Genomic DNA, 72089 nt, shown 5'->3' with positions numbered 1-72089 from the left:
ACCAGTTTTACACTCTGCAGAGGTTGCACATCTTTACCCACAGGTCGTGAGCTACGCTAGTTGTTCATCACACTTCCTTAGGTGAGATGACTAGCAAACTCACTACGAGGCCTTTACAAAGAATCTCGTTGGTAAGGAGTAAGCGCGAGGGTGGATCGGCGACTATGGAGTAGGTCTAGTGGGCGTCAAGACACGAAGCACAGACGAGGCCACTCAGCACGAGGGCCATAGAAGCTTACCGCCCCTGCCCCGCAGGTAAGTTACTCCAAACCAAAAACACCTAATTATTACGCCAAGACCGTCCCATTCCAGTCTTGTGGTAGCGCTGTTGTCCCAGGTTGTCGCTCTATGAACCGGTCCTTATGGAGAGTGGCCAACCAAGCACTAAGCACCATGCTGGCCCCCTAAACCAAGTTTCTAACAAAACATATTTTAACGAGACGTGAGCCACCTAAGCACGAAGCACAGAGGGCCACTCCCAGAATTAAGTTGCATAAACCATTAATCAAATTAATTAAAAAGGACCATTATGTGTTATAGCGCGGCACCTAGCACAACTAACCAAAATGCAACCCAAAGGATATATATATAAGATAATAAAGTGGCTAGGAAAATCCTTATAGGCATACATAATTAAAATGCAGTATGAAAATGTATTTAAAGTGATAGGTGTTGTTCATGTTATACTTGCCTTCCTTGTACTGCTCCTGCTGCTGCTCAAACTGGTCGGAAGACGGCTACTCCGGGTACTGGTACTAGGGCTCCTCAGATGGATGAGCGTCTACTCACGAACACATGGCCAAAACAAGGCACAACAATAAGCATACAAGCAAACACTAACAAAAGCTAAGAAATATACATCAATAGATAGAAACAGCACACTAAACTAGTCTAAAACTATTCTACGCATTACAACGATCCCGTGGACATAAAGAACGCCTAAAACGGAGCTAAAACGCAAAATTTAGGCCAAAAACAAGTTCCAGGGACCTATTTGTAAGAAAACTGGAGTTCCAGGGGGGTTTCTGGGCAAAACCGAGGACTAAAATGTAATTAAACTAAAACTCTGGGGTCTAACTCGCAAAAACATCAAGCCAGGACGGCGACTTCTATTTCTAGGAAGGTCAGGGGGGTCCTTGCAAAGTTTTGGGCCTAACAGTAATTTCTTTTGAACTACAAAGGAGTGCGGGTTGATATTAACAAAACCGGGGGTCTCTTTAGAAAAAGGGACAGGCCGAACCGGTATCCTTGGATCCAGGCCGTTGGATCTCGATCGGAGGGGTCAGGTTTGATGTGTTCTAGATCTAATCAGAGGCGTCGGGTTTAGATCGGGCGGTTCAGAAGGTTTGGGCGTGCGGGCGGCGATGCCGGCCACCAGAACAGGGCTCCCGCGGCGGCGCTTCACCGGAAGCTCGTCGGAGGAGGCGGCCTAGGCGCTACAGGGGGTATTTTGGCCTAGGGTTTTGTGCAAAAGGAGGAGCCCGACATGCGTAACCCACTGGGACACTCAAGGAGGTGGTACGGGGCTGGGAAAAAGGTGCTCGCCGTCAAGGGCAGGATTGGCGCGGCCGGAGTTCACCGGCGTGAGGGGTTCTGGCCGTTGTAGCGGTCTACAGGTTACTAGATCTAGCGCAGAAGAGAGGGGATGTCGGGGTGTGCTCACCAAGGCTCGAAAACAAGCAGTGCCGGCGTGCAGGGAAGCCGGCGTTGAAGAAGGGCGGCTGCGCACGGACGGAGCCGAGGAAGGGTTGCTGCGGTGTTCCTCCGGGCCTGCTGGTCCGTCGAGAAGATGCGGGGTCATGCTGCGAACGAGAACCGGGGGTCAGGGGTGCTCGGGGCTCGCCGGCGGCGTGCAATTATGGCGGCGGGTAGACTTACCCGCGGCGGTGTTTCGGGGGAAATCCCGGCGATGTTCGGACTGGGATCGAGGGAGGATGCCTCGGAGAACTTCCAGGCAGCGAGGCGGTGCTTCTGTGCATCTTGGCCGGGTTCCGGTGTGGCGGAGTGGCGTGGCTGCGGTGGCGCAGAGGACTCTGTGCGGCAACGGCGTGGCGGATAGAGGTGGCTGCGGCGCTAGGGTTTGGTGGCTACGGGACGAGAGGACGAGGGCACTGGGGTTCCGCGGGGGGCCAATTAAAGGCCGGGCGGGGATCTTGGGCAGGCGTGCCGTGGAGGACGCGGGCGAGATCTCCGGCGGGGAAGTCGGGTTCTGTTGGCGCGCTGGAGAAGGAAAGGGGGAGGAGGGCGATGACAGGTGGGTCCGCTCGGTCAATGGGGGCGCGGGCGACGCGCTCGCGATTGAGCGGGCTGAGATGTGGCGGAACCACCCAAAACTACTGGGCCCGGGTGCACTGATCTTTGTTGCTAAGCAACTCTGACCCAAATTGGCACTCACCGGTAGTTCCTCGAGTGAAGCCTCGATAAAAGCCACGCTCTTCCAGGATCAGCAGACAACACTCACATGAAGGTGAGCCCAGAGATTACAACACAGAACATTTCATACATCTCAGAGTGATTGAAGCGGAAAGTAAATTTATTACAAAACATGTTCAGAGTAGCGAAAGTACTACAGAGTTCCTTCTACTCAAATTATTCAAGTCTCATTGTTCAGCGGAAGCAGTAAAAGATAACTAGCGAAATAACGTGACGCATCGATAAAACCCGTACGAAAGCGTCACTCAGCGGGAGGGTGGTCAGCACCAGCTGAAGGGCCATCCCACTCAACAGACCAGCCCGGAGGCCAGGTACACGGCCAAGTAAGACTCGCGAACAGATCTTCAAAGTTAGTACCTGAAAAACAGTGCCACAAGCAAGGCTGAGTATACTAATACTCAGCAAGACTGACCCGTCACCGGATATAACATAGTCCGATAACTAGACATGCAAGGCTTTTTGGTTGGTGGGGTTTGTTTGCCAAAAATGCCACTAAATGTTGATCCTTATTTTTAGATTTTATTTAGCCATCTTCTAGTTAGATTAACCATTCTAAGTTTGCATCCAACTCTACACAAACATGGTAGAGCAATCATTTAATCAACCAGCAGTATTATCATCATCATGTTCCACTTGTTACTCTATGTGACCGAAATCATTAAGCAATCTCATGCCGTGAGAGGCGGACGATTCTGAATCGAATTTCAACCTGGCCAGGGGAACCTAGACCACACGTATGGGAACCAAGTCACCCACACAACATTTCCCCTTTCTTCCCAGTCCGTGGATCCGGGTCACCCTCCCCGACTACAGAGCCCGACGTCTCTGCACCCGTACGTCCGGACAAAAATAAAACCTACTTCTACCAAGAGGGTGAATGGTCGTTCCACTCGCCGGTCCAATCAGGTACTTCAGCTTACCGATTACCATATTTCTCGGCATGTGGCTAGTACTTTCAAACGCTTAATGAAATGAGCCACACACCGCGACCTTAGCCAATTTTTACTACACCAGCGGGGTATCACAACTACACAACCCCGCCCGTTGTCCTTATATTTCAGCAGGAATTAAAGTCAGTAAAATTCCTATTTGCTCGCGAGAGGCAGGAAACCTCTCGACTTTTACCGTACCTAGTTAGCGGGGCAACTAGTCGATAAAAAAAATCCGGGTATCAAACATAGGTACCTAGGGATCATGCACCTAAGGTTTTCGATCAACTCCTAGAAAACGTAAATGCACAATAAAATTATTACAACATATACAAAAATAGTAAGATGAATATAATGCGTAAAATAATGGGATTATGCACCGGGGCTTGCCTTCTTGGGCACTGTTCAAAGGTAGCCTTGGGCTCTTCCGAACATTGGTTCGGGTCTTGATTCAAGTCAGTATAATTAAGAGAGACACTCTCCGGAGTGGTAGTATTCGCGGGCACCAACTCGTAATCACCGTCGAGTAGATTTATCGTTTCTATATGCATGCAGAAATGATATTGTTACAACATGATATAAACATATTTTTTTCCTTCACTATAAAGTTGTAGTCCAGTTTAGCATGTGTTTGTTGTGGTGGTCTTAGTTAACTTTATTTTATGGGCAATCGTTTATAGAGTAGTTCTTAAATTCACTTTACTTCATAAAAGAGCTGTGTGGTTTGGTTTCATTTTTATCATTAAAACATAGCATGCTGTCACTATTTCATAATAATAAATCTACTCATGTGATAGTGATGAAAAAATAAAGTAATACACATCCCAAACTTTAACGTCTATGGTATAAAATTCAGCATCTATCCATAAAGCAATTATCCATAACAATCATGTAAGTAGATTACTCTAGTTGCTTCACCTTTTTGCACAGAAGGTTTGTCATGGTTTCTGGTGCTACAAATTTTGTGGGAGAATCTACCAAGAATCTACTCAGTACTGTAATTTTTCCAGATTTTATTCACTTATACAGCTGAGGTAATAAAAAGAACAAAAACAACAAGCCATTAACTAAGATTAATTCTCCAGAGAGTTGTGCTAGGGATATGATTCTCAAATTTTTACCAGAGTCTACTCATGAGCAAAACATACTCCAGAAAAATTATCAAGCTTTATAACCACCAGATAAATTAGTTATGCATTTAACTTAACATGATTTAGCATAAATTTCTCAAGGTGCATTTAACCATTACTGCATATGAAATTTTTATTACAGATATAACATACCCTAAACAAGATCATGTCCAAAAATCAAGATCGTTATGGTGTAGATTACTCAGAACAAAAATAGTAAATCTAGCCCCAAGATGCTAAGCATGATTATTCACCAAAGAAAAACTCAGTAACTACAACTCAAACTTTTTAGACAGGAACACAGAGCTAAAAAGAGAATTCAGAAATAAATATAGATTTTTCTGAGCATAAGAACTATATATGGAGAATTAAGTTGATTAAACAAGCATAAATCATGGTATATAGCAAATGAACTCTAATAAATCTGAAATTTTTATATTAACAATACTTCAGTTATACATGTATTCAGTAAAAATTCCAGAGCAAGTTCATGTGCATATTTTCCAGTATTAAATCGAGAAAGCTAGCAACAGATTAGAGAATCTTGATTGTTCCAATATGATAACTGTTTTGGTTGGGTGTCATATTTTTACTGTGATGCTAATAATCCATTATTGATAACATATCCAAAACTCAAGGTCATTTGCTGAGTAGAACTTTATGAACATGCATAAGGTGATTTTCTTATTCTTTTTCTTAGATTAAAATAAAAGCAAAATATGAACATGTGACTGTAACAAAAGTTGTAGTTCTTGTTCTAAGGATTCCAGAACATTTTAGTTTGCATTTTTATGATTTTTATACGATTTTCTAGGCATTTTTAAAGTTTGCTGTTTTGAGGTTCATGTACATTTTGCAGTTTGAGCTTTGAAAGTTTTGGTTCTTTTAACTTGGGGTCCCTGGCGGAAGTTAACAGAACAGGGGAGGTTTGGCGCGGCGTTTCCCGGCAAGGGCTCGCCGGCGGCGAGGGCCAGGTGGGGGGAGGAGTGAGAGGAGGTCGTGCTCTACCGATTTGAGGGTCTTGGTGGCGACGAGGATGACCGGAGGGGAGGGCTCCGCGGTGGGGGCGGCCGGCGGTGCATCTGCTCCGGCGCGGCAGCACTCCGGTGACACAGGGGCTAGGAGGCCGGGCTTGGGGGCTTCAGGAGGACATGGAGATGGTTGTGGAGTGGTTCATTTAGACCAATCGCAGGCGGAGGAGGCTGTCGACGATGAGCTCGAGCTCGCCGGAGTTACCGAACGGAGCGGCGGCGGTTTCTGCACGCGAGGAGGCCGGCCTAGGCTTTTATAGGCGTGAGGGGGGGGGGGGAGGACCAGCTGGCAAGCGAAGTGGTGGTGCTTGGGGGAGGTCGATTTGGCCACGGAGGGCGACGGAGGCAGGCGACGGCGAGCGGCGACGCCGTTTGGGCGGCGTGGCGCATGGCGGGCGTCGTGGCGGCCGTCCAAGTGACCATGGGAGCGTGGCAAGTGGAGGACGAGCCAGGGCGACGCGGTTCGGAGCCAAACCAGGGGCGCGCAGGCCCTTACGGCCGTTCCCGGGGCGGTTTGCCGTCGCCGGAGTACGGACGGCGTGAGAGGAGAGAGGTGTGCTGGCGGTGGCAGTTTCGTAAATAAATCGAAGTTCCAAAATCAGTTCTGTAATTTCCATTTTTCTCCCTAATCTTGGCCTCAAATGAAAAAGTGTTGAATACCAGTCTTGTTCAATTTTTCGAGATCTACAACTTTCGTGTTATGCACTTTTTCATTCGAGCAATGGTTTGAGAGTTATTTAATTATTTCAAAAACTGCCATCTAAAGTACTTATCATTTCATGTGAATTTTGGCACTTTTACTCCTAGGCTTCAACTAGGTTTTTGTTTAACATGACATGGTGAATATGTCTATTTATTTTCATATGCATGTTTGCATTGGTTTGAAAGTTATTTTTAACTTCCTTATTACTAGAAATTGAACTCTTGTTTATTTGATTTGTTTAAATCTTGACTTTACCAAAAAGTCTTTGTAAATTAAACTATGTGTCACAAGAATATGAGTGTGTCTTTTAACTACATTGTTATGACAAGTTTAGCTTGAAAGTTCAAGAATACTAAAGGAACAAGTTTATATCCACACATACTCATATACAAGGATGCATTATTGTTTTGTATAAAACTTTGTTATCATGAGCCAATGGAATGTTTAACCCTTTGGTTCGAATTTTTATTTTGTTTAAACTAGTAGCTCTTCATAAATCAAATAATGGTTCCATTGATCTTTGCATTTGAGGGCTTTCCAGTTTGGGTTTGATTTGCATAGCAAGTTTATAGCTCATTATGAAAAGTGTATTTTATTGCCTTATTTACCCCACATGTCAAGTCAAGTTTAAAAGGGTACCAATTATTGTTTTTCAAACACATTGCACTCAAACACATGCACACATACATTCACACACAAGTTTGCAAGAACTAGACATAGGGTTCTTATTTAAGTTTTCTTAGCTCATTTGTGTGTGAAGTTATGTTAATTGCCTGGCTTTGGTTAAACTGACACCAGAGGTGTCACAGCCTACCCCCCTTAAAAAGAATCTCGTCCCGAGATTCAGGTGAATAAGCTAAGTGTGGACAGTGTACGTGCCTTTGGTTGGTGAAACCAGAAGGTAGACATTATTACCGACTTCGAGTTGCAAAGATTTTCTTCTTTTTATCCAAATAACTCATTTGGCTAGAGTGGTCAGCTCGAAGATTTGCTTGTATTACCTTTGGTTGTTATTCTGCCTAATGATCAAGTCTGGTCCAAATATTTAGTGGTCTTCGGTTTGTGACAAACCCAGCGGAGTTTGACACCTTTGTCCAAACGAGGCTTTAAATAGTGCCATTTTCAAGCTTGCTTGATAGCTGGGTGAGAACTTTGCTAAAAACAGGCATTTGTGTTCATGGTTGTCATAATGAATGATGTAAGATCTTAACATGTCTTTTAAGATTCGGTCCACTTTTCAGTTTGGCCGTCGGTTCGAGGATGATAAGCTGAACTTAGGATCAGTTTGGTGACAGGAGAAGATTGCAAGGGATTTCCCAAAAAGCGTGCTAGGAGTTGAGCGTCACTATTGGAATTAATTCTATGTGGTGTGATATGCAGACCATAATGTAATCAAGATGAATACCGGCTCACTTCTTGGTAGTATGAATAGTGTGTAATTGAAGAAAAGGTGTTGGTTGTCGATAATGATCCAAATGGAATCAGGCCTTGGAGAGGTGCTTGGCAAACCAATCATGAAATCCATAATCGGCAAAAATTGGAGTGTAACGGGTATTTATAAGTGGTCTCGGTATAGCATTAGGAGATATACTAAGCGAGAAATTTTGCCTAGGATCTTGATAAATTTGGTTAATACCCAAGTGATTGAAAAGCTTTGGAAAGAGGTGACCTATCAAGAATTTGGTTTTTAAAGATCATGATTCATTTGATCCACTGTGGAGATTCGAACCATAAAATTGTACCCTTATCGAAATAAAACATTTAGGCTTCTCCATTTTTTTAGAAGAGCTCGTGCTTGACGATTTTCTCAGGACAGATTCTGGGTAGTTGATAGAATTTAGCATAACTGATGAATCCGAGGTCGAAAAATTCTCAAATTTTTACTGGGGGTGCCTAAGATAATTTTGATCATTCCCTCTAGTCAACTCCAACTCAGAAACAGAGCTTAAGATAGTCAAATCCTTAAGTGTTTGCAGGAAGGTTGACCCAGATTTCAGACTGAATAGAGGGATAGTATTTTGACTGTAAGTACCAAACCACTTGAAATAAAATTCTCAAAATTTTTCAGTAGCTTCTAGACTCAGTTAGCCACAACATTCATGTTGAACGCTTTCTCAGGAAAAGCTTTTATGTGGGTCGAAAAATTCATGTAGCCAGACTGCTACAAGTTGATAGGATCATAGGGGTTTACCAAAAGACTAAATTTTGAGGGTTACAGTTCTCCAAAAATTTTCAAAATTTTATAGCAGTAAGGAGATCTGTTTTACTACATTTTGTTCCACAGGCTTAACTTATTTTGAGGTAGTTGGCCAGGTCTAAGATTTGGGTTTTCCTTCTGTACCTGCTGGTCCGCTTACATCTGACAGCTTTCTAGTATGGAGATCTTATTCTTTGGTAGAAACAAACTTTTCTCAAGACATTCTTGCTCAAGATGATTTAATGGAGTTGGTACATGTTTTGAGAAAAATGCACACTAGTTCAATGTCATGATGTATGGTGGAGATGCCAATATGTCATGAGATTGATGGTACACATTGATAAGTTAGTTGCAGGTGTTTGGTTGTAATGAGGCAACACACCTAGGTAATATATGTGTGGGGAATGCACTGCACAGATAAAATGATCTATGCATTGATGACATGATGAACCTGGCATGATGCATTTGTCAGGATACTATTGAATGATGGGCGCTTTCCTGGTGTATAACTTCTGATGCACATGGTTTTCATGCATGATGGGGTATATCTATTTGGTAGAATGATAATGTATGTGGGCATGGGGTGCTCAGGTTGTAATGTAGGTTAGCTACTAGAAGGTCAGGCAAGTACTCTTAATTTTTGTTGAACCAAGATAGAACTCAAACAATTCAACACATTATTCAGGTTGCGAGGAAATAGATTGCCACAGAGTCGCTATCACAGACCAAGATACCAGCACGCACTTAGTAGCACAATCGTGTTGCGGTAGCACACACGAGGCCCTAGGTTCCGTCGCGGCACCTTAGGTTAGTGACGAACACCACGACAAGTTAAAAACATAGCAACCCAAATAATGCTCATGGCAAGAAAGGAAGATGAAGAGCCAGATAATATTCACAATTCCTTACTAGATGCATATGTGATTTAAATCGTGGGAATGTAATAACAATGCATCGGTAGTACTTTTGCTACAAGTTTTGCATGAATGTTGCAGTCATGATTATGCATGATATTCTAGCATTTTGGTGCACCTATTTTTAGTCTTCCAAAGACCCATTTGAGCAAGAAGAGAAATGAGAATTCCTTCAACTCGTCCAAGTAAATTCAGTCATCCCTTGTGTCATTATTCTTTTTGTTGAGCTATTGATAACCAGCATTCTGAGGTTGGAGAACATTGTGCTTCAACAATATGGAATGTTTAACACCAGCAATATGGTCCCTAACATTGGTATGATTCAAAGGATAGATGGGCAGATGAGTAGAACTCGAAAGGCATGGTTAACCGAACGTGCAGGAAGCTGCAGGTTACGAGAAAACTCATAACTCGCGTTCCGTTCATCAGAATGCCTTGAAATTTTGACAGGAGTTAGATAATTTCATATGCTACAGCTTTGGTAGTCAACATAGAGGCTAATTCTAAGAGTAAGATGGTCGAAAAATTCCATTACTACACCTCTGGTTTTCTGAACAGAGTCACTGTATTTAGGCCATAACTCCTACTATATACATCTAATGAAGTTGAAATTTTGTAGGTATGTAGCTTAAGATATTTGGAGAAACTTTGGTATTCAACCCCAAGGCTAAAACAATGGTTAAGATGGTTGAAATATTCAATCTTTGCTTCTCTATTCTGGCTGTTTTTCAGCAGGCCGGGCAATAGTGTTTCGCCTATAGCTCGGAGTATACTAGCTTCATGGATTTGAAAATTTGTGAGAACCTAGATCGTGAAATTTGTGACCACTTGGTTATTCAACTCACATCCAAGAAAAGTCATCTACATGGGTGAAAATTTCAGCAATATCCCGTAGGATATAATGAGAGTTCAATTGTACCGGAAGCAAGTTTAGTTTTTCATCACTCTAAATTGAGGGGTCAAAAAAAATTTGAAATTTTTCTAGGGCATTCCTAATATCATTGTGCACAATTATTTTTTTTTCTAGTCAAGGCTAGGTCTAGATCAACCCTATGATGGTCTTTTTCTTAAAAGTCTTCCTTACTGTATGTCCAGAAAATTCAGCGAACAGAGAGCTAGTGTTTTCTTAACCAAGGACAATATACTTGGTCAAAAATTCTCAAAATTTTACAGAAGATGCCCAAGGTAGTGAGGAACATTTCATCTAGTCATTGATAAGGCCAGTTCAGATCCTAACAATATGATATGCTCAAGGTTTTGAAGTGATGTCAAACCAGAAAACAGATTGTCCAGAGAGTGAGTAATTTGACCATATCTACCAAACCAGTTGGCAAAGATAAGTCAAAATTTTACAGTGAGTTCTCTATTAAGTTACCTACAACTCTTGTGTTTAACGATTTTTCAGATGAGCAACTTAAGATTGTCGAAAAATTCAGTTTAGACAGACTGTTCCAACTTGACAGATTTGCAGAAGGTTACTATAAATTCGAAAACACTAAGGTAGGAAGCTTCAAAAATTCTCAAATTTTTACATCAGATTTGAATTTTATGTAGCTATATTTCATCTTACAGACCAAACTTTATTTGAGGTCATCTTCATCATTTAAAGATTCAAGGAAACCAGAATTCCAGATTTCACAGATTACCTAGACGATCCTTAAGACCGGGTTTTAAACTTCTCGATTCTGATTTCTTTCAAAAGTTTCTTTGCTGATGATTTGAGGATGAATGCAGATCTTAACCGTCCGCACCAAAGAAAAGAATTGCCAAGTAACCTTGGACTTACGTGGTTAGTTTCGGTGGCATACATAATACGTCTCTCACTATGTAGCTACTCGATATAGCTAGATAGCCTAAAATTCGATTTCAGGTTAGCGTACCTGCAGAAAATTGATAATATATAAATTGAACCTTTCGTGCCAGCACTCACGAAAGCGTTCCCATACATTACCAATCACTATAGAACCGGCATCCATACAATTACCGCTGTATGGACAACGTTAAGCATACGTTATTGAAACAACGTATTGACTGAGTACCGTCTTCGACGGGGAATTGAATTCCAATTTCGAACCATTACTCCCCATATAATCAACCGAAGTTGGTATATGGGCAGCAGCTCAAGTAGGCCACTACTTGAGCTCCAGCGTTCGGCTCGCATCACCGACGGGAAGGTCAGACTCCCTCAGCTGACTGAGTAAGCATACCTCCGTGGCGACGATGTAGTTGCAGAATTTAAATTGCAGAATTTAAATACTGAAAGATAATGTGCTGGAAGTTAGCCATACAAAACAAGCCACCTGATTATACCCATAAGATTCCCTAGGGCTTTACGTCCTAGACTTGTCCATGGAGATCCTAAACTCTTTCAAAAACTTTAGTAGTTTTGAAGTCAAGTTTTAATTTGTTGTTTTGAAAACCGAAGCTGTCATCTCTGGTAGGCTGTCTGCGAGCTCTGATGCCAGCTGTGGCGGAACCACCCAAAACTACTGGGCCCGGGTGCACTGATCTTTGTTGCTAAGCAACTCTGACCCAAATTGGCACTCACCGGTAGTTCCTCGAGTGAAGCCTCGATAAAAGCCACGCTCTTCCAGGATCAGCAGACAACACTCACACGAAGGTGAGCCCAGAGATTACAACACAGAACATTTCATACATCTCAGAGTGATTGCAGCGGAAAGTAAATTTATTACAAAACATGTTCAGAGTAGCGAAAGTACTACAGAGTTCCTTCTACTCAAATTATTCAAGTCTCATTGTTCAGCGGAAGCAGTAAAAGATAACTAGCGAAATAACGTGACGCATCGATAAAGCCCGTACGAAAGCGTCACTCAGCGGGAGGGTGGTCAGCACCAGCTGAAGGGCCATCCCACTCAACAGACCAGCCCGGAGGCCAGGTGTGACACCTCTGGTGTCAGTTTAACCAAAGCCAGGCAATTAACTGAATTTCCCACACAAATGAGCTAAGAAAACTTAAATATGGATCCTATGGCTAGTTCTTGCAAACTTGTGTGTAAATGTATGTGTGCATGTGTTTGAGTGCAATGTGTTTGAAAAACAATAATTGGTACCCTTTTAAACTTGACTTGACATGTGTGGTAATAAGACAATAAAATAAACCTTTCATAATGAGCTATAAACTTTTATTGCAAATCAAATTCAAACTGGAAAATCATCACATGAAATGATTAATGGAACCATTCTTTGATTTGTGAAGAGCTACTAATTCAAACAAATTAAATCAACAAGAGTTCAATTTCTAGTAATAAGGAAGTTAAAAATAACTTTCAAACCAATGCACTTATGCATAGGAAAATGAATAGGCATATTCACCATGTCATGATAAACAAAAACCTAGTTGAAGCCTAGGAGTAAAAGTGCCAAAATTCACATGAAATGATAAGTACCTCATGGCAGTTTTTTGGAAATAATTAAATAACTCTCAAACCATTGCTCTAATGAAAAAGTGCATAACACGAAAGTTGTAGATCTCGAAAAACTGAGCAAAAGTGGTATTCAACACTTTTTCATTTGAGGCCAAGATGAGGGAGAAAAATGGAAATTACAGAACTGATTTTGGAACTTCGGATTATTTACGACACTGCCCCTGGCCGGTTCTTCAACCTCCGTCTCCCTGAACCTCGCCTACGACGGCGCCGTACGCCGGCGAAGCCACCTGGCCGCCCCACGCGTCGCGCCTCCGCCCAAAACCGCTCCCGCGCCCCTGGTTTGCGTGGCACCGCTCCCTGCTGGCGACCCCCGAGCTCGACACGCGCCTGCGCAAGCTCGTCACGGCAGGCCGCCGGTCACCTCTGGCCGCCCCTCCCCGGGCAGCTAGCCCCCAGTTCGCCCAGCCCGGACTCGCCCTCCCCCTCCCCCTGGGCCTATAAAAGGCAGAACTCGAGTTCCTTCCGCGCGCCCGAGCCCTGTCCGCCCAGTACAGCGCCTCCATGGCCGGCCTCCGCCGGAGCTCCGTGGACAACCCCATCCACCATCCCTCGGCTCCAATCGAGACCCAGAATGGATTCCTCTCAGCACGCTGATGCTCCCAAGCCTAAACGCCCCTTCCCTACCTCACCCGAGCTCGCCGGAGCCGAGCTTCCATGGCCGCCGCCCCTGTACATCGCCGGCGACCCACCTCCCGGCCGCCCCCGACCCATCCAAGACCACCATAAGGTGCGCCTCGGTCTCCTCTCTCTTTTCCCCCACAAACCCCTCGCCGCCGGCCAACCCATCGCCGGGAAACGCCGCGACCGTACCCTCCCCTGTTCTGTACTTCCGCCAGGGACTTCCCCTGAGAAGAAACAGAAACCCAGGGGCCTAAGTGAAAAACGTACATGAACACTAGAATCAAAAACAGCAAACTTCAAAAATGCCTAGAAAATCGTATAAAAATCAGAAAAATTCAAACTAAAATGTTTTGGAATCCTTAGAACAAGAACTACAACTTTTGTTACAGTCACATGTTCATATTTTGCTCACATTTTAATCTATGAAAAAGATTAAAGTAAATGGCACTTAAATGTTCTAGGAGTTTGGTTCAGCAACTATGCTTGATTTTTGGATATGTTGAACTTAGTACTGTTAGAAGAACCTGGTAAAAATATGGGCTCTTTTTGAAGTTGTTTGCTTGCTCAAACGATCAAGATTCCTAAATCTACTAGTATTGCTCATATATTAATTCTGGTAGAAATGTTAGTGATCTATGTATGAAACTTTTTCTGTGTATGAATGTTACTAAATCATTACTGTTGTGCAAGTTTGAGAAATTATTGAACTAATTAACTATATATTTGAGTTAATGCTTGATAAGTAGGCTTTATTTGTGGTATATAGTTCCTTTGCTTAGAAAAATCTAGGTTTATTTCTGAAACCTTGTGTTAGTCATATAAACATGCCTAAAAATTTTGAGCACCATTTACTGAATATTATTACAGTTATAATCCATGCTTGAGATATCATGTTTAGTTTTTCTATTTTTGTTCTAGAAGAAATCTGTCATTTTTGGCCTTCATATTTGGACATGTTACTAGATATAATGAGAACTAGCTATGGTAAAATTTTCATATGCAGTACTGGTTAAATTCACCTTGAGAAATTTATGCTAAATCATGTTAAGTTAAATGCATAACTAATTTATCTGGTGGTTATAAAGCTCGATAATTTTTATGGAGTATGTTTAGCTCATGAGTAGACTCTGGTAAAAATTTGAGAACCATATCCCTAGTATAACTCTCTGTAGAATTAATCTTAGTTAATGGTTTGCTAAATTTGTTCATTTTGTCACCTCTGTTGTATAAGTAAATAAAATCTGAAAAAAATTACAGTACTGAGTAGATGCTTTGTAGATTCTACCGTAAAATTTGTAGCACCATAACCCATGTAAAACTTTCTGTGCAAAAAGGTGAAGCCACTAGAGTAATCTACTTACATGCTTTGTTATGGATAATTGCTTTATGGTTAGATGCTGAATTTTATACCATAGATGTTAGAGTATCTGATGTGTGTTACTTTAGTTTTTCATCACTAGCTCATGAGTAAATTGGTTGCTATGAAATAGTGAAAGCATGCTATGTTTGAATGATAAAAATGAAAACCAAACAACACAGCTCTTTTATGAAGTAAAGTGAATTTAAGAACTACTCTATAAACGATTGCCCAGAAAATAAAGTTAACTAAGACCACCACAACAAACACGTGCTATATTTGACTACAACTTTATAGTGATGGAAAGAAATATGTTTATATCATGTTGTAACAATATCATTTCTGCATGCATATAGAAACGGTAAATCTACTCGACGGTGATTACGAGTTGGTGCCCACGAATACTACCACTCCGGAGAGTGTCTCTCTTATTTTACTGACTTGAATCAAGACCCGAACCAATGTTCGGAAGAGCCCAAGGCTACCTTTGAACAGTGCCCAAGAAGGCAAGCCCCGGTGCATAATCCCATTATTTTACGCATTATATTCATCTTACTATTTGTATATGTTGTAATAATTTTATTGCGCATTTACGTCTTCTAGGAGTTGATCGAAAACTTTAGATGCATGATTCCTAGGTACCTATGCTTGTTATCCGGATCTTTTTCTCGACTAGTTGCCCCGCTAACTAGGTACGGTAAAAGTCGAGAGGTTTCCTGCCTTTCGCGAGATTATAGGAGTTGACTGACTTTAATTCCTGCTGAAATATAAGGACAACGGGCGGGGTTGTGTAGTTGTGATACCCCGCTGGTGTAGTCAAAAATGGCTAAGGTCGCGGGGTGTGGCTCATTTCGTTAAGCGTTTGAAAGTACTAGCCACATGCCGAGAAATATGGTAATCGGTAAGCTGAAGTACCTGATTGGACCGGCGAGTGGAACGACCATTCACCCTCTTGGTAGAAGTAGGTTTTATTTTTGTCCGGACGTACGGGTGCAGAGACGTCGGGCTCTGTAGTCGGGGAGGGTGACCCGGATCCACGGACTGGAAAGAAAGGGGAAATGTTGTGTGGGTGACTTGGTTCCCATACGTGTGGTCTAGGTTCCCCTGGCCAGGTTGAAATTCGATTCGGAATCGTCCGCCTCTCACGGCATGAGACTGCTTAATGATTTCGGTCACACAGAGTAACAAGTGGAACATGATGATGATAATACTGTTGGTTGATTAAATGGTTGCTCTACCATGGTTGAGTAGAGTTAGATGCAAACTTAGAATAGTTAACCCAACTGGAAGATGGCTAAATAAAATCTGAAAATAAGGATCAATATTTAGCGGCATTTTGGCAAAACAAACCCCACCAACCAAAAAGCCTTGCATGTCTAGTTATCGGACTATGTTATATCCGGTGACGGGTCAGTCTTGCTGAGTATTAGTATACTCAGCCTTGCTTGTGGCACTGTTTTTCAGGTACTAACTTCGAGGATCTGTTTGCAAGTCTTACTTGGCCTTGTACTCTGCCTCCGGGTTGGTCTGTTGAGTGGGATGGTCCTTCAGCCGGTGCTGACCACCCTCCCGCTGAGTGACGCTTTCGTACGGGCTTTATCGACGCGTCACGTTATCTCGCTAGTTATCTTTTACTGCTTCCGCTGAACAATGAGACGTGAATAATTTTAGTAGATGGAACTCTGTAGTACTTTGCTACTCCGAACATGGTTTGTAATAAATTTTCCTTTCCGCTGCAATCACTCTGAGATGTATGAAATGTTCTGTGTTGTAATCTCTGGGCTCACCTTCGTGTGAGTGTTGTCTGCTGATCCTGGAATAGCGTGGCTTTTATCGAGGCTTCACTCGAGGAACTACCGGTGAGTGCCAATTTGGGTCAGAGTTGCTTAGCAACAAAGATCAGTGCACCCGGGCCCAGTAGTTTTGGGTGGTTCCGCCACAGCTGGCATCAGAGCTCGCAGACAGCCTACCAAAGATGGCAACCTTGGTTTCAAAAACAACAATTTAAAACTTGACTTCAAAACTACTAAAGTTTTTGAAAGAGTTTAGGATCTCCATGGACAAGTCTAGGACGTAAAGCCCTAGGGGATCTTATGGGTATAATCAGGTGGCTTATTTTGTATGGCTAACTTCCAGCACATTACTTTTCAGTATTTCAATTCCGCAATTTAAATTATGCAACTACATCGTCGCCGCGGAGGTATGCTTACTCAGTCAGCTGAGGGAGTCTGACCTTCCCGTCGGTGATGCGAGCCGAACGCTGGAGCTCAAGCAGTGGCCTACTTGAGCTGCTGCCCATATACCAACTTCAGTTGATTATATGGGGAGTAATGGTTCGAAAGTGGAATTCAATTCCCCGTCAAAGATGGTACACAGTCAATACGTTATTTCGATGACGTATGCTTAACGTTGTCCATACGGCGGTAATTGTATGGATGCCGGTTCTATAGTGATCGGTAATCTAACTCTACTCAACCATGGTAGAGCAACCATTTAATCAACCAACAGTATTATCATCATCATGTTCCACTTGTTACTCTATGTGACCGAAATCATTAAGCAATCTCATGCCGTGAGAGGCGGACGATTCTGAATCGAATTTCAACCTGGCCAGGGGAACCTAGACCACACGTATGGGAACCAAGTCACCCACACAACATTTCCCCTTTCTTTCCAGTCCGTGGATCCGGGTCACCCTCCCCGACTACAGAGCCCGACGTCTCTGCACCCGTACGTCCGGACAAAAATAAAACCTACTTCTACCAAGAGGGTGAATGGTCGTTCCACTCGCCGGTCCAATCAGGTACTTCAGCTTACCGATTACCATATTTCTCGGTATGTGGCTAGTACTTTCAAACGCTTAACGAAATGAGCCACACACCACGACCTTAGCCAATTTTTACTACACCAGCGGGGTATCACAACTACACAACCCCGCCCGTTGTCCTTATATTTCAGCAGGAATTAAAGTCAGTAAAATTCCTATTTGCTCGCGAGAGGCAGGAAACCTCTCGACTTTTACCATACCTAGTTAGCGGGGCAACTAGTCAATAAAAAAATCCGGGTATCAAACATAGGTACCTAGGGATCATGCACCTAAGGTTTTCGATCAACTCCTAGAAAACGTAAATGCACAATAAAATTATTACAACATATACAAAAATAGTAAGATGAATATAATGCGTAAAATAATGGGAATATGCACCGGGGCTTGCCTTCTTGGGCACTGTTCAAAGGTAGCCTTGGGCTCTTCCGAACATTGGTTCGGGTCTTGATTCAAGTCAGTATAATTAAGAGAGACACTCTCCGGAGTGGTAGTATTCGCGGGCACCAACTCGTAATCGTCGAGTAGATTTATCGTTTCTATATGCATGCAGAAATGATATTGTTACAACATGATATAAACATATTTCTTTCCTTCACTATAAAGTTGTAGTCCAGTTTAGCATGTGTTTGTTGTGGTGGTCTTAGTTAACTTTATTTTATGGGCAATCGTTTATAGAGTAGTTCTTAAATTCACTTTACTTCATAAAAGAGCTGTGTGGTTTGGTTTCATTTTTATCATTAAAACATAGCATGCTGTCACTATTTCATAACAATAAATCTACTCATGTGATAGTGATGAAAAAATAAAGTAATACACATCCCAAACTTTAACGTCTATGGTATAAAATTCAGCATCTATCCATAAAGCAATTATCCATAACAATCATGTAAGTAGATTACTCTAGTTGCTTCACCTTTTTGCACAGAAGGTTTGTCATAGTTTCTGGTGCTACAAATTTTGTGGGAGAATCTACCAAGAATCTACTCAGTACTGTAATTTTTCCAGATTTTATTCACTTATACAGCTGAGGTAATAAAAAGAACAAAAACAACAAGCCATTAACTAAGATTAATTCTCCAGAGAGTTGTGCTAGGGATATGATTCTCAAATTTTTACCAGAGTCTACTCATGAGCAAAACATACTCCAGAAAAATTATTGAGCTTTATAACCACCAGATAAATTAGTTATAAATTTAACTTAACATGATTTAGCATAAATTTCTCAAGGTGCATTTAACCATTACTGCATATGAAATTTTTATTACAGATATAACATACCCTAAACAAGATCATGTCCAAAAATCAAGATCAGTTATTGTGTAGATTACTCAGAACAAAAATAGTAAATCTAGCCCCAAGATGCTAAGCATGATTATTCACCAAAGAAAATCTCAGTAACTGCACCTCAAACTTTTTAGACAGGAACACAGAGCTAAAAAGAGAATTCAGAAATAAATATAGATTTTTCTGAGCATAAGAACTATATATGGAGAATTAAGTTGATTAAACAAGCATAAATCATGGTATATAGCAAATGAACTCTAATAAATCTGAAATTTTTAGAGTAACAATATTTCAGTTATACATGTATTCATTAAAAATTCCAGAGCAAGTTCATGTGCATATTTTCCAGTATTAAATCGAGAAAGCTAGCAACAGATTAGAGAATCTTGATTGTTCCAATATGATAACTATTTTGGTTGGGTGTCATATTTTTACTGTGATGTTAATAATCCATTATTGATAACATATCCAAAAATCAAGGTCATTTGCTAAGTAGAACTTTATGAACATGCATAAGGTGATTTTCTTATTCTTTTTCTTAGATTAAAACAAAAGCAAAATATGAACATGTGACTGTAATAAAAGTTGTATTTCTTGTTCTAAGGATTCCAGAACATTTTAGTTTGCATTTTTATGATTTTTATAAGATTTTCTAGGCATTTTTAAAGTTTGCTGTTTTGAGGTTCATGTACATTTTGCAGTTTGACCCCTGAAAGTTTTGGTTCTTTTAACTTGGGGTCCCTGGCGGAAGTTAACAGAACAGGGGAGGTTTGGCGCGGCGTTTCCCGGTGAGGGGCTCGCCGGCGGCAAGGGCCAGGTGGGGGAGGAGTGAGAGAAGGTCGTGCTCTACCGATTTGAGGGTCTTGGTGGCGACGAGGATGACCGGAGGGGAGGGCTCCGCGGTGGGGCGGCCGGCGGTGCATCTGCTCCGGCGCGGCGGCGCTCCGGTGACGCAGGGGCTAGGAGGCCGGGCTTGGGGGCTTCAGGAGGACATGGAGAAGGTTGTGGAGTGGTTCATTTAGACCAATCGCAGGCGGAGGAGGCTGTCGACGACGAGCTCGAGCTCGCCGGAGTTACCGAACGGAGCGGCGGCGGTTTCTGCGCGCGAGGAGGCCGGCCTAGGCTTTTATAGGCGCGAGGGGGGGGGGGAGGACCAGCTGGCAAGCAAAGTAGTGGTGCCTGGGGGAGGTCGATTTGGCCAGGGAGGGCGACGGAGGCAGGCGACGGCGAGCGGCGACGCCGTTTGGGCGGCGTGGCGCATGGCGGGGGTCGTGGCGGCCGTCCAAGTGACCATGGGAGCGTGGCAAGTGGAGGACGAGCCAGGGCGACGCAGTTCGGAGCCAAACCAGGGGCGCGCAGGCCCTTACGGCCGTTCCCGGGGCGGTTTGCCGTCGCCGGAGTACGGACGGCGTGAGAGGAGAGAGGTGTGCTGGCGGTGGCAGTTTCGTAAATAAATCGAAGTTCCAAAATCAGTTCTGTAATTTCCATTTTTCTCCCTCATCTTGGCCTCAAATGAAAAAGTGTTGAATACCATTCTTGTTCAATTTTTCGAGATCTACAACTTTTGTGTTATGCACTTTTTCATTCGAGCAATGGTTTGAGAGTTATTTAATTATTTCAAAAACAGCCATCTAAAGTACTTATCATTTCATGTGAATTTTGGCACTTTTACTCCTTGGCTTCAACTAGGTTTTTGTTTAACATGACATGGTGAATATGTCTATTTATTTTCATATGCATGTTTGCATTGGTTTAAAAGTTATTTTTAACTTCCTTATTACTAGAAATTGAACTCTTGTTTATTTGATTTGTTTAAATCTTGACTTTACCAAAAAGTCTTTGTAAATTAAACTATGTGTCACAAGAATATGAGTGTGTCTTTTAACTACATTGTTATGACAAGTTTAGCTTGAAAGTTCAAGAATACTAAAGGAACAAGTTTATATCCACACATACTCATATACAAGGATGCATTATTGTTTTGTATAAAACTTTGTTATCATGAGCCAATGGAATGTTTAACCCTTTGGTTCGAATTTTTATTTTGTTTAAACTAGTAGCTCTTCATAAATCAAATAATGGTTCCATTGATCTTTGCATTTGAGGGCTTTCTAGTTTGGGTTTGATTTGCATAGCAAGTTTATAGCTCATTATGAAAAGTGTATTTTATTGCCTTATTTACCCCACATGTCAAGTCAAGTTTAAAAGGGTACCAATTATTGTTTTTCAAACACATTGCACTCAAACACATGCACACATACATTCACACACAAGTTTGCAAGAACTAGACATAGGGTTCTTATTTAAGTTTTCTTAGCTCATTTGTGTGTGAAGTTATGTTAATTGCCTGGCTTTGGTTAAACTGACACCAGAGGTGTCACATGAGATGAGCGGGGAGACGGGCTGGTGCTGAACGCGGGAGTGGCGGGGAGCGGGGTGCTGGGCTTCGGCACGCTGGGCCGTGGCCCGGAGCGGGGTGTGAGGGATGGCGCGGGCTGGGGAGGAAAGGAAGCTTGAACTGCCTCCGGTTGGGCCGAGCGGGAAAAAGGGAGAGGGGTGAACTGGGCCCGCGGGATACTGCTGGGCCAAGAACAGGGAAAGGCCGGGCTGGGTTACTGGGTTGGGCTGCTATTGGGTTTGGGTTTTGGTTTTCCTAATGGGTTTCTATTTTCCTTTTCTTTTCTACTCTATTTCTAAAACAAACAAACAAAGTTTGAATTCAAATACAACTTTGAATTCAAACCACACTCAAATAATTAAAACTATGCACCAGCATGAATGCAGCACCAAAATTTAAACCTATGATAAAATTTTAATTACTTATAGAACAAAAATTGAGATTAAATGCAAGTCTAACACAATAAACCTTAGAAAATTAAATAAAGCCAATTAAATTTATTATAAATTGTTGAAATTTAAACTAGGGTGTTACAGACAGCGAGGGTTGGCGGGGTTCAGGGCGGTGGATTCAACTGCGGCGGCGGCTCCTAGCGGACAGGCTCGCCGGCGTGCGCGCGTTCTCGCACCTAGGGCCCGTTAGAGACTCCAACAGCTAGCGCCAAAGGTGCAGGAGGGCGGGGCGGTGCTCACCGTGCTCTGGATAGAAGGGTGGCGTGGCGCAGGGTTGTCGTTGTCGTGTTCCGGCGGCGGCGCAGGAACTGGCCTCGCGGTCCGGGCGATGGGGTGCCCCTCCGGGCTCCTGGGCTGCACGGGTCGTCGAGTGGTTGCGCTGCGAAGCCGAGCAAGGGGTCAGGGAGGGCCGAGGACCACTGGTGGCGAGAAAATTCGACGGCGGCCCATTCTCACCTGACTTGAAATCCGGCACGATTCCGGCATTGCGCGGGTAGAGCTCGGGGATGGTGGCTTCGGGGAGCTCCCTGGTGCTCAGGCGGAGCTTCGACGAGGTCTTTCCGGGGCTGTGGCGGGGTGGAGTGGTTAGTCCACAGCGGCGCAGGGGCTATGCGTGGCGGAGCAAAGGCGGCTAGGATTCGGGGTTTGATGTGGTGGCGAGGTAGGTTTCCAGAAGGGCTACGGGGTGCGTTTAAAGGGGGTGTCCGGGGATTTGGGCGTGCGTTCCCATGCATGATCCCGGCGAGGATCGCGGCGGGTTGTTACCACGCGGGGGAAACAGATCGTGCACCGGCTCGGCGTGATATCCTAGCCCGGTTGGGGAAGCTTCTGAAAGGGAAAGGTGCAGGGGTGGCTGGCGAGTAGCCCTACGAGGTCCGGGATGGCCCACGGGGCAGCGGGGCGCGGTGCGGGCGGAGCAGAGAGTCCGACGAGGAATTCGGGAGGGGGAAGAGGAAGGAGCTGACAGCGGGCCCGGCTGGTCAGAGAAACGGGGGGGCGACGCGCGCGAGGTAAGCAGAGACGGGCCGCGCGTGCTAAGCGGCGAAGTGCGTGCAGGGGGAAAGGCGAGCTGGGCCGCGGTGTGTCGGGCCGGGCGAGCGGTGCTGCCGGGCCGCGTGAGGTGGAAGCCAGCCTGGGAGGGAGGGGGCCGAGCGGGAGGCGGCTGGGCTCAGGAAAAGAAACGGGCCTTGAAGAGAGGGAGAACTGGACCGTGGGTTGGGTTGCCTTTGGGTTTCTCCTTTTCTATTCTCCATTCTATTTCTAATACAAACCACTGAAATTCTAATTGAATTCAAAACCAAATTTGAATTCAAACCCTATACACTCAACCAAATAAAAGAGATGCTCCAGCATGAATGCACAAACATATTTATCCTATAAAAATTTTAATTCCTTGTGAAACAAAAATTAGATTAAATGCAAGACTAATCACAATAAACCTTAGAAAATTAAATAAAGCCAATTAAATTTATTATAAAATGCTGAAATTTAAATTAGGGTGTTATAGTCCCGCACCGGAGTACATCTAGTCCCGTTACCTCTTTGCATGAGCTCCTACACCGAACCCAAATGTTGGGGAGTACGCTTATAACACCCGGTTTATAAAAGAACATAAACCGAGCAATGATATACGTGCCAGGATCAAGTCACAAGTATATACAACAGAATGAACAGTATATCACAGCACATATCACGAAAAAGTCATAATAAAGCGTATACGAATGTATTTATTACATTAATGACAAAAATGTCAGATACAGCGGAAGCGAAGTACAAATACGACGAAAACTCTCCGAAGCTGAGTAGGGCACCACAGGGACGTTGACTGGGAGATGAACGCCTAGAAGTCCTCGTACTCCTGGTAGCGCTGAGCGAACTCCCTCGCGTCGGCAGGAACTGAGCAGCAGTAGCGTAGCCATGAAGAAAAAGTAGAGAAGAGGCAAGAGTGAGTACACAACTTGTACTCAACAAGTATAACACAAACTATGAGGCTCTAAGGTTGGCTGACTCATCTGCATTAGCTTTTAAGTCTTGGCAAAATTTTATTAAAGCTATTTACTACGAGTTGATGAATTACCATTAACCCAGTTACATAGTAATTAATCAGAATTAATTAAGAAACTACTGAGAACCAAACCAAACCAAACCAAGCCACCCGGGGAAACCTGCCTCGTCAAAGGAAGATAACCCCACTAATCAAAAGGAGGATCTGGGCCGCTCATGACCGTGAGCACGGCTAGTATACCAGTTTTACACTCTGCAGAGGTTGCACATCTTTACCCACAAGTCGTGAGCTACGCTAGTTGTTCATCACACTTCCTTAGGTGAGATGACTAGCAAACTCACTACGAGGCCGTTACAAAGGACACGTTGGTAAGGTGTAACCGCTAAGGAATCAGGCTCCGCAACGATGGTAACCACCTCGAGGGGTACGCAGACCCAGCCTCGTAGCCTGGCCACCATTGAAGCTCACCACCCCCCATGCCCCGTCGGTAAGTTACTCCCGAACCAAAATGGCCTAATTAGTAAGCCAAGACCGTCCCATTCCAGTCTTGTGGTAGCGCTGTTGTCCCAGGTTGTCGCTCTATGAACCGGTCCTTATGGAGAGTGGCCAACCAAGCAGTAAGCACCATGCTGGCCCCCTAAACCATATTTCTAACAAAACAAATTTTAACGAGACGTGAGCCACTAAAGCCACACAGAGGGCCACTCTCAGAATTAAGTTGCATATACCATTAATCAAATTAATTAAAAAGGACCATTATGTGTTAAAGCGCGGCACCTAGCACAACTAACCAAAATGCAACCCAAGAGATATATATGAAGGATATAAAGTGGCTAGGAAAATCCTTATAGGCATACAGTATTAAAATGCAGTATGAAATTGTATTTAAAAGTGATAAGTTGTTCATGTTATACTTGCCTTCCTCTTACTGCTCCTGCTGCTGCTCAAACTGGTCAGAAGACGGCTGCTCCGGGTACTGGTACTGGGGCTCCTCAGATGCATCAACGTCTACTCACGAACACATGGCCAAAAACAATACACAACATAAACATACATGAAAACAAAGGCTAACACTAAGAAACAGTACAACAATACATAAAAATAGCACACTAAACTAGTCTAAAACTATTGTACGCATTACAATGATCGCGTGGACATAAAGAACGCCTAAAACGGAGCTAAAACGCAAAATCTAGGCCTAAAACAAGTTCTAGGGGCTTATCTGCGAGAAAAACTAGGTTCCAGGGGGTTTTCTGCAAAAACCGAGGGTCTAAATGTAATTAAACCTTAGATTCAGGGGCTAACTCGCAAAAATGTCAAGTGTGGACTGCGGGTTCTATTCTGGTAAAACTCAGGGGCTAAAACATTAAAATCTGGGCCTAACTGTAATTAGTTTTGAACAAAGAAGGATGGCGGGTTGATTCCTAGGAAACTGGGGGGCTCTTTAGCAAAAAGACCACAGCGAACCGGTATGTTTTGATATCGGCCATTGGATCGCGATCGGGTGGTTTGGATCTAAACGCGGGGTGATCTAATCTTGGCCACGGGTTCTGGATCAGACGGCTCAGAGGGAGAAAGGGGTGAGGGAGGCGGCGCGACTCGCCGGCGGCGCCACGCCGAACTTCGCCGGAGCTCACCAATTCTGGTGCTCCGGGGGTCGTTTCGACCAAGGTTTGGGTCAGGGGTGCTCGGCGGGGTACGCTTAATCCACCTGAGCACTCATATGGGCTCGGGGTGCCTTGTGACGCGGTTTGCACGGGCGGTGGCGGATCTGCGTGCCGAGGGTCGCCGGCGTGCGCGTTCGCGTGTGTTTCTGGGCATGAGAGTGGTGGCCAAAGGCTGTGTGCTCATGCGCGGGGGCACAGGCAAGGTGGAATGAGGCTCGGGCGAGGTCGTGCTGCGCTGCACGGGTGTTGCCATGGTGGTGCGGCGGCGCGGCCAACCAACAGCGAGGAATCCTCGCACGCGCAGAGGGAGCAGAAAGGGAAATAGGGGCACGGCGTGGTCATTACCCCCTCGTGAAGTGGTGGCCGTGCACAGAAGTCGAGGATCGGCGGTGTCGGGGAGGAATTGAGGCGGCGCAGAGGTGGCTCGACGGAGCTCCTCCGCTGGAATTCCTGTGCGCAGTGGGGTCGATGTCGGAGAAGACGAGTCCAGCGACACTCCTAGAGTCGAGGCGGATCCGGTGCGGGGGTCTACAGGGCTCGGGGCTCGGTGGTTCAGCGCGGCTGCGGCGGCGCAGAGGTCCTGCTCTGGCGGCAAGATGCGGCGGGGAACTGGAATTGTAGCGGCGGCTGCGGGATGGGGATTAGGGTACCAGGGGGGTCGCGGGGTGGTTTAAAGGGGCAGCGCTGGAGATCTCGGTAGCGGGTTTCCGCGCAGGGAAGCGAGAATCGCGGCGGTGAGCTCGGGCGGACGCGCGCGAGAAGGAAGGAAAGGGATGGGTCCGACACGCGGGCTCGGGCGAGCAGAGAGAGACGCGCTGGGTGGGGGGAGCGACGGCCTGACTGGTGGGGTCCATGCGCCGGTGACAGAGAGCAACGGTGTGCGGGTGAGCGGCTGAGGAAAGGGAGCGCGTGTGGGCGCCTTGCCTCTGGTAGGTGGATCCGGGGCGCGGGGCGCGTCGCGCTGGGCCACCCGACAGGTGGGGTCGCAGGGGGCGGTGTGCGCGGAGGGAGCGTGTCCACGCGAGGCGCTGGCGTGCCGCGGCGGCCGGACGCTGCAGGCGGGGCCACGCAGGGCTCGCGCGTGTGCGTGCGCTCGCGCTGGGGCGAGCGCGGGGAGAGGCTGCGGTGCTGGGCCGGCCTGTCAGTGGAGGGGAGGGAAACTGCCACAAGGAGAGAGAGGACTGGGCCGCGGTGCTGGCACCAGGGAGCGGAACGGCCCGTGAGGAGTGAGCTGGACCCGCGGGAGAGGAAGAGTAGGCCGCCAGGTTTGGGATTGGGAGAAGGGAAAATGGGCCATGGGCCGGTTTGAGTTTGGTTGGGGTTTTGGGCTGTTTTCTCTTTCCTATTTCTATTTCTTCTCCCTTTTTCTTTTTCAAACTACACCCAAACTAATTTGAATTCAAAAACCTATGCACTCAAACAAACAAATAAAACTTATGCACCAGCATGAATGCACAAACAAGTTTAAACCTAAAATAAATTTTAATTGCTTGTGCTGGCCCCCTAAACCATGTTTCTACAAAAACCATCTTTTAACGAGATGTGAGCCACTCATCCACACAGAGGGCCACTCTCAGGAATAAGTTCAAGTAAACCATTAATCAAATTAATTAAAAAGGACCAGAGTGTGTTATAGCGCAGCAACCTAGCACAACTAACCAAAATGCAACCCAAAGGTATATATAAAGGACATAAAGTGGCTAGGAAAGTCCTTATAGGTATACAGTATTAAAATGCAGTATGAAAATGTATTTAAAAGTGATAGGTTGTTCATGTTACACTTGCCTTCCTCGTACTGCTCCTGCTGCTGCTCAAAGTGCTCGGAAGACGGCTGCTCCGGGTACTGGTACTGGGGCTCCTCAGATGGATCAACGTCTACTCACGAACACATGGCCAAAATAGTGCACAACAATAAGCATACAAGCAAACACTAGCAAAAACTAAGAAACAATACATCAATACATAAAAATAGCACACTAAACTAGTCTAAAACTATTCTACGCATTACAACGATCGCGTGGACATAAAGAACGCCTAAAACGGAGCTAAAACGCATATTCTAGACCAAAAACAAGTTCTAGGGGTTTATCTGCGAGAAAACCAAGGTTCCAGGGGGTTTTCTGCAAAAACCGAGGGCTAAAATGTAATTAAACATTAAATCTAAGGGCTAACATGCAAAAACACAGGGCCTGGACTGCGGATACTAATTTGGGAAAGCTCAGGGGCTTAAGTGAATAAAACAGGCCTAATCTGTAATTATTTTTCTAAACCGATGGAGCGCGGGTTAAATCTAAGAAAACTAGGGGGGTTTTTAGCAAAAGAGGCAGGCGCTGACCGGTATTTGGATTCTGTTGACCGCGGCCGAACAGATCGGGGCCGCAGATCTAGGATCGAACGGCCGCTGGCGATTGGGGGCGCGGGCGGCGGCGCTGACAGCGCCCGCGGCAAGCCTAGCGACGGCGGCTTGCCGGAGAAATCCGTCCCAGTGTTCTAGGGGGTTATTCGAGCTGCGGTTTGGCTCTGGGGCAAGCCCGTGGCACGCGCAAGCCACTGGGGCACTCAACGGGGCGCTGCGGGGCTGGGGGAGGGGGTCTCGCCGACATGGGCGGCTCGGCGGCGGTGGAAAACGCCGGCGAGCTTGGTTCTAAGCACCAGAGTACACTTCAGGCTGAACTACCTAGCGCAAAGGAATCAGGGAGACTCTGTGGCGGAACCACCCAAAACTACTGGGCCCGGGTGCACTGATCTTTGTTGCTAAGCAACTCTGACCCAAATTGGCACTCACCGGTAGTTCCTCGAGTGAAGCCTCGATAAAAGCCACGCTCTTCCAGGATCAGCAGACAACACTCACACGAAGGTGAGCCCAGAGATTACAACACAGAACATTTCATACATCTCAGAGTGATTGCAGCGGAAAGGAAAATTTATTACAAACCATGTTCGGAGTAGCAAAGTACTACAGAGTTCCATCTACTAAAATTATTCACGTCTCATTGTTCAGCGGAAGCAGTAAAAGATAACTAGCGAGATAACGTGACGCGTCGATAAAGCCCGTACGAAAGCGTCACTCAGCGGGAGGGTGGTCAGCACCGGCTGAAGGACCATCCCACTCAACAGACCAACCCGGAGGCAGAGTACAAGGCCAAGTAAGACTTGCAAACAGATCCTCGAAGTTAGTACCTGAAAAACAGTGCCACAAGCAAGGCTGAGTATACTAATACTCAGCAAGACTGACCCGTCACCGGATATAACATAGTCCGATAACTAGACATGCAAGGCTTTTTGGTTGGTGGGGTTTGTTTTGCCAAAATGCCGCTAAATATTGATCCTTATTTTCAGATTTTATTTAGCCATCTTCCAGTTGGGTTAACTATTCTAAGTTTGCATCTAACTCTACTCAACCATGGTAGAGCAACCATTTAATCAACCAACAGTATTATCATCATCATGTTCCACTTGTTACTCTGTGTGACCGAAATCATTAAGCAGTCTCATGCCGTGAGAGGCGGACGATTCCGAATCGAATTTCAACCTGGCCAGGGGAACCTAGACCACACGTATGGGAACCAAGTCACCCACACAACATTTCCCCTTTCTTTCCAGTCCGTGGATCCGGGTCACCCTCCCCGACTACAGAGCCCGACGTCTCTGCACCCGTACGTCCGGACAAAAATAAAACCTACTTCTACCAAGAGGGTGAATGGTCGTTCCACTCGCCGGTCCAATCAGGTACTTCAGCTTACCGATTACCATATTTCTCGGCATGTGGCTAATACTTTCAAACGCTTAACGAAATGAGCCACACCCCGCGACCTTAGCCATTTTTGACTACACCAGCGGGGTATCACAACTACACAACCCCGCCCGTTGTCCTTATATTTCAGCAGGAATTAAAGTCAGTCAACTCCTATAATCTCGCGAAAGGCAGGAAACCTCTCGACTTTTACCGTACCTAGTTAGCGGGGCAACTAGTCGAGAAAAAGATCCGGATAACAAGCATAGGTACCTAGGAATCATGCATCTAAAGTTTTCGATCAACTCCTAGAAGACGTAAATGCGCAATAAAATTATTACAACATATACAAATAGTAAGATGAATATAATGCGTAAAATAATGGGATTATGCACCGGGGCTTGCCTTCTTGGGCACTGTTCAAAGGTAGCCTTGGGCTCTTCCGAACATTGGTTCGGGTCTTGATTCAAGTCAGTAAAATAAGAGAGACACTCTCCGGAGTGGTAGTATTCGCGGGCACCAACTCGTAATCACCGTCGAGTAGATTTACCGTTTCTATATGCATGCAGAAATGATATTGTTACAACATGATATAAACATATTTCTTTCCATCACTATAAAGTTGTAGTCAAATATAGCACGTGTTTGTTGTGGTGGTCTTAGTTAACTTTATTTTCTGGGCAATCGTTTATAGAGTAGTTCTTAAATTCACTTTACTTCATAAAAGAGCTGTGTTGTTTGGTTTTCATTTTTATCATTCAAACATAGCATGCTTTCACTATTTCATAGCAACCAATTTACTCATGAGCTAGTGATGAAAAACTAAAGTAACACACATCAGATACTCTAACATCTATGGTATAAAATTCAGCATCTAACCATAAAGCAATTATCCATAACAAAGCATGTAAGTAGATTACTCTAGTGGCTTCACCTTTTTGCACAGAAAGTTTTACATGGGTTATGGTGCTACAAATTTTACGGTAGAATCTACAAAGCATCTACTCAGTACTGTAATTTTTTTCAGATTTTATTTACTTATACAACAGAGGTGACAAAATGAACAAATTTAGCAAACCATTAACTAAGATTAATTCTACAGAGAGTTATACTAGGGATATGGTTCTCAAATTTTTACCAGAGTCTACTCATGAGCTAAACATACTCCATAAAAATTATCGAGCTTTATAACCACCAGATAAATTAGTTATGCATTTAACTTAACATGATTTAGCATAAATTTCTCAAGGTGAATTTAACCAGTACTGCATATGAAACTTTTACCATAGCTAGTTCTCATTATATCTAGTAACATGTCCAAATATGAAGGCCAAAAATGACAGATTTCTTCTAGAACAAAAATAGAAAAACTAAACATGATATCTCAAGCATGGATTATAACTGTAATAATATTCAGTAAATGGTGCTCAAAATTTGTAGGCATGTTTATATGACTAACACAAGGTTTCAGAAATAAACCTAGATTTTTCTAAGCAAAGGAACTATATACCACAAATAAAGCCTACTTATCAAGCATTAACTCAAATATATAGTTAATTAGTTCAATAATTTCTCAAACTTGCACAACAGTAATGATTTAGTAACATTCATACACAGAAAAAGTTTTATACATAGATCACTAACATTTCTACCAGAATTAATATATGAGCAATACTAGTAGATTTAGGAATCTTGATCGTTTGAGCAAGCAAACAACTTCAAAAAGAGCCCATATTTTTACCAGGTTCTTATAACAGTACTAAGTTCAACATATCCAAAAATCAAGCATAGTTGCTGAACCAAACTCCTAGAACATTTAAGTGCCATTTACTTTAATCTTTTTCATAGATTAAAATGTGAGCAAAATATGAACATGTGACTGTAACAAAAGTTGTAGTTCTTGTTCTAAGGATTCCAAAACATTTTAGTTTGAATTTTTCTGATTTTTATACGATTTTCTAGGCATTTTTGAAGTTTGCTGTTTTTGATTCTAGTGTTCATGTACGTTTTTCACTTAGGCCCCTGGGTTTCTGTTTCTTCTCAGGGGAAGTCCCTGGCGGAAGTACAGAACAGGGGAGGGTACGGTCGCGGCGTTTCCCGGCGATGGGTTGGCCGGCGGCGAGGGGTTTGTGGGGGTAAAGAGAGAGGAGACCGAGGCGCACCTTATGGTGGTCTTGGATGGGTCGGGGGCGGCCGGGAGGTGGGTCGCCGGCGATGTACAGGGGCGGCGGCCATGGAAGCTCGGCTCCGGCGAGCTCGGGTGAGGTAGGGAAGGGGCGTTTAGGCTTGGGAGCATCAGCGTGCTGAGAGGAATCCATTCTGGGTCTCGATTGGAGCCGAGGGATGGTGGATGGGGTTGTCCACGGAGCTCCGGCGGAGGCCGGCCATGGAGGCGCTGTACTGGGCGGACAGGGCTCGGGCGCGCGGAAGGAACTCGAGTTCTGCCTTTTATAGGCCCAGGGGGAGGGGGAGGGCGAGTCCGGGCTGGGCGAACTGGGGGCTAGCTGCCCGGGGAGGGGCGGCCAGAGGTGACCGGCGGCCTGCCGTGACGAGCTTGCGCAGGCGCGTGTCGAGCTCGGGGGTCGCCAGCAGGGAGCGGTGCCACGCAAACCAGGGGCGCGGGAGCGGTTTTGGGCGGAGGCGCGACGCGTGGGGCGGCCAGGTGGCTTCGCCGGCGTACGGCGCCGTCGTAGGCGAGGTTCAGGGAGACGGAGGTTGAAGAACCGGCCAGGGGCAGTGTCGTAAATAATCCGAAGTTCCAAAATCAGTTCTGTAATTTCCATTTTTCTCCCTCATCTTGGCCTCAAATGAAAAAGTGTTGAATACCACTTTTGCTCAGTTTTTCGAGATCTACAACTTTCGTGTTATGCACTTTTTCATTAGAGCAATGGTTTGAGAGTTATTTAATTATTTCCAAAAAACTGCCATGAGGTACTTATCATTTCATGTGAATTTTGGCACTTTTACTCCTAGGCTTCAACTAGGTTTTTGTTTATCATGACATGGTGAATATGCCTATTCATTTTCCTATGCATAAGTGCATTGGTTTGAAAGTTATTTTTAACTTCCTTATTACTAGAAATTGAACTCTTGTTGATTTAATTTGTTTGAATTAGTAGCTCTTCACAAATCAAAGAATGGTTCCATTAATCATTTCATGTGATGATTTTCCAGTTTGAATTTGATTTGCAATAAAAGTTTATAGCTCATTATGAAAGGTTTATTTTATTGTCTTTTTACCACACATGTCAAGTCAAGTTTAAAAGGGTACCAATTATTGTTTTTCAAACACATTGCACTCAAACACATGCACACATACATTTACACACAAGTTTGCAAGAACTAGCCATAGGATCCATATTTAAGTTTTCTTAGCTCATTTGTGTGGGAAATTCAGTTAATTGCCTGGCTTTGGTTAAACTGACACCAGAGGTGTCACAGCCTACCCCCCTTAAAAAGAATCTCGTCCCGAGATTCAGGTGAATATGCTAAGTGTGGACAGTGTGTGTATCTTTGGTTGGTGAAACCAGAAGGTAGATATTATTACCGACTTCGAGTTACAAAGATTTTCTTCTTTTTATCCAAATAACTCATTTGTCTAGAGTGGGTAGCTTTAAGATTTTCTAGTATTATCTTTGCTGGTTATTTTTCCTGATTATCAAGTTTGGTCCAAATATTTAGTGGTCTTTGTTTTGCGACAAACTCAGTGGAGTTCGACACCTTTGATCATACGACGCTTTATATAGTGACATTTTCAAGCTTGCTTGATAGCTGGGCGAGAACTCTGCTAAAAACGGGCAATTGTCTTCATGGTTGTCATACTGAATGGTGTAAGATCTTAGCATGTCTTTTAAGATTCGGTCCACTTTTCAGTTTGACGTCGGTTCCAGGATGATAAGCTGAACTTTCGGATCAGTTTGGTGACAGGAGAAGATTGCAAGGGATTTCCCAAAAATGTGCTAGGAATTGAATGTCACTATTGGAATTAATTGTATGTGGGGTGATATGTAGACCATAATGTAATCAAGATGAATACCGGCTCACTTCTTGGTAGTATGAATAGTGTGTAATTGAAGAAAAGGTCGGTTGTCGATAATGATCCATCTGGAATTAGGCCTTGGAGAGGTGCTTGGCAAACCAATCATGAAATCCAGCATTAGTAAAAGTGAGAGTGTAATGGCTATTTATAAGTGGTCTCGGTATAGCATTATGAGATATATTTAGCGAGAAATTTCGCCCAGGGTCTTGATATATTTCATTAATACCCAAGTGATTGAAAAGCTTTGGAAAGAGGTGACCTATCAAGAATTGGTTTTCAAAGATCACGATTCATTTGATTCACTATGGAGATTCGAACCATAAAATTGTATCCTTATCGAAATAAAATATTTAGGCTTCTCCATTCTTTAGAAGAGCTTGTGCTTGACGATTTTCTCAGGACAGATTCTGGGTAGTTGATAGAATTGATCATAACTGAGGAATCCAAGGTCGAAAAATTCTCAATTTTTTTTTACTGGGGTGCCTAAGATAATAGTGATCATTTCCTCTAGTCAACTCCAACTTAGAAACAGAGCTTAAGATAGTCAAATCCTTAAGTGTTAGCAGGAAGGTTGACCCAGATTTCAGGCTGAACAGAGGGCTAGTATTTTGACTGTAAGTACCAAATATAATGACTAAAAATTCTCAAAATTTTACAGTAGCTTCTAGACTCAGTTATCTACAACCTTCATGTTTAACATTTTCTCAGGAGAAGCTTTTAAGTGGGTCGAAAAATTCATGTGTCCAGACTGCTACAAGTTGATAGGATCATAGGGGTTTACCAAAAGACTGAATTTTGAGGGTTACAATTCTCCAAAAATTTTCAAAATTTTATAGCAGTAAGGAGATATGTTTTACTACATTTTGTTCCACAGGCTTAACTCATTTTGAGGTAGTTGGCCAGGTCTAAGATTTGGGTTTTCCTTCCATACCTGCTGGTCCGCTTACATCTGACAGCTTTCTAGTATGGAGATCTTATTCTTCGGTAGAAACAAACTTTTCTCAAGACATTCTTGCTCAAGATGATTTAATGGAGTTGGTACATGTTTTGAGAAAAATGCACACTAGTTCAATGTCATGATGTATGGTGGAGATGCCAATATGTCATGAGATTGATGATACACATTGATAAGTTAGGTGCAGGTGTTTGGTTGTAATGAGGCAACGCACCTAGGTAATATATGTCTGGGGAATGCACTGCACAGATAAAATGATCTATGCATTGATGACATGATGCACATGGCATGATGCATTTGTCATGATTCTATTTAATGATGGGTGTTTTCCTAGTGTATAACTTCTGATGCACATGGTTTTCATGCATGATGGGGTATATCTATTTGGTAGGATGATCATGCATGTGGGCATGGGGTGCTAGGTTGTAATGTAGGTTAGCTTCTAGGCAAGTACTCTTAATTTTTATTGAACCAAAATAGAACTTCAAACCAATCAACACATTATTCAAGTTGCGACAAAATAGATTGCCACGGAGTCGCTATCACAAACCAAGATACCAGCACGCACCTAGTGGCACAATCGTGTTGCGGTAGCACACACGAGGCCCTAGGTTCCGTCGCGGCACCTTAGGTTAGTGACGAACACCACGACAAGGTAAAAACATAGCAACCCAATTAATGATCGTGGCAAGAAAGGAAGATGAAGAGCCAGATAATATTCACAATTCCTTCCCAGATGCATATGTGATTTAAATCGTGGGAATGTAATAACAATGCATCAGTAGTACTTTTGCTACAAGTATTGCATGAATGTTGCAGTCATGATTATGCATGATATTCTAGCATTTTTGTGCACCTATTTTTTTTTTTTTTTCAAAAGACCCATTTGAGCAAGAAGGGCAATGAGAATTCCTTCAACTCGTCCAAGTAATTTCAGTCATCCCTTGTGTCATTCTTGTTTTTGTTGAGCTATTGATAAATAGCATCCAAAGGTTGATGGACAATGTGCTTCAAAAATATGGAAGGGTTATCACCAGCAATATGGTCCCTAACATTGGTATGATTCAAAGGATAGATGGGCACATGAGTAGAACTCGAAAGGCATGGTTAACCGAATGTGCAAGAAGCTGCAGGTTACGAGAAAACTCATAACTCGCGTTCTGTTCATCAAAATGCCATGAAATTTTGACAGGGGTTAGATAATTTCATGTGCTACAGATTTGGTAGTCAACTCAGAGGCTAATTCTAAGAGTAAGATGGTTGAAATTGTCCATTACTACACCTCTGGTTTTCTGAACAGAGTCTCTATATTTAGGCCATAACTTCTACTATATACATCTAATGAAGTTGAAATTTTGTAGGCATGTAGCTTATGATGTTTGGAGCAACTTTGGTATTCAACCCCAAGGCTAAAACAATGGTTAAGATGGTTGAAATATTCAGTCTTTGCTTCTCTATTCGGACTGTTTTTCAGTAGGCCGGGCGATAGTGTTTTGTCTATAGCTTGGAGTATACTAGTCCCACGAAGTTGAAAATTTGTGAGAACCTAGATCATGAAATTTGTGACCACTTGGTTATTCAACTCATATCCAAGAAGAGTCATATACAAGGGTGAAAATTTCAGCAATATCCCGTAGGATACAAATTGGACAATGAGATTTCAATTGTACCGGAAGCAAGTTTAGAGTTTCGTAACTCGAAATTTAGGGGTTTTTTTTTTTAGGACATGTATTTAGTAATTGTGCACAACTTTTCTAGTCAAGGCTAGGTCTAATTAAAACCTTATGATGGTCTTTTCCTTAAAAGTTTTCCTCACTGGATGTCCAAGAAATTCAGCAAATAGAGAGCTAGTGTTTTCTTCACCAAGGACAATCTACTTGGTTAAAAATTCTCAAACTTTTACAGAAGATGCCCAAGGTAGTTAGGAACATTTCATCTAGTCAACACTAAGGCCAGTTCAGATCCTAACAAGGTGATATGCTCAAGGTTTTGAAGTGATGTCAAACCAGAAAACAGATTGTCCCGAGAGGGTGAAATTTGACCATATCTACCAAACAACTAAACAAAGATCATTCAAAATTTTACAGTGAGTTCCTAATCAAGTTACCTACAACTTTTATGTTGTACGATTTTTCAGATAAGCATCTTAAGATTGTCGAAAAAAATCAGTTTAGACAGACTGTTCCAACTTGACAGATTTGCAGAAGGTTACTATAAATTTGAAAACACTAAGGTAGGAAGCTTCAAAAATTCTCAAATTTTTACAGAAGATTTTAATTTTATGTAGCTATATTTCATCTTACAGACCAAACTTATTTTGAGTTAATCTTCATATTTTCAAAATTCGAGGAATACAGAATTCCAGATTTTTTTTTTTTTTTTTACAGATTACCTAGATGATCCTTAATGATGGATTTGTGACCTTTTCGATTACAATTTCTTCCAAAGGTTTCTTTGCTGAAGATTTGACAATGAATGCAGAGCCTATTCGTCCTCACCAAGGAAAAGAATTGCCAAGTAACCTTGGACTTACGTGGTTAGTTTCGGTGGCATACATAATACGTCTCTCACTATATAGCTACTCGATATAACTAGATAGCCTAAAATTCGATTTCGGGTTAGCGTACCTGCAGAAAATTGACAGTATATAAAATGAACCTTTCGTGCCAGCACTCACGAAAGTGTTCCCATACATTACCGATCACTATAGAACCGGCATCCATACAATTACCGCCGTATGGACAACGTTAAGCATACGTCATCGAAATAACGTATTGACTGTGTACCATCTTTGACGGGGAATTGAATTCCACTTTCGAACCATTACTCCCCATATAATCAACTGAAGTTGGTATATGGGCAGCAGCTCAAGTAGGCCACTGCTTGAGCTCCAGCGTTCGGCTCGCATCACCGACGGGAAGGTCAGACTCCCTCAGCTGACTGAGTAAGCATACCTCCGCGGCGACGATGTAGTTGCATAATTTAAATTGCGGAATTTAAATACTGAAAAGTAATGTGCTGGAAGTTAGCCATACAAAATAAGCCACCTGATTATACCCATAAGATCCCCTAGGGCTTTACGTCCTAGACTTGTCCATGGAGATCCTAAACTCTTTCAAAAACTTTAGTAGTTTTGAAGTCAAGTTTTAAATTGTTGTTTTTGAAACCAAGGTTGCCATCTCTGGTAGGCTGTCTGCGAGCTCTGATGCCAGCTGTGGCGGAACCACCCAAAACTACTGGGCCCGGGTGCACTGATCTTTGTTGCTAAGCAACTCTGACCCAAATTGGCACTCACCGGTAGTTCCTCGAGTGAAGCCTCGATAAAAGCCACGCTATTCCAGGATCAGCAGACAACACTCACACGAAGGTGAGCCCAGAGATTACAACACAGAACATTTCATACATCTCAGAGTGATTGCAGCGGAAAGGAAAATTTATTACAAACCATGTTCGGAGTAGCAAAGTACTACAGAGTTCCATCTACTAAAATTATTCACGTCTCATTGTTCAGCGGAAGCAGTAAAAGATAACTAGCGAGATAACGTGACGCGTCGATAAAGCCCGTACGAAAGCGTCACTCAGCGGGAGGGTGGTCAGCACCGGCTGAAGGACCATCCCACTCAACAGACCAACCCGGAGGCAGAGTACAAGGCCAAGTAAGACTTGCAAACAGATCCTCGAAGTTAGTACCTGAAAAACAGTGCCACAAGCAAGGCTGAGTATACTAATACTCAGCAAGACTGACCCGTCACCGGATATAACATAGTCCGATAACTAGACATGCAAGGCTTTTTGGTTGGTGGGGTTTGTTTTGCCAAAATGCCGCTAAATATTGATCCTTATTTTCAGATTTTATTTAGCCATCTTCCAGTTGGGTTAACTATTCTAAGTTTGCATCTAACTCTACTCAACCATGGTAGAGCAACCATTTAATCAACCAACAGTATTATCATCATCATGTTCCACTTGTTACTCTGTGTGACCGAAATCATTAAGCAGTCTCATGCCGTGAGAGGCGGACGATTCCGAATCGAATTTCAACCTGGCCAGGGGAACCTAGACCACACGTATGGGAACCAAGTCACCCACACAACATTTCCCCTTTCTTTCCAGTCCGTGGATCCGGGTCACCCTCCCCGACTACAGAGCCCGACGTCTCTGCACCCGTACGTCCGGACAAAAATAAAACCTACTTCTACCAAGAGGGTGAATGGTCGTTCCACTCGCCGGTCCAATCAGGTACTTCAGCTTACCGATTACCATATTTCTCGGCATGTGGCTAGTACTTTCAAACGCTTAACGAAATGAGCCACACCCCGCGACCTTAGCCATTTTTGACTACACCAGCGGGGTATCACAACTACACAACCCCGCCCGTTGTCCTTATATTTCAGCAGGAATTAAAGTCAGTCAACTCCTATAATCTCGCGAAAGGCAGGAAACCTCTCGACTTTTACCGTACCTAGTTAGCGGGGCAACTAGTCGAGAAAAAGATCCGGATAACAAGCATAGGTACCTAGGAATCATGCATCTAAAGTTTTCGATCAACTCCTAGAAGACGTAAATGCGCAATAAAATTATTACAACATATACAAATAGTAAGATGAATATAATGCGTAAAATAATGGGATTATGCACCGGGGCTTGCCTTCTTGGGCACTGTTCAAAGGTAGCCTTGGGCTCTTCCGAACATTGGTTCGGGTCTTGATTCAAGTCAGTAAAATAAGAGAGACACTCTCCGGAGTGGTAGTATTCGCGGGCACCAACTCGTAATCACCGTCGAGTAGATTTACCGTTTCTATATGCATGCAGAAATGATATTGTTACAACATGATATAAACATATTTCTTTCCATCACTATAAAGTTGTAGTCAAATATAGCACGTGTTTGTTGTGGTGGTCTTAGTTAACTTTATTTTCTGGGCAATCGTTTATAGAGTAGTTCTTAAATTCACTTTACTTCATAAAAGAGCTGTGTTGTTTGGTTTTCATTTTTATCATTCAAACATAGCATGCTTTCACTATTTCATAGCAACCAATTTACTCATGAGCTAGTGATGAAAAACTAAAGTAACACACATCAGATACTCTAACATCTATGGTATAAAATTCAGCATCTAACCATAAAGCAATTATCCATAACAAAGCATGTAAGTAGATTACTCTAGTGGCTTCACCTTTTTGCACAGAAAGTTTTACATGGGTTATGGTGCTACAAATTTTACGGTAGAATCTACAAAGCATCTACTCAGTACTGTAATTTTTTTCAGATTTTATTTACTTATACAGCAGAGGTGACAAAATGAACAAATTTAGCAAACCATTAACTAAGATTAATTCTACAGAGAGTTATAATAGGGATATGGTTCTCAAATTTTTACCAGAGTCTACTCATGAGCTAAACATACTCCATAAAAATTATCGAGCTTTATAACCACCAGATAAATTAGTTATGCATTTAACTTAACATGATTTAGCATAAATTTCTCAAGGTGAATTTAACCAGTACTGCATATGAAACTTTTACCATAGCTAGTTCTCATTATATCTAGTAACATGTCCAAATATGAAGGCCAAAAATGACAGATTTCTTCTAGAACAAAAATAGAAAAACTAAACATGATATCTCAAGCATGGATTATAACTGTAATAATATTCAGTAAATGGTGCTCAAAATTTGTAGGCATGTTTATATGACTAACACAAGGTTTCAGAAATAAACCTAGATTTTTCTAAGCAAAGGAACTATATACCACAAATAAAGCCTACTTATCAAGCATTAACTCAAATATATAGTTAATTAGTTCAATAATTTCTCAAACTTGCACAACAGTAATGATTTAGTAACATTCATACACAGAAAAAGTTTTATACATAGATCACTAACATTTCTACCAGAATTAATATATGAGCAATACTAGTAGATTTAGGAATCTTGATCGTTTGAGCAAGCAAACAACTTCAAAAAGAGCCCATATTTTTACCAGGTTCTTATAACAGTACTAAGTTCAACATATCCAAAAATCAAGCATAGTTGCTGAACCAAACTCCTAGAACATTTAAGTGCCATTTACTTTAATCTTTTTCATAGATTAAAATGTGAGCAAAATATGAACATGTGACTGTAACAAAAGTTGTAGTTCTTGTTCTAAGGATTCCAAAACATTTTAGTTTGAATTTTTCTGATTTTTATACGATTTTCTAGGCATTTTTGAAGTTTGCTGTTTTTGATTCTAGTGTTCATGTACGTTTTTCACTTAGGCCCCTGGGTTTCTGTTTCTTCTCAGGGGAAGTCCCTGGCGGAAGTACAGAACAGGGGAGGGTACGGTCGCGGCGTTTCCCGGCGATGGGTTGGCCGGCGGCGAGGGGTTTGTGGGGGTAAAGAGAGAGGAGACCGAGGCGCACCTTATGGTGGTCTTGGATGGGTCGGGGGCGGCCGGGAGGTGGGTCGCCGGCGATGTACAGGGGCGGCGGCCATGGAAGCTCGGCTCCGGCGAGCTCGGGTGAGGTAGGGAAGGGGCGTTTAGGCTTGGGAGCATCAGCGTGCTGAGAGGAATCCATTCTGGGTCTCGATTGGAGCCGAGGGATGGTGGATGGGGTTGTCCACGGAGCTCCGGCGGAGGCCGGCCATGGAGGCGCTGTACTGGGCGGACAGGGCTCGGGCGCGCGGAAGGAACTCGAGTTCTGCCTTTTATAGGCCCAGGGGGAGGGGGAGGGCGAGTCCGGGCTGGGCGAACTGGGGGCTAGCTGCCCGGGGAGGGGCGGCCAGAGGTGACCGGCGGCCTGCCGTGACGAGCTTGCGCAGGCGCGTGTCGAGCTCGGGGGTCGCCAGCAGGGAGCGGTGCCACGCAAACCAGGGGCGCGGGAGCGGTTTTGGGCGGAGGCGCGACGCGTGGGGCGGCCAGGTGGCTTCGCCGGCGTACGGCGCCGTCGTAGGCGAGGTTCAGGGAGACGGAGGTTGAAGAACCGGCCAGGGGCAGTGTCGTAAATAATCCGAAGTTCCAAAATCAGTTCTGTAATTTCCATTTTTCTCCCTCATCTTGGCCTCAAATGAAAAAGTGTTGAATACCACTTTTGCTCAGTTTTTCGAGATCTACAACTTTCGTGTTATGCACTTTTTCATTAGAGCAATGGTTTGAGAGTTATTTAATTATTTCCAAAAAACTGCCATGAGGTACTTATCATTTCATGTGAATTTTGGCACTTTTACTCCTAGGCTTCAACTAGGTTTTTGTTTATCATGACATGGTGAATATGCCTATTCATTTTCCTATGCATAAGTGCATTGGTTTGAAAGTTATTTTTAACTTCCTTATTACTAGAAATTGAACTCTTGTTGATTTAATTTGTTTGAATTAGTAGCTCTTCACAAATCAAAGAATGGTTCCATTAATCATTTCATGTGATGATTTTCCAGTTTGAATTTGATTTGCAATAAAAGTTTATAGCTCATTATGAAAGGTTTATTTTATTGTCTTATTACCACACATGTCAAGTCAAGTTTAAAAGGGTACCAATTATTGTTTTTCAAACACATTGCACTCAAACACATGCACACATACATTTACACACAAGTTTGCAAGAACTAGCCATAGGATCCATATTTAAGTTTTCTTAGCTCATTTGTGTGGGAAATTCAGTTAATTGCCTGGCTTTGGTTAAACTGACACCAGAGGTGTCACAGACTCTGGGTTGCTTACTGAAGGCTTGGGTTGGCCGGAGCTACAGCGGAGTGGGGTCGTCGTCGAGGTCCGGCGGCGGCCGACGGTGCTGCGCACGGGTCTGAGCGATGTGGAGCTCCTCCGGGCCTGCTTGTCCCACGGTCAGGCTCGGGGTCGACCTGCGGAGCTGGAAGGTGGGTCAGTGTGGCCAGAGCGTTACTGCCGACGAGGAATTACGGCAGCGGAGCAACTCACCAGCGGTGGATTTCCGGTCAAAATCCGGCGAGGGCGTGGCTTGGACCGGGGCGAGCGAGCTCAGGATCGATCCTGGGCACGGGACGGAGCTCCAGCGGAGTTCTTGGCGGTTGTGGCGCAGCAGGGCGGCCGGTCCACGGCGGCGCGGGGGGCTCTGCTCTGAGTGGAGGCGAGGCGGGGCGATGCACTAGGGTTGCGGCGTGGCGGCGCTAGCGGGATGAGAGACGCAGGGGGTCCCCGGGTTGGTTTAAGAAGGGGCGCCGGGTTTCTGGGCGTGCGTGCCCCGTGAAAGGCGCGGCGAGATCCCTGGTGGGGATCGCGGCGTTCAGTTGAGCAGCGGGGGGGAAGAAGATGACCCCGACGTGTGGGTCCGGCCGGGCAGTGAGGGAGGAACGGGGCGAGCGGCGCGAGCGCCGACACCTTGGGCCCAGATGGCAGGGGCGCGCGCGGGCTGGGCGCGCGCGGGCTGGGCGCGCTGCTGCGCTGGCGGGCGCTAGGCGCTGGCAGGCCGAGCGGGGAGAAGGCGACGCGGGCTGCGGAGTGTGGGCCGCAGGGGAGAGAGGGAGTGGCTGGGCCGCGTGGGGAGAGAGGGAGTGGCTGGGCCGCGTGGGGAGAGAGAGAAAAGGGGCTGGGCTGGGTTGGTGGGCTTCCGGGTTTGTTTTCTATTTCTCTCTTTCTAATTCAAAAACAATCAAACACAATAAAACTTAGAAATTTAAATAAAGCCAATTAAATTCATTATTAAATGCTGAAATTTAAACTAGGGTGTTACAGACCCTACCCCCTTAAGGAAATCTCGTCCCCGAGATTTAGCTGGGCTGGCTAGCAAAGAGATCTGGATATGTCTTCTTCAGCTCGTCTTCTCGCTCCCATGTAGCCTCAGCTTCACTGTGGTGACTCCACTGAACTCTGCACATCTTGATGCGCTTGTTCCGAGTAACCCTCTCTGATGTCTCCAGAATCTTCACCGGGTGCTCAGTATAAGTCAGATCTTCCTACACATCTACTCCATCCAGTGGTGCCTGCTCCTCGGGTACTCGCAGACACCTCTTCAGCTTAGATATATGGAAGACATCATGAACTCCTGAGAGGCTGAGAGGTAACTCCAGGCGATAAGCAACTTTGCCTTTCTGCTCTAGCACCTTGAATGGCCCCACATACCGAGGTGCTAACTTCCCCTTGACATTGAATCTGCGGATTCCTCTCATCGGAGACACCTTCAGGTACACATAATCACCAACACTGAAAGTCAGGTCTCTCCGTTTGCCATCAGCATAGCTCTTCTATCTGCTCTGTGCAATCCTCAGATTTTCCCGCACAGCCTGAACCATCTGCTCTGCATCAACTATGATCTCAGGGCCAAAGAGCTGCTTCTCACCAATCTGATCCCAATAGAGAGGAGTCCTGCACTTTCTGCCATACAATGCCTCGAAGGGGGACTTCTTCAGACTGGCCTGATAGCTGTTGTTATATGAGAACTCAGCATAAGACAGGCACTTATCCCAACTAGTACCGTACTGAATGGCACAAGCTCTCAGCATATCCTCCAACACTTGGTTGGTTCTCTCTGTCTGCCCATCTGTCTGAGGGTGATATGCCGTACTGAAACGCAGCTTCGTATCCAACGAATCATGGAGCTGCTCCCAGAATCGAGAAGTGAACTGAGACCCTCTATCAGATATGATTTTCTTGGGCACACCATGTAAGCAGACAATCCGAGAGATGTACAACTCTGCAAGTCTCGCATCGGAGTAAGTAGTGTTCACTGGAATGAAGTGAGCAACCTTCGTCAATCGATCCACTACTACCCATATGGAGTTGTACCCTTTCTGAGTACGAGGCAGGCCAACGATGAAGTCCATAGTGATTTCCTCCCATTTCCACTCTGGAATCTTCAAAGGCTGTAACAGACCTGCTGGCCTCTGATGCTCAGCCTTGACAGGCTGACAGGTGTCACAAATAGCCACGTACTCTGCCACTGAACGCTTCATCCCATACCACCAGAAACATTCCTTCAGATCATAATACATCTTCGTGCTGCCCGGATGAATAGAGTATGATGTATCATGGGCCTCACTCAGAATCAACTTCTGGAGATCATGCACATCAGGCACGCAGATCCGGTTCTTGTACCACAAGGTACCCTGATCATCCTCTCTGAAATGAGGAGCCTTGCCCTTCTTGAGCAACTCACGGATCTCCTGCAGCTTCTCATCATCCTTCTGATGCTGCCTGATCTCTGACTCTAGAGTCGGTACTGCCTCAACCGCTGCACTGGAAGTATGATGCAAGAAGCCCAGACTCAACTGCTCGAACTCCTCGCATAACTCTGGAGGCATCTGGAAAGCCACGGCCATGTTGACATAACTTCTTCTGCTCAAAGCATCTGCTACAACATTGGCCTTGCCCGGATGATAGTGAATCTCCAGGTCATAGTCCTTGACCAACTCTAGCCATCTTCTCTGCCGCATATTCAGCTAATTCTGCGTGAAAATGTACTTGAGGCTCTTGTGATCAGTGTAGATATCACACCGCTGCCCATACAAGTAATGCCTCCAAATCTTCACAGCATGCACAACTGCGGCTAACTCAATATCATGGGTGGGATAATTCAGCTCATGCCGACGTAACTGCCGTGAAGCATAAGCAATCACTCTGCCCTCCTGCATCAGAACACACCCAAGACCATCCTTCGAAGCATCACAATACACCGTGAACCTCTTCGTCTGGTCTGGCAGAGTCAGGACTGGCGCTATAGTCAACCTTTTCTTCAGCTCATCAAAGGCCCTCTGACGCTCATCAGTCCATATGAATGCCACATTCTTCTCTAGCAAGGAAGTCAAAGGCTTCGCGATCTTGGAGAAATTCTCAATGAACCTCCGATAATATCCTGCTAAGCCCAAGAATGACCTGACTTCCTTTACTGTCTGCGGTGTCTCCCACTCTAGCACATCCCTCACCTTGCTCGGATCAACAGCAATGCCTCCCTGAGAGATAACATGACCGAGGAATGGTACCTCGTCAATCCAGAACTCGCACTTGCTGAACTTGGCATACAGCTGATGCTCTCTCAATCTCTGCAATACGAGTCTCAGATGCTCCTCATGCTCTTCTTCTGTCTTGGAGAAGATCAGAATATCATCAATGAAGATCACCACGAAGACATCCAGATAATCCATGAAAACCATGTTCATCAGATGCATGAAGAAAGCCGGGGCATTAGTCAAGCCGAAGGACATGACCGTATACTCATATAGCCCGTACTTGCAGGTGACTGCCGTCTTCGGAATATCCCCAGGACGGATCCTCAGCTGAAAATAACCCGAACGAAGATCAATCTTCGAGAATATACGAGCACCTCGAAGCAGATCGAAGAGATCCTCAATACGGGGCAGTGGATGCTTGTTTTTTATAGTGACTGCATTCAGCTCCCGATAATCGACACACATCCTCTTCGAGCCATTCTTCTTATCTACCAGCAATAATGGAAAAGCCCAAGGAGAGAAGCTGCGACGGATATAGCCCTTGGCTAGCAACTCATCAATAGTCTTCTTGACTTCTTCATGCTCTATAGGAGCAGTGCCAGGCAAGAGATCAATACAAAACTCAATGGCGCGTTCAGGCGGCATACATGGCAGATCATCCGGAAAGACATCCGGGAATTCAGACACCACGCGAATACCGTCCGTGGGTCTAGCCTCCATCTGATGAAGAAATCCAGAAGGCTCCACTGCACTGATAACAACCTCTTGGCCACTGGAAGCTGATAGCAAGACTGTTCTCTGAGCACAATCTATCCGGACTCCCCACTTGACCAGAGTCTCCATTCCCAGAATGACATCAATGCCCCTGGTGTCTAGCACCATCAGATCAGTACAGAACTCTACTCCCCTCAAGGAAACACTGACTCTCGGGCAATAAGTGTGAGACCTCAACTGTCCTCCCGGTGAAGATACTAACAGGCACCTCTTTAATGTGCTAGTATGAATACCATGATGCTCGACAAAAGACTGAGTAATGAAGGAATGCGTAGCACCAGTATCGAAAAGCACTGTAGCTGGATATGAATTAACCATGAACGTACCAATAACCACGTTGGGAGCCTCGGCCGCTGACTCGGCCGTCACGTGGTTCACTCTGCCCTGAAGTGGCGCCCTGGGCTGAGCTTGGCGCCCCTGCTGTCCCGCCTGCGCCTTCCGTGGGCAAGCGTTGGCGTAGTGCCCCGGCTGGCCGCAGTGAAAGCAGGTGTGAGGGGGTCCCTGAGCCTGCTGTCCGGTAGGAGCTGCCGGACGTGGAGCCTGCGGTGCTGGCGGAGCTGGTGGATCACGAGCCGGAGGCGCCGGTAGCCTCGGGCCCTGACCTGCCTGGTACTGCTGAGGAGGCCGGAACTGCTGTTGGTACTGCTGAGGCGGCTGGAGTCGAGGACGAGTGTTGCTGCCGGAAGCAACGGGGACAATCTTCCTCTTCTTGTCCTCCATCTCCAAGTGCTTGCGCTCAGTGTTGAGCGCGCTGTCAACCAGGTGGTTGAAGTCGTCGAAGCGGAGGTTGAGCAGCGCGTACTGGAGGTAGTCCTCAAGGCCCTCCATGAAGTGCTCCTGCTTCTTGCGGTCATCCGCAACATCGGCAGGGGCGTAGCGAGCCAGCTGAAGAAAGCGATCACGATACTCCGTGACTGACATAGTCCCCTGAATTGACAAAGACAGATAGATATCGAAAGGTTAACTCAAGATTCATAAGGATAGAGCAAGGGACATTAGCTCAAAAGAAATCGTTGAATGGTTATATTTAAGATTACCTGCTTCAGTGCAAGGAACTCCTTCTATTTCATCTTCATAACGCCCGCGGGGACGTTGTGGCTGCGGAAGCACTCCCTGAACTGGAGCCAAGTGAGAGCCTCGCGGTCCTGAACTGGGTGGGACTCCCACCAGTCCAAAGCTGCCCCTCGCAGCTGTCCTGCTGCGTACAAGACGCGCTCGCGATCATCGCACTGGGCGATGTCCAGCTGACGCTCCACTGCACGAAGCCAGTCGTCAGCCTGAAGAGGGTCGGACGTGTGAGAAAACGTCGGCGGGTGACCCCTCAGGAACTTAGCACGCCTGTCGCGAGGCTGCGGCGGTGGAGGAGGCGGAGGCTGAGTGTGAGCTTGCTGAAGAGCCTGAACAGTGTTGTTAAGGGTGGCCATCATCTGCATCTGGAGCTGGAAGTACTGCTCCGGAGTCAGAGGCGGAGGCATCGGGATCCCGGTCCCCTGGGTGTTCTGACCCTGGTTGTTCTGCCCCTGCTGGTCAGAACCACGCCTGGTGTTCACCATCTGATTTTGGACAAAAGATTTCACGAGTAAGGATATTGCAGGAATAAATTCAGATGGATATGATAACTCTTTGTGGAAAAAGACTCAGCCATGATAAAGTAGACAGGATAGAGTGGACTGTTTTACCCCCAACGATCTAATCCATTTTATTAATTAATTAACTTTAGTATAAGAGTAATTTTCTTTAAACAAATTTAAACTACTAAGCTATGCAATCATTCAAAAATCCAAATCAAACATGTAGCATAATAACAAGCAGATAATTTCACGACTTAGCCGAGTATAACATACGACTCGACCCACACAATGCGTCGCAGAACGTGCTATCGTATTATTATAAAGGGTCACCTAGCTGATAGTCATGGTGGTCAGATGACTGATTCAGGCCAAATCTACGAAAACTATTCTTCAGAGAGAGAAATCAAGGCAAGACGGGTAAAAGTCATAGAATTCAAGGGGTATAATAGTAAAATAGTTTCAGCAAGCAAGGATTGGAGAGAAGAAGTCCTAAAACTCGACCAATTCTATCTAGGCTTCGTCCTACAGTCGATACGGCTCTGATACCACTCTGTAACACCCGGTTTATAAAAGGACATAAACCGAGCAATCATATACGTGCCAGGATCAAGTCACACGTATATACAACAGAATGAATAGTATATCACAGCACATATCACGTAAAAAGACATAATAAAGCGAATATGAATGTTATTTATTACAATAATGACAAAGATGTCTGATACAGCGGAAGCGAAGTACAAATACGAATAAAACTCTCCGAAGCTGAGCAGGGCGCCACAGGGACGTCGATTGGGAGACGAACACCTAGAAGTCCTCGTAGTCCTGGTAGCACTGGACGAACTCCCTCGTGTCGGCAGGAACTGAGCAGCAATAGCGTAGCCAAGAGGAAAAAGTAGAGAAGAGGCAAGAGTGAGTACACAACTTGTACTCAATAAGTATAACACAAACTATGAGGCTCTAAGGTTGGCTGACTCAACTGCATTAGCTTTTAAGTGTTGGCAAAATTTTATTAAAGCTATTTACTACGAGTTGATGAATTACCATTAACCCAGTTACATAGTAATTAATCAAGATTAAACATGTTACTACTGAGAACCAAACCGAAACCAAGCCACCAAGGTAACCCCGAGAGGCACCTCCTTCGTCGGAAGGAGACAACCCCACTAATCAAAAGGAGGATCTGGGCCGCTCATAACCATGAGCACGGCTAGTATACCAGTTTTACACTCTACATAGGTTGCACATCTTTACCCACAAGTCGTGAGCTACGCTAGAGGTTCATCACACTTCCTTAGGTGAGATGAATAGCGACTCACTACGAGGCCGTTACAAAGAATCTCGTTGGTAAGGCGTAACCGCAAGAGTTAAGTCAGCGACGATGGGGCCCACCTCACGGGGGTACAAGCACAGGTACGCAAACCAAGCACAGACCAGCCGGAGGAGCAGGGACCATTGAACCTTACTACTCTTGCCCCGCAGGTAAGTTACTCCAAACCAAAAAGACCTAAATAGTAAGCCAAGTCTATCCCATTCTAGCCTTGTGGTAGCGCTGTTGTCCCAGGTTGTCGCTCTATGAACCGGTCCTTATGGAGAGTGGCCAACCAAGCACTAAGCACCGTGCTGGCCCCCTAAACCATGTTTCTACAAAAACCATCTTTTAACGAGACGTGAGCCACTCATCCACATGCAAAAACACGAGGATAGGGATGGCGGGCACTATTTCTAAAAAGAGCAGGGGCCTAAACATTGAAAACAGGACCTATCTGTAATTATTTTTGACTAAGGTTGGACCGCGGGTTGAAATCTAATAAACCGAGGGTCTCTTTAACAAATGTTACAGACTGAAGCGGTAAGTTTGTATTTGGGCCGTTGGATCGCGATCCGTCGGCTCCGGGCGAAGGGGTAAGTTGATCTAATCTAGGGCGTTGAAACAAGATCGGGCGGCCCAGGATGGACGGTGCGCGCGGGTGGCGGCGCAGACGCCGGAGACAGAGCTCCCGCGGCGGTGCGCGGCTGGGAGCTCGCCGCAGCTCGCCTAACTGGCGTTCCTGGGCTCGAATATGAGCGGATCTTGGCCAGGGAGGATCTACGAACCACGCGTAATCCACCTGTGCACCTAAAACAGAGCTCCCAAGCTTGGACCGGGCTGGCCATGGCGAGGGGCGGACGGCGCGGCGGCGCATCGGACGGGGTCGGAGACGGGTTGATGCGGTGGTCCTCTGGGCCTGCTGACTAGCCGACGAGGTCCGTGCGGGTCCCTTGTAGGTGGCCTAGGGGTCAGGGAGACATGATCAGCACCGGTGGCGAGGAATTTCGACGGCGGCCGTTCTCACCTGAGTTGGGATCCGGCGCGATTCCTGGCGCTGCAAGGGTAGAGCTCAGGGATGGCGGGCGCGGGGTCGTTCCAGGGCCCAAGGCGAAGCTGCAGTGGTGGGTTGCAAGGCCTGGGATGCAGCGAGGCGGCGTGGCCGCGGCGGCGCAGCTCCTCTGCACTGCGGAACGAGGGGAGGCGGCGGCTAGGGTTCGCTGGTGGCTAGCGCGTGGTGGATAGGACGCAGGGGGTCGCGGGTGTGTTTAAAGAAGGCCCGGGCATCTTGGGTAGGCGTACCCAGGAAGGAACCAGCGAGAAGTCCAGGATTTGGTTGCGCGCAAGAGCGATACTTGCGGGGCGGAGCAGCGGCTCTGCAGGGAAGACGGAGCTGACGGCGTGGGTCCCCCGGGTCAACGGGTGAGGGGCGACGCGGTCGTGCTGGCGGGTGGGCCTGCGGTTCGGTGTCGACGCGGCCGAGCGGGGCGCTGAGGGGAAACGGGGTGCTGGGCCGCGTGTGACGCGGGGCATGGCCCGTGTTCTGTGAAGCTGGGAGCGGGCCCGGGAAAGGGAGGCGAGATGGGCTTCGAGGCCGCGGAAAGGGAAAAGAGGAGGGATGGGCCGGCCGGGAGAGGGAACTGGCCATGGGCCGGACTGGGCTGTGAGCTCGGGTTCCGCGTGGGAGTGGGCTGAGGAGGGCTGGGCTGACTTGGGTTGAGGGTTTTGGGCTTCCTTTCCTTTTTCTTCTTCTATTTCTTTTCCTTTCTAACTCTAATTCTAATTCCTATTCAAACTCAACCAAACTAGTTGAATTCAAAGTTGAATTTGAATTCAACTCAAACACTCAAACAAGTAAAATAAATGCACCAGCATGAATGCAACATTAAATGTAGACATATGATAAAATTTTAATTACTTAAGGAACAAAAATTAGATTAAATGCAAGACTAACACAATTATCCTTAGAAAATTTAAATAAACCTATTAAATTTATTATTAAATTGGAAAATTAAATTAGGGTGTTACAAATCCTACCCCCTTACAGGAATCTCATCCCGAGATTCTGGGCTGGCTAGCAGAGAGGTCCGGATATGTCTTCATCAACTTTTCTTCCTTCTTCTGGCGAGTCCTCCGGAAAGACATCCGGGAATTCGGACACCACGCGAATACCATCCGTGGGTCTAGCCTCTATCTGATGAAGAAAACCAGAAGGCTCTATAGCACCGACTGTCACCTCTTGGCCATCAGATGATGACAAGTGAACTGTCCGCTGAGCACAATCAATACGGACTCCCCATTTGGTAAGGGTCTCCATGCTCAAAATCACATCTATCCCCGAGGAATCAATGACGATCAAACCAGTGCGGAATTCTGCCCCCCTTATGACAATACTAACTCTGGAGCATATAGAGCATGTGTGTATCTGGCCCCTAGGTGAGGTAACTACCATAGCTGTCCTCATACACGAAACTGGTATACGATGCTGCTCGGCAAATGACTTGGAAATGAAAGAATGAGTAGCACCGGTATCGAAAAGCACCGTAGCTGGATAAGAGTTGCCCAAGAATGTACCAATAACCACGTTAGGAGCCTCGGCCGCTGACTCGGCCGTCACGTGGTTCACCTTCCCCTGTCGTGGCGCCCTGGGTTGGGCTGGGCGCCCCTGTTGTCCTGCCTGCCGTGGATTCTGAGGTGCTGGACAGCTTTTGGCATAATGACCTTTTTGCCCGTATTTGTAGCACATGTGGTGGTGGTGAATGGCGTTACTTGGTTGTCCTCCTTGTGAACTTATCATCACATCTTGCATTATTTCTGCTGCTTGCTCTTTGGACTCCTTGTGACCGTGTGGCTGAATCACATTCATAGTGATAGTCAACCCATCAACATAATCATAGAGCGCTTGGTTCTTGACCTGTGTATCTGCAGAGCACTCAGGGTCCTTTCTCTTCTGGATGGTCTGTAGCTCATCGACTGTTGGACCGTCAAGGAAAAGGGAATCCTCTGCTAGCTGCTCTTGATGAGACCTCTTTCTCTTTGTACTGGAGAACAACCCCTGGTTCCTCCTAGTTGTGGCTTCATCTTCAGTTGCACGAACTTGACGACAAGGAACACAATAGAATTGGCAACACTGGCAAGTTTTCTCACCATCACCCATTGCACTGTCTCCAAGGTCTTTTTGTTCTGCTGACATCTGAGCTGGGTCAAAAGAAAACACAGATGGGTAAGGTCAAGGAAGAGAGAAAAACTCCATTATTTAAGGTTCTATCCTATTTAGATAACACTGCTCAGGCATTACTGCTGATAACTCCAGATAAATGTCACATTAATCCGGGAAAAGGAACTAGAGCATAATTCTTCTGTTTCATCGGAGAGATTCTCAACTTCTCTTGTACTATTTGTAGGCCAGGGTGTCACATCCCTACCCCCTTACAGAAACCGATGTCCTCGTCGGTGGGTCTCTGGATATCACCTTCTCTTCGCGCTATCCTTCTTCTCAACAAGACAGAAACCCAAAGCATGATAAGGTAGAGAGGATAGAGTGGATGGTTTTACCCCCCAACGATCTAACTCATTTTATTAATTAGTTAACTTTGACATAAGAGGGATTTTCTTTAAACAATTTTAAACCACTAAGCTATACAATCATTCAAAAATCCAAATCAAACATGTAGCATAATAACAAGAAGACAATTTTCACAACTTAGCCGAGTTTAACATCCGACTCGACTAACCACAACGCGTCGCAGAACGTACTACCGTATTATTATAAAGGGTCACCTAGCTGATACTCATGGTGGTCAGATGACTGATTCAGGCCAAATCTACGAAAACTATTCTTCAGAGAGAGAAATCAAGGCAAGACGGGTAAAAGTCATAGAATTCAAGGGGTATAATAGTAAAATAGTTTCAGCAAGCAAGGATTGGAGAGAAGAAGTCCTAAAACTCGACCAATTCTATCTAGGCTTCGTCCTACAGTCGATACGGCTCTGATACCACTCTGTAACACCCGGTTTATAAAAGGACATAAACCGAGCAATCATATACGTGCCAGGATCAAGTCACACGTATATACAACAGAATGATCAGTATATCATAGCACATATCACGAATAAGACATAATAAATCAGAATACGAATGTTATTTATTACATTAATGACATAAATGTCAGATACAGCGGAAGCGAAGTACAAATACGATAAAAGCTCTCCAAAGCTGAGCAGGGCGCCACAGGGACGTCGACTAGGAGACGAACGCCTAGATGTCCTCGTAGTCCTAGTAGCGCTGAGCGAACTCCCTCGTGTCGGCAGGAACTGAGCAGCAGTAGCGTAGCCAAGAGGAAAAAGTAGAGAAGAGGCAAGAGTGAGTACACAACTTGTACTCAACAAGTATAACACAAACTATGAGGCTCTAAGGTTGGCTGACTCAACTGCATTAGCTTTTAAGTGTTGGCAAAATTTTATTAAAGCTATTTACTACAAGTTGATGAATTACCATTAACCCAGTTACATAGTAATTAATCAAGATTAAACATGTTACTACTGAGAACCAAACCGAAACCAAGCCACCAAGGTAACCCCGAGAGGCACCTCCCTCGTCGGAAGGAGACAACCCCACTAATCAAAAGGAGGATCTGGGCCGCTCATAACCGTGAGCACGACTAGTATACCAGTTTTACACTCTGTAGAGGTTGCACATCTTTACCCACAAGTCGTGAGCTACGCCAGTTGTTCATCACACTTCCTTAGGTGAGATGACTAGCAAACTCACTACGAGGCCGTTACAAAGAATCTCGTTGGTAAGGCGTAACCGCGAAGAGTTAGATCAGCAATGATGGGGCCCACCTCCAGGGGTACAAGCACAGGTGAGCAAACCAAGCATAGACCAAGCCAGAGGAGCAGGGACCATTGAAGCTTACCACCCTTTGCCCCGCAGGTAAGTTACTCCAAACCAAAAAGACATAATTAGTAAGCCAAGACCGTCCCATTCCAGTCTTGTGGTAGCGCTGTTGTCCCAGGTTGTCGATCTATGAACCGGTCCTTATGGAGAGTGGCCAACCAGGCAGTAAGCACCGTGCTGGCCCCCTAAACCATGTTTCTAACAAAACCAATTTTAATGAGAAGTGAGCCACTCAAGCCACACAGAGTGCCACTCTCAGGATTAAGTTGCATATACCGTTAATCAAATTAATTAAAAAGGACCATTATGTGTTATAGCGCGGCACCTAGCACAACTAACCAAAATGCCACCCAAAGGTATATATATATAAAGGGTATAAAGTGGCTAGGAAATCCTTATAGGCATACAGTATTAAAATGCAGTATGAAAATGTATTTAAAGTGATAGGTTGTTCATGTTATACTTGCCTTCCTCGTACTGCTCCTGCTGCTACTCAAATTGGTCAGAAGACGGCTGCTCTAGGTACGGGTACTGGGCTCCTCCGGTAGCTCAACGTCTACTCACGAACACATGGCCAAAACAATGCACAATAATAAGCATACAAGCAAACACTAACAAAAACTAAGAAACAGTACATCAATACATAAAAACAGCACACTAAACTAGTCTAAAACTATTCTACGCGTTACAACGATCGCGTGGATATAAAGAACGCTTAAAACGGAGCTAAAACGCATATTCTAGGCTAAAAGCAAGTTCCAGGGACCTATCTGCGAGAAAACTAAGTTCCAGGGGGGATTTTCTGGTAAAACTGGGGACCGAAACGTAATTAAAGTATAGATCTAGGGGTTAACATGCAAAAACACGAGGACAGGGATGGCGGGCACTATTTCTAAAAAGAGCAGGGGCCTAAACATTGAAAACAGGACCTATCTGTAATTATTTTTGACTAAGGTTGGACCGCGGGTTGAAATCTAATAAACCGAGGGTCTCTTTAACAAATGTTACAGGCTGAAGCGGTAAGTTTGTATTTGGGCCGTTGGATCGCGATCCGTCGGCTCCGGGTGAAGGGGTAAGTTGATCTAATCTAGGGCGTTGAAACAAGATCGGGCGGCCCAGGATGGACGGTGCGCGCGGGTGACGGCGCTGACACCGGAGACAGAGGTCCCGCGGCAGCGCGCGGCTGGGAGCTCGCCGGAGCTCGCCTAATTGGCATTCCTGGGCTCGAAGATGAGCGGATCTTGGCCAGGGAGGATCTACGCACCACGCGTAATCCACCTGTGCACCTAAAACAGAGCTCCCAAGCTTGGACCGGGCTGGCTATGGCGAGGGGCGGACGGCGCGGCGGCGCATCGGACGGGGTCGGAGACGGGTCGATGCGGTGGTCCTCTGGGCCTGCTGACTAGCTGACGAGGTCCGTGCGGGTCCCGTGTAGGTGGCCTAGGGGTCAGGGAGACATGATCGACGGCGGCCGTTCTCACCTGAGTTGGGATCCGGCGCGATTCCTGGCGCTGCGCGGGTAGAGCCCAGGGATGGCGGGCGCGGGGTCGTTCCAGGGCCCGAGGCGAAGCTGCGGTGGTGGGTTGCAAGGCCTGGGATGCAGCGTGGCGGCGTGGCCGCGGCGGCGCAGCTCCTCTGCACTGCGGAACGAGGGGAGGCGGCGGCTAGGGTTCGCTGGTGGCTAGCGCGTGGTGGATAGGACGCAAGGGGTCGCGGGTGTGTTTAAAGAAGGCCCGGGCATCTTGGGTAGGCGTGCCCAGGAAGGAACCGGCGAGAAGTCCGGGATTTGGTTGTGCGCACGAGCGAGACTAGCGGGGCGGAGCAGCGGCTCTGCGGGGAAGACGGAGCTGACGGCGTGGGTCCCTTGGGTCAACGGGAGAGGGGCGATGCGGTCATGCTGGCGGGTGGGCCTGCGGTTCGGTGTTGACGCGGCCGAGCGGAGCGCTGAGGGGAAATGGGGTGCTAGGCCGCGTGCGATGCGGGGCGTGGCCCGTGTTCTGTGAAGCTGGGAGCGGGCCCGGGAAAGGGAGGCGAGATGGGCTTCGAGGCCACGGAAAGGGAAAAGAGGAGGGATGGGCCGGCCGGGAGAGGGAACTGGCCATGGGCCGGACTGGGCCGTGAGCTCGGGTTCCGCGTGGGAGTGGGCTGAGGAGGGCTAGGCTGACTTGGGTTGAGGGTTTTGGGCTTCCTTTCCTTTTTCTTCTTCTATTTCTTTTCCTTTATAACTCTAATTCTAATTCCTATTCAAACTCAACCAAACTAGTTGAATTCAAAGTTGAATTTGAATTCAACTCAAACACTCAAACAAGTAAAATAAATGCACCAGCATGAATGCAACATTAAAAGTAGACCTATGATAAAATTTTAATTACTTAAGGAACAAAAATTAGATTAAATGCAAGACTAACACAATAATCCTTAGAAAATTTAAATAAACCTATTAAATTTATTATTAAATCAGAAAATTAAATTAGGGTGTTACAAAAAGACTGTGCAATAAAGGAATGCGTAGCACCAGTATCGAACAGCACCGTAGCTGGATATGAGTTGACCATGGACGTACCAATAACCACGTTCGGAGACTCGGCCGCTGACTCGGATAGAGTGGACGGTTTTACCCCCAACCTCTCTATCCTCTCTACCTTATCATGCCTTGGGTTTCTGTCTTGTTGAGAAGAAGGATAGCGCGAAGAGAAGGTGATATCCAGGGATTCACCGACAAGGACGTCACCGACGAGGACGTCGGTTTCTGTAAGGGGGTAGGGATGTGACACCCCGGTCTACAGATAGTACAGGAGAATTTGAGAATCTCTCAAATGAGGCAGAAGAGTTATGCTATAGTCCCTTTTCTCGGAGTTACGTAACACCTATCTGGAGTTATCAGCAGTAATGCCTGTGCAGTGTTGCCTAAATAGGATAGAACCTTAAATAATGGAGTTTTTCTCTCTTCCTTGACCTTACCAATCTATGTTTCCTCTTTACCTGAGCTCAGATGGCAGCGGAACAAAAAGACCTTGGAGACCATGCAATGGGTAATGGTGTTCATGCAATAGTTTCTGTGAAACAGCCGACGATGATAGAAGATCAGTCCTCGCAAACAACATAGCACTCGAAGAAGGGTGAGAAGGCTTGCCCGTGTTGCCAATTCTATGGCGTTCCTTGTCGTCAAGTTCATGTGACTGAAGCTGAAGCCACAACTAGGAGGAACCAGAGGTTCTTCTCCGGTACAAAGAGAAAGATGTCTCATCGAGAGCAGCTAGCAGAGGATTCCCTTTTCCTTGACGGTCCATCGGTCGAAGAGCTACAGACCATCCAGAAGAGAATGAATCCTGAGTGCTCTAGAGATACACAGGTCGAGAATCAAGCTCTCTATGATTATGTTGATGGGTGGACTATCACTATGAAGGTGATTCAGCCACGCGGTCGCAAGGAGTCCAAAGAGCAAGCAGCAGAAACGATGCAAGATGTGATGCTAAGTTCACATGGAGGTCAACCAAGTAGCGCCATTCACCACCACCGCATAATTTGTAACACCCTAATTTAAATTTCAGTATTTAATAATAAATTTAATTGGTTTATTTAATTCTTCTAAGGATTTAATTTGCTTAGCTTGCATTTAATCTAATTTTGTTGCATAAGCAATTAAAATTTATTTTAGGTTTAAACTTGTTTGTGCATTCATGCTGGTGCATAAGTTTTATTTGTTTGTTTGAGTGCATAGGTTTTTGAATTCAAATTAGTTTGGGTGTAGTTTGAAAAAGAAAAAGGGAGAAGAAATAGAAATAGGAAAGAGAAAACAGCCCAAAACCCCAACCAAACTCAAACCGGCCCATGGCCCATTTTCCCTTCTCCCCATCCCAAACCTGGCGGCCCACACTTCCTCTCCCGCGGGTCCAGCTCACTCCTCACGGGCCGTTCCACTCCCTGGCGCCAGCACCGCGGCCTAGTCCTCTCTGTCCCTGTGGCAGTTTCCGTCCCCTCCACTGACAGGCCGGCCCAGCACCGCAGCCTCTCCCCGCGCTCGCCCCAGCGCGAGCGCACGCACACGCGCGAGCCCAGCGTGGCCCCACCTGCAACGTCCGGCCGCCGCGGCCCGCCAGCGCCTCGCGTGGACACGCTCCCTCCGCGCACACCGCCCCCTGGGACCCCACCTGTTGGGTGGCCCAGCGCGACGTGCCCCTCGCCCCGCTCCCCGGATCCACCTACCAGAGGCAAGGCACCCACACGAGCTCCCTTTCCTCAGCCGCTCACCCGCACGCCGTTGCTCTCTCTCATCGGCGCATGGACCCCACCAGTCAGGCCATCGCTCCCCCCACGCAGCGCGTCTCTCTCTGTTCGCACGGGCCCGCGTGTTGGACCCATCCCTTTCCTTCCTTCTCGCGCGCATCCGCCCGAGCTCACCGCCGCGATTCTCGCTTCCCCGCGCGGAAACCTGCTGCCGAGATCTCCGGTGCTGCCCCTTTAAACCACCCCGCGACCCCCCTGGTACCCTAATCCCCATCCCGCAGCCGCCGCTACAATTCCAGTTCCCCGCCGCATCTTGCCGCCGGAGCAGGACCTCTGCGCCGCCACAGCCGCGCCGAACCACCGAGCCCCGAGCCCTGTAGACCCCCGCACCAGATCCGCCTCGACTCCAGGAGCGTCGCTGGACTCATCTTTCCCGACATCGACCCCACTGCGCACAAGAATTCCAGCGGAGGAGCTCCGTCGAGCCACCTCTGCGCCGCCTCAATTCCTCCCCGACACCGCCGATCCTCGACTTCTGTGCACGGCCACCGCTTCACGAGGGGGTAATGACCATGCCGTGCCCCTATTTCCCTTTCTGCTCCCTCTGCGCGTGCGAGGATTGCTCGCTGTTGGTTGGCCGCACCGCCGCTCCACCATGGCAATACCCGTGCAGCCCATGTGCCACGTCCGTGCGTCCAGTGCCAACGGTCCCTGTGCCATGTCCGTGCGTCCAGTGCCAACGGCGCATCCCAGATGCCCGCACACTGACCCGCCACACGCCCGTGCACATGCCGGTGGCATCTGCGCCCCCACGCGCCCGTGCTCATGCCTCCGCACTTACGCCCGTACGTGCCCCTGAAACCGCGAGAGTCGGCTCTGATACCATCTGGCTGCTTTCTAGGACATAGACTGTCCTCACAGACCAACACCAGTCTTTTCTGCACACTTTGTCCTCACTCGTGCGCACCCGAAGAAGGGTGAGAAGGCTTGCCCGTGTTGCCAATTCTATGGCGTTCCTTGTCGTCAAGTTCGTGCGACTGAAGCTGAAGCCACAACTAGGAGGAACCAGAGGTTGTTCTAAGGTACAAAGAGAAAGATGTCTCATCGAGAGCAGCTAGCAGAGGATTCTCTTTTCCTTGACGGTCCATCGGTCGAAGAGCTACAGACCATCCAGAAGAGAATGAATCTTGAGTGCTCTAGAGATACACAGGTCGAGAATCAAGCTCTCTATGATTATGTTGATGGGTTGACTATCACTATGAAGGTGATTCAGCCACGCGGTCGCAAGGAGTCCAAAGAGCAAGCAGCAGAAACGATGCAAGATGTGATGCTAGGTTCACATGGAGGTCAACCAAGTAGCGCCATTCACCACTACCGCTTGATTTGTAACACCCTAATTTAAATTTCAGTATTTAATAATAAATTTAATTGGTTTATTTAATTCTTCTAAGGATTTAATTTGCTTAGCTTGCATTTAATCTAATTTTGTTGCATAAGCAATTAAAATTTATTTTAGGTTTAAACTTGTTTGTGCATTCATGCTGGTGCATAAGTATTATTTGTTTGTTTGAGTGCATAGGTTTTTGAATTCAAATTAGTTTGGGTGTAGTTTGAAAAAGAAAAAGGGAGAAGAAATAGAAATAGGAAAGAGAAAACAGCCCAAAACCCCAACCAAACTCAAACCGGCCCATGGCCCATTTTCCCTTCTCCCCATCCCAAACCTGGCGGCCCACTCTTCCTCTCCCGCGGGTCCAGCTCACTCCTCACGGGCCGTTCCGCTCCCTGGCGCTAGCACCGCGGCCCAGTCCTCTCTCTCCCTGTGGCAGTTTCCGTCCCCTCCACTGACAGGCCGGCCCAGCACTGCAGCCTCTCCCCGCGCTCGCCCCAGCGCGAGCGCACGCACACACGCGAGCCCTACGTGGCCCCACCTGCAACGTCCGGCCGCCGCGGCCCGCCAGCGCCTCGCGTGGACACGCTCCCTCCGCTCACACCGCCCCCTGCGACCCCACCTGTCGGGTGGCCCAGCGCGACGCGCCCCGCGCCCTGGATCCACCTACCAGAGGCAAGGCACCCACACGCGCTCCCTTTCCTCAGCCGCTCACCCGCACGCCGTTGTTCTCTCTCACCGGTGCATGGACCCCACCAGTCAGGCCGTCGCTCCCCCCACGCAGCGCGTCTCTCTCTGTTCGCCCAGGCCCGCGTGTCGGACCCATCCCTTTCCTTCCTTCTCGCGCGCGTCCGCCCGAGCTCACCGCCGCGATTCTCGCTTCCCCGCGCGGAAACCCGCTGCCGAGATCTCCGGCGCTGCCCCTTTAAACCACCCCGCGACCCCCCTGGTACCCTAATCCCCATCCCGCAGCCGCCGCTACAATTCCAGTTCCCCACCGCATCTTGCCGCCGGAGCAGGACCTCTGCGCCGCCACAGCCGCGCCGAACCACCGAGCCCCGAGCCCTGTAGACCCCCGCACCGGATCTGCCTCGACTCCAGGAGCGTCGCTGGACTAGTCTTTCCCGACATCGACCCCACTGCGCACAGGAATTCCAGCGGAGGAGCTCCGTCGAGGCACCTCTGCGCCGCCTCAATTCCTCCCCGACACCGACGATCCTCGACTTCTGTGCACGGCCACCGCTTCACGAGGGGGTAATGACCATGCCGTGCCCCTATTTCCCTTTCTGCTCCCTTTGCGCGTGCGAGGATTGCTCGCTGTTGGTTGGCCACGCCGCCGCTCCACCATGGCAACACTCGTGCAGCCCATGTGCCACGTCCGTGCGTCCAGTGCCAACGGTCCCTGTGCCACGTCCGTGCGTCCAGTGCCAACGGCGCATCCCAGATGCCCGCGCACTGACCCGCCACACGCCCGTGCACATGCCGGTGGCATCTGCGCCCCCACGCGCCCGTGCTCATGCCTCCGCACTTACGCCCGTACGTGCCCATGAAACTGCGAGAGTCGGCTCTGATACCATCTGGCTGCTTTCTAGGACATAGACTGTCCTCACAGACCAACACTAGTCTTTTCTCAGGAATGTCCTCTCTTGGCCATGTCCCGTACGTCCAGTGCCAGCAGCCCATGTGCCACGTCCGTGCGTCCAGTGCCAACGGTCCTTGTGCCACGTCCGTGCGTCCAGTGCCAATGGCGCATCCCAGATGCCCGCGCACTGACCCGCCACGCGCCCGTGCACATGCCGGTGGCATCTGCGCCCCCACGCGCCCGTGCTCATGCCTCCTCACTCGTGCGCACCCGGGAAGAACTTCCCGGTCGGTCACCCATCCCCAAATTTCTCCGGGCCAAGCACGCTTAACCTCGGAGTTCTTTGGAGACCGGCTTCCGAAAAAGAAGTTGCAACTTGTTGACATGAGTGTTCTATCAATCCTATTAAGCCCTGGGACGGGATGTCACAACGTTAAATGCAACACCGCTGTTATGCCGGATGGACAGGGCTGTCACCACCTGCCGTCTACCCCAGTCACACCATGGAGCACAGTCATATCCGAAGGATCCCGCATACCCGAGCACCACTCTCATGTTTGAAGTCACTACTCTAGTGCCCCCAGGTCTCCCACCCTCCGGATGGACGAGTAAAACACTAGAGCAAGCCCGAAAGCACAACAAACCTCTATCCGTACCCGGATCATCTGGCCTAACCAAGACCGTAGCATAACTTACGAACGATCTAAGCATGGATTGATAAACTATCAAGATAGTAAAGCAACCATGGCAGAATTCTATATTATGAATAGAAGTCTGACAAGTCGGATACAAAGCCATATCAGGAGCCGAGGATTGCTCAACGACCCCGAGGACGACTTGCTCGCTAAAGAGAAATAGCATAGCTCCACTACCTAGCTAAGAGAGCAAGAGAGAGGAGAGCCTTCTTGGAGAGAATGGAATGAAGTGTGTGTGTGTGTGTGTGTGAGGGGTGAGCAGGGTTTGATTTTCCGACCGGACCTGTAACACCCTAACTTAAATTTCAGCATTTAATAATAAATTTAATTGGCTTTATTTAATTTTCTAAGGTTTATTGTGTTAGACTTGCATTTAATCTAAAATTTTGTTCCTTAAGTAATTATAATTTTATCATAGGTTTAAATTGTGTTGTTGCATACATGTTGGTGCATTGCTTTTGTTGTTTGAGTGCTAGTTGTGAATTCAAATTTGAATTTGAATTCATCTAAGTTTGTGTTGGTTTGAAATTAGGAAAGACCCAACTCAAGCATGTGAGCCCAAATCAAACCCTTGCAACCTAGCCCAAACCCAACCAACCCAGCCCAAAACCTGTTGCAGCCCGGCCTGCTCCCTTTCCAGCCCGCAGCCCAGCACCCGCTGACCCGGCCCAGCAGGTCAATCCCAGCACCGCGGCCCAGCTCGCCCCACCTCCCAGCCCGGCCCAGCGCAGCGGCCCGCTCTCCTTCTTTTCCCCGGCGGCCCAGCTCCATCCTGCGCTCAGCCGTGCTGCGCGTGGGCCCTTCCCCTCCGTCATCCCGCTCAGCCCAGCAGGTCCGCGCGCGCCAGCTCGCGCCTCCCCGCACGGCCTAGCGCGGCCTGCGCGCCCAAAAGCCAGCATCCGCTCGTGCGTCGCCCTCCTCTCTCTGACGCCCCGGGCCCGCATGTCGGCGCCACCCTTTCAGTCTCCGCGCACGCCTTTCTCCCCACCGCGATGCCCCACACGTCAGTCGCTTGCTCCCGCAGCCGCGCGCTCGCTCGCGCAGCGTCCGCTCGCTCGCCCGTCGCTCACTGACCAACCTGGCCCACCGATCATCCCCTTCCTCCGTCCTCCGCGCGCTAATAGAAGACGCTGACCTCGCCGAGATCTCCGCGCCTTTCCCCTCGGCTCGCACGCCGAGATCCCGAACCCCTCCTTCATTTAGCGCCGCGACACCCCTGCACCTCACCTCCCCACTCTGCAGCCACCCCAAACCCTAACCGAATCGCATCCCGCGCTAGCTCTGCGCCTCCGCAAAGCTCGGGGAGCCGGTCTGCCGCCTTAGCGTTGATCACCGCTTGATAAGAGGACCCAGAGTCCCGCAGCCCTACCACACACACGCCCGCGCCCCACCACCCAACCCTAGCCGTAGCACGCCAGCCAATTTCGCCGGAGTGCCACCACGGTAAGTTCTCTGCTCGCCGGAATTTCCTCACCGTCGTCGCATCACCGGGCCCTCTGACCCCCAGGTATACGTTCGTAGCCTGATCGCGCAGCTACCCGTGGGACCAGGACGCCCTGAGCGCACCTCGACGTTCCCCTCCACGAGCACCGGCCACTCCCTCGCCACCAGACCTCACCGTTGTCACCTCTACACCGCGTTCCCACCCGACTCGAGCCCACGGTGAGAAACACATCTGCCTCTTCTCTCTGTTAACCTAGCTAGCGTAGCCTGTAGGCCGGCCCCGAGGGTGAAACGCCATCTCGGCGAGCTCCGCCGCGCGCACAGGGGCCGTTGCCGTGGCGGAGGCCGCCGCCGTGCTATAGTCATGCAGGATCACCCAGATGGTCTTGTAGTGCCGCACTGAAGCTCCCTAACCCGATCCTAAGCCTAATCAGGGCCAGAATCGCCCAGTTTCGCTGCGCCAGCGAAGCTCCGCCGCAGCCAATGGTCGCCGCCGGCGACTTTTTCCCCTTCTGTTCAGAGCCGTTAGATCTGGTGTGGACCGCGTAGATTAGATCCGAGCCCTGCTTCACTTAGGACCATTGGATCATGATCGAGTGGCCCAAAAATGTTTTGACCCAGCCGCGTACCGGTCAGCGTGGTTGTTTTGCTAAATAAACCCCCAGTTTCCTAGAAATCAACCCGAGCTTCGGTCCAGTTCAAAAATGTTCTCAGTTAAGCCCAGTTTTTAACATTTTAACCCCTGAGCTTTTTAGATATTGAACCCGCCGTCCTTGGCTGCTGTTTTTGCAAGTTAGACCCCAGAGTTGTTGCTTAATTACGTTTGGGCCCTCGGTTTTTGCAGAAAACCCCCTGTAACCTAGTTTTTCTCGCAGATATGCCCCTAGAACTTGTTTTAGGCCTAGATTTTGCGTTTTAGCTCTGTTTTAGGCGTTCTTTATGTCCACGCGATCGTTGTAACGCTTAGAATAGTTCTAGCATAGTTTTGTTTGCTGTTTTCATGTATTGTTGTACTATTTCTTAGTGTTTACCTTTATTTGCATGTATGTGGATGTGCTGGACTTGTTTTGGCATTGCGATCGTGAGTAGACGTTGAGCTACCGGAGGAGCCCCAGTACTAGTACCAAGAGCCATCTTCTGAGCAGTTTGAGTAGCAGTAGGAGCAGTACGAGGAAGGCAAGTATAACATGAATAACCTATCATCTTTAAATACAATTTGATACTGCATCTTAATACTGTATGCCTATAAGGACTTTCCTAGCCACTTTATATCCTTTATATAATTACCTTGGGTTGCATTTTGGTTAGTTGTGCTAGGTGTCGCGCTATAACACATAATAGTCCTTTTTAATTAATTTGATTAATGGTATATGCAACTTAATCCTGAGAGTGGCACTCTGTGTGGCTTGAGTGGCTCACTTCTTGTTAAAATTGGTTTTGTTAGAAACATGGTTTAGGGGGCCAGCACGGTGCTTAGTGCTTGGTTGGACACTCTCCATAAGGACCGGTTCATAGAGCGACAACCTGGGACAACAGTGCTACCACAAGACTAGAATGGGACGGTCTTGGCTTACTAATTAGGTCTTTTTGGTTTGGAGTAAATTACCTGCGGGGCAAAGGGTGGTAAGCTTCAATGGTCCTGCTCCTCCGGCTTGGTCTGTGCTTGGTTTGCGCACCTGTGCTTGTACCCCCGTGAGGTGGGCCCCATCGTCGCCGATCCAACTCTTCGTGGTTACGCCTTACCAACGAGATTCTTTGTAACGGCCTCGTAGTGAGTTTGCTAGTCATCTCACCTAAGGAAGTGTGATGAACAACTAGCGTAGCTCATGACTTGTGGGTAAAGATGTGCAACCTCTGCAGAGTGTAAAACTGGTATACTAGCCGTGCTCACGGTCATGAGCGGCCTAGATCCTCCTTTTGATTAGTGGGGTTATCTTCCTTTGGCGAGGCAGGTTTCCCCGGGTGGCTTGGTTTGGTTTGGTATGGTTCTCAGTAGTTTCTTAATTAATTCTTATTTATTTTTATGTAACTGGGTTAATGGTAATTCATCAACTCGTAGTAAATAGCTTTAATAAAATTTTGCCAAGACTTAAAAGCTAATGCAGATGAGTCAGCCAACCTTAGAGCCTCATAGTTTGTGTTATACTTGTTGAGTACAAGTTGTGTACTCACTCTTGCCTCTTCTCTACTTTTTCCTCTTGGCTACGCTACTGCTGCTCAGTTCCTGCCAACACGAGGGAGTTCGCTCAGCGCTACCAAGACTACGAGGACTTCAAGGAGTTCGTCTCCCAGTCGACGTCCCTGTGGCGCCCTGCTCAGCTTCGGAGAGTTTTTATCGTATTTGTACTTCGCTTCCGCTGTATCAAACATTTTTGTCATTAATGTAATAAATAACATTCGTATTCGCTTTATTATGCCATTTTACGTGATATGTGCTATGATATACTGTTCATTCTGTTGTATATACGTGTGACATGATCCTGGCACATATATGATTGCTCGGTTTATGTCCTTTTACAAATCGGGTGTTACAGAGTGGTATCAGAGCCGTATCGACTGTAGGACGAAAGCCTAGATAGAACTGGTCGAGTTTTAGGACTTCTTCTCTCCAATCCTTGTCCGCTGAAACTATTTTACTATTATACCCCTTGAATTCTATGACTTTTACCCGTCTTGCCTTGATTTCTCTCTCTGAAGAATAGTTTTCGTAGATTTTGGCCCGAATCAGTCATCTGACCACCATGAGTAAGCTAGGTGACCCTTTTATAATAATACGATAGCACGTTCTGCGACGCGTTGTGTTAGTCGAGTCGTATGTTAAACTCGGCTAAGTTGTGAAAATTGTCTGCTTGTTATTATGCTACATGTTTGATTTGGATTTTTGAATGATTGCATAGTTCAGTAGTTTAAATTTGTTTAAAGAAAATCACTCTTATGTTAAAGTTAACTAATTTATAAAATGGATTAGATCGTTGGGGGTAAAACAGTCCACTCTATCCTATCTACTTTATCATGGCTGAGTCTTTTTCCGCAAAAGTGTTATCCTATCCATCTGAATTTATTCCTGTAATATCCTTACTTATGAAATCTTTTGTCCAAAATCAGATGGTGTAACACCCTAATCTAAATTTCAGTATTTATTAATAAATTTAATTGGCTTTATTTAATTTTCTAGGATTTAATTTGCTTAGCCTTGCATTTATAATTTTTTTTTTGCTTCATAAAGTAATTAAAATTTATTGTAGATTTAACATGTTTGTGCATTCATGCTGGAGCATTGTTTTATTTGTTTGAGTGCTAGAGTTGAATTCAAATTCAAATGTGAATTCAAATAGGTTGTGTGAAGTTTGGAAAAGAAAAAGAAGAGAGAAAACCAGAAATAGGAAAGGGTCAAACCCACTTAGCTCAACCCAGCAGCCCACCTTCCGCTTGGCCCACCTTCAGCCCAGTCGGCCCAGCGTGCGGCCCGTGTTCCTCTTTCCCGCACCAGCCCAGCCGGCCCAGTCCGCTTCTCTCCCTTCCCGCAGGCCCAGCTAAGCCGGCCCAGCCCATTCCTCTACATGTGCTGCGCTTCCTCCGGTTCCTAGCGCTGCAGCGCCCTTCCCAGTCCGCGTACGCGCGCGCGCTCCCGCTGCCAGCACGGCCGCACGCGCTCACCCATTGCTCGCTCACTGACCGCGGCCCACGCGCCAGGACGCCTCGCCGCCCCGCGCGCGTCACCCCTCCCTCTCTCTGACCGAGCAACCCCGCTTGTTAGCTGCGCCTCCCTCCAAGCTGCTGACAAAGTGCCCTACCCGCCAGAGCCTGCGCACGCGCTCCCTCAGCAAACCGGGTCACTGCCATCTCGGCCCCCTCTCTCAGTCTCCTAGCGCGCGCCCTGCCCCACTAACAAGCCGACCCAGTATCACACGCAGCCCATGTGCCAGGCACCAGCAGCGCGCAACGCACTTATCCAGCACGCTCAGGCCCACTAGTCAGCGCTCTCCTTCCTCCTTTCCGTTCTTTCCCGAGCGGACCTCGCGCCCGAGATCATCGGCGAGATCGTGGGATCCCCTCCCCGCTGCTCTCGCAAAGCCCCGCCGTGCCGAAACTCTGCGCCGCCGTGCTTCTGCCGCTGCACTACCTCCCGAGCCACCACAAGCACTGCAAGAGTTTCGCCGTGCGTCCAGGAGCCCATCTGCGCACTCCTTCCCCGGCTCTGAGCCCTATAACGCAGGGAATTCCTTCTCCGCAGCACTACCGGCAAGTCCCTGCGCCGCTGAAATTACTGCCGCCGGTGATCCCCGGACGTTCCTCACCTCCCGCTGCACCTCCGCAGGACTTCAATGAGTCGATCAGTGGAGTCCAGCAGTTCGGGGAGCCTCTGCAGCGACCACCTCCACGAGCTCTGCGTTGACCTTGCCGCCAGAAGGAACCGCCGCCGCTAGACATCGCTCATTGTCGTCGTTCCAGGAAGTTCCCAGTTCGAGCTCTACACGTCCCACGATCAGCCCGCGCCGTCGCAGCTCTCCCCAGTGCCCTAGGTGAGATCCCCATGCCGAGAGCTTTCCGTTTTGCCGCTTCCGGGCGTTTTCCGTGGAGCGTAGATCGATCTCGGGTTGTAGCATAGAGCTTCTATAGGTGTGTTCATGGAGTCTGTGCGTTCAGCACGTTCTTTGGCGATCCAGAGGAAGAAGAAGGTCCACAGCCGTTCGATCAGAGACCTATGGTGTGGATTAGATCATGAGATACCCCTTCGTGTGGACCTGGTTCACCGTAGACCGCAGTTATAGCTCTCTGGTCCATAGATTCCGTAGACCGAGTTCACAGCACAGTACACAACCATATCCCCACGTGAAGGCTGCTATACACATGCCACTTTTGCGTTTAAGTCCCTCGGTTTCTTGGGAATCAACCCGCGGTTCTGGTAGTTCAAAAATAATTAGATTTAGGTCCTGTTTTTAACACTTAGACCCCTGCGCTTTTCCCTTTTTGAACCCGCCGTCCTTCCCTGCTGTTTTTACGAGTTAGACCCCAGAGTTAATGTTTAATTACATTTTAGTCCTCGGTTTTTGCAGAAAACCCCCTGGAACTTAGTTTTTCTCGCAGATAAGCCCCTAGAACTTGTTTTTGGCCTAGATTATGCGTTTTAGCTCCGTTTTAGGCGTTCTTTATATCCACGCGATCGTTGTAACGCATAGAATAGTCTTAGACTAGTTTAGTGTGCTGTTTTTATGTATTGATATATTGTTTCTTAGCTTTTGTTAGTGTTTGCTTGTATGCTTATTGTTGTGCATTGTTTTTGGCCATGTGTTCGTGAGTAGACGCTGATCCATCTAAGGAGCCCCAGTACCAGTACCAGGAGCCATCTTCTGAGCAGTTCAAGCAGCAAGACCAGTTTGAGGAAGGCAAGTATAACATGAACAACCTATCACTTTTAAATACATTTTCATACTGCATTTTAATATTGTATGCCTATAAGGATTTCCTAGCCACATTTATCCTTTATATATTACCTTGGGTTGCATTTTGGTTAGTTGTGCTAGGTGCCGCGCTAAAACACACTTGGTCCTTTTAATTAATTTGATTAATGGTATATGCAACTTAATTCTGGGAGTGGCCCTGTGTGTGGCTTGAGTGGCTCACATCTCGTTAAAATTGGTTTTGTTAGAAACATGGTTTAGGGGGCCAGCACGGTGCTTAGTGCTTGGTTGGCCACTCTCCATATGGACCGGTTCATAGAGCGACAACCTGGGACAACAGCGCTACCACAAGACTGGAATGGGACGGTCTTGGCTTACTAATTAGATCTTTTTGGTTTGGAGTAACTTACCTGCGGGGCAAGGGTGGTAAGCTTCAATGGTCCCTGCTCCTCCGGCTTGGTATGTGCTACGTGCTTGTTCCCCTGGAGGTGGGCCCCATCGTCGCCGATCTAACTCTTCGCGGTTACGCCTTACCAACGAGATTCTTTGTAACGGCCTCGTAGTGAGTTTGCTAGTCATCTCACCTAAGGAAGTGTGATGAACAACTAGCGTAGCTCACGACTTGTGGGTAAAGATGTGCAACCTCTGCAGAGTGTAAAACTGGTATACTAGCCGTGCTCACGGTCATGAGCGACCCAGATCCTCCTTTTGATTAGTGGGGTTATCTTCCTTTGACGAGGCAGGTTTCCCCGGGTGGCTTGGTTTGCTTTGGTACTCAGTAGTTTATGAATTAATTCTGATTAATTACTATGTAACTGGGTTAATGGTAATTCATCAACTCGTAGTAAATAGCTTTAATAAAATTTTGCCAACACTTAAAAGCTAATGCAGTTGAGTCAGCCAACCTTAGAGCCTCATAGTTTGTGTTATACTTGTTGAGTACAAGTTGTGTACTCACTCTTGCCTCTTCTCTACTTTTTCCTCTTGGATACGCTACTACTGCTTAGTTCCTGCCGACACGAGGGAGTTCGCTCAGCGCTACCAAGACTACGAGGACTTCTAGGCGTTCGTCTCCCAGTCGACGTCCCTGTGGCGCCCTGCTTAGCTTCGGAGAGTTTTTATCGTATTTGTACTTCGCTTCCGCTGTATCATACATTTTGTCATTAATATAATAAATAACATTCGTATTCGCTTTATTATATCTTTTTACGTGATATGTGCTATGATATACTGTTCATTCTGTTGTATATACGTGTGACTTGATCCTGGCACGTATATGATTGCTCGGTTTATGTCCATTTATAAACCGGGTGTTACAGAGTGGTATCAGAGCCGTATCGACTGTAAGGCGAAAGCCTAGATAGAACTGGTCGAGTTTTAGGACTTCTTCTCTCCAATCCTTGCCTGCTGAAACTATTTTGCTATTATACCCCTTGAATTCTATGCCTTTTACTCGTCTTGCCTTGATTTCTCTCTCTAAAATATAGTTTTCGTAGACTTTGGCCTGAATCAGTCATCTGACCACCATGAGTATAAGCTAAGTGACCCTTTTATAATAATACAATAGCACGATCTGCGACGCGTTGTGTTAGTCGAGTCGTGTGTTAAAACTCGGCTAAGTTGTGAAAATTGTCTGCTTGTTATTATGCTACATGTTTGATTTGGATTTTTGGTTGATTGCATAGTTTAGTAGTTAAATTTGTTTAATGCAAATCAGTTTTAAGTTAAAGTTAAATTAATTAATAAAACGAGTTAGATCGTTGGGGGTAAAACCAACCACTCCATCCTTTCTACCCTATCATGCCTTGGGTTTCTTCTGTCTTACTTGTTGAGAAGAAGGATAGTGCGAAAAGGATTTGATATCCAGGGATTCACCGACAAGGACGTCACCGACAAGGACGTCGGTTTCTGTAAGGGGGTAGGGATGTGACACCCCGGCCTACAATTGGTACCGGGGAATTTGAGAATCTCTCAGACGAGGCAGAAGAGTTATGCTACAGTTCCCTTTTTTCTCGGATTTATGTAACACCTATCTGGAGTTTTTCTCTCCTCCTTGACCTTACCAATCTGTGTTTCCTCTTTACCCCAGCTCAGATGGCAGCGGAACAAAAAGACCTTGGAGACAGTGCAATGGGTGATGGTGAGAAGGCTTGCCCGTGTTGCCAATTCTATGGCGTTCCTTGTCGTCAAGTTCGTGCAACTGAAGATGAAGCTATAACTAGGAGGAACCAGAGGTTGTTCTCCAGTACAAAGAGAAAGAGGTCTCGTCAAGAACAGCTAGCAGAGGATTCCCTTTTCCTTGACGGCCCATCGGTCGATGAGTTACAGACCATCCAGAAGAGAAAGGACCCTGAGTGCTCTGCAAATACACAGGTTAAGAACCAAGCACTCTATGATTATGTTGATGGGTTGACTATCACTATGAATGTGATTCAGCCACACGGTCACAAGGGGTCCAAAGAGCAAGCAGCAGAAATAATGCAGGATGTGACGTTAAGTTCACAAGGAGGTCAACCAAGTAGCGCCATCCACCACCACCGCATGTGCTACAAATGCGGACAAAAAGGTCATTATGCCAAAAGTTGTCCAGCACCTCAGGCTCCACGGCAGGCAGGACAGCAGGGGCGCCCAGCCCAACCCAGGGCGCCACGACAGGGGAAGGTGAACCACGTGACGGCCGAGTCAGCGGCCAAGGCTCCTAACGTGGTTATTGGTACATTCATGGTCAACTCTTATCCAGCTACGGTGCTTTTCGATACCGGTGCTACTCATTCTTTCATTTCCAAGTCATTTGCCGAGCAGCATCGTATACCAGTTTCGTGTATGAGGACAGCTATGGTAGTTACCTCACCTGGGGGCCAGATACACACATGCTCTATATGCTCCAGAGTTAGTATTGTCATAAGGGGGGGCAGAATTCCGCACTGGTTTGATCGTCATTGATTCCTCGGGGATAGATGTGATTTTGAGCATGGAGACCCTTACCAGATGGGGAGTCCGTATTGATTGTGCTCAGCAGAAAGTTCTCTTGTCAGCATCTGATGGCCAAGAGGCGAAAGTCAGTGCTACAGAGCCTTCTGGTTTTCTTCATCAGATAGAGGCTAAACCCACGGATAGTATTTGCGTGGTGTCTGAATTCCCAGATGTCTTTCCGGAGGACTTGCCAGAAGAAGGAAGAGGAGCTGATGAAGACATATCCTAATCTCTATGCTAGCCAGCCCAGAATCTCGGGACGAGATTCCTGTAAGGGGGTAGGATTTGTAACACCCTAATCTAAATTTCAGTATTTATTAATAAATTTAATTGGCTTTATTTAATTTTCTAGGATTTAATTTGCTTAGCCTTGCATTTATAATTTATTTTTTTTGCTTCATAAAGTAATTAAAATTTATTATAGATTTAACATGTTTGTGCATTCATGCTGGAGCATTGTTTTATTTGTTTGAGTGCTAGAGTTGAATTCAAATTCAAATTTGAATTCAAATAGGTTGTGTGAAGTTTGGAAAAGAAAAAGAAGAGACAAAACCAGAAATAGGAAAGGGTCAAACCCACTTAGCTCAACCCAGCAGCCCACCTTCCGCTTGGCCCACCTTCAGCCTAGTCGGCCCAGCGTGCAGCCCGTGTTCCTCTTTCCCGCACCAGCCCAGCCGGCCCAGTCCGCTTCTTTCCCTTCCCGCAGGCCCAGCTAAGCCGGCCCAGCCCGTTCCTCTACATGCGCTGCGCTTCCTTCGGTTCCTAGCGCTGCAGCGCCCTTCCCAGTCCGCGTACGCGCGCGC

The sequence above is a fragment of the Panicum virgatum genome, chromosome 8N, assembly GCF_016808335.1.
Source record: "Panicum virgatum strain AP13 chromosome 8N, P.virgatum_v5, whole genome shotgun sequence".
In the NCBI taxonomy this organism is placed as follows: domain Eukaryota; kingdom Viridiplantae; phylum Streptophyta; class Magnoliopsida; order Poales; family Poaceae; genus Panicum; species Panicum virgatum.
Note: the sequence above shows the minus strand (reverse complement) of the source record.